This window comes from Staurois parvus, unplaced genomic scaffold, assembly GCF_062004578.1.
Source record: "Staurois parvus isolate SC_StPar_1 unplaced genomic scaffold, SC_StPar_1.0 ptg000679l, whole genome shotgun sequence".
Classification (NCBI taxonomy): domain Eukaryota; kingdom Metazoa; phylum Chordata; class Amphibia; order Anura; family Ranidae; genus Staurois; species Staurois parvus.
The window spans coordinates 177,404-249,492 of record NW_028318475.1 but is presented as its reverse complement, the minus strand read 5'-3'; the positions used below and the strand labels follow the sequence as shown (position 1 = coordinate 249,492).

Sequence of the window (72,089 nt, the reverse complement as noted above, 5' to 3'; positions counted from 1 at the left end):
GGCTGGGCAGCGGGCAGAGGCACGACAGCGGGCACCGAGTCATTTGGCACGACAGCGGGCACAGAGTCATCGGGCAAGTCAGCGGGCACCGAGCCATCTGGCACGACAGCGGGCACGGAGTCATCAGGCACGTCAGTGGGCACCGAGCCATCTAGCAGAACCGCGGGCACCGGGTCACCAAGCTCGACAGCGGGCACCGAGTCATCTGGCACGGAGTCACCGGGCAAGTCAGCGGGCACAGAGTCATCGGGCACCGAGTCATCTGGCACGACCACGGGCACTGAGTCACTGGGCAAGTCAGCGGGCACCGAGTCATCGAGCACGTCAGTGGGCACCAAGCCATCTGGCACGACAGCAGGCACGGAGTCATCGGGCACGTCAGTGGGCACCGAGCCATCTAGCAGAACCGCGGGCAATGGGTCACCAAGCTCGACAGCGGCCACCGAGTCATCTGGCACGACAGCGGGCACCAAGTCATCTAGCAGAACCATGGGCACCGGGTCACCAAGCTCGACAGCGGGCACCAGGTCATCTGGCAGGATAGCGGGCACCAGGTCACCGGACAAGTCAGCGGGCACCAGGTCACCGGGCAAGTCAGCGGCACCAAGCCATCTGGCACGACAGTGGGCACCAAGTCATCTGGCAAGACAGCGGGCACCAAGTCATCTGGCAGAACAGCGGGCACCGAGTCATCTGGCAGAACAGCGGGCAACGAGTCACCAAGCTCAACAGCGGGCACGGAGTCATCTGGCACGACAGCGGGCACCGAGTCATCAAGCAACGAGCCATCTAGCAGAACCGCGGGCACCGGGTCACCAAGCTCGACAGCGGGTACCGAGTCATCTGGCACAACCGCGGGCACGAGTCATCTAGCAGAACCACGGGCACCGGGTCACCAAGCTCGACAGCAGGCACCAGGTCACCGGGCAAGTCAGTGGGCACCGAGTCACCGGGCAAGTCAGCGGGCACCGAGCCATCTGGCATGACAGCGGGCAACGAGTCATCTGGCACGACAGCGGGTAACGAGTCACCAAGGTCAACAGCGGGCAACGAGTTATCTGGCACGACAGCAGGCACCAAGTCATCTGTCACGACAGCGAGCTCCGAGTCATCTGGCAGAACCGCGGTCACCGGGTCGCCAAGCTCGACAGCAGGCACCGAGTCATCAAGTACGACAGCGGGCTCCGAGTCATCTGGCACGACAGCGGGCTCCGAGTCATCTGGCATGACAGCGGGCTCTGAGTCATCTGGCACGACAGTGGGCTCCGAGTCATCTGGCACGACAGCGGGCACCATGTCATCTGGCACGACAGTGGGCACCATGTCATCTGGCAGGACAGCGAGCACCAGGTCATCTGGCATCAGGTCATCTGGCTCGACAGCGGGCACCGGGTCATCTGGCTCGACAGCGGGCATCGGATCATCAGGCATCAGGTCATCTGGCTCGACAGCAGGCATCAGGTCATCAGGCATCAGGTCATCTGGCTTGACAGCAGGCACCGAGTCAACTGGCACGACAGCGGGCACCGGGTCATCAGGCATTGGATCGTCTGGCTTGACAGTGGGCACCAGGTCATCTGGCAGGATAGCGGGCAACAGGTCATCTGGCAGGACAGCGGGCAACAGGTCATCTGGCAGGACAGCGGGCACTGGGTCATCAGGCATCGGATCGCCTGGCACGACAGCGGGCACCGGGTCATCTGGCATCAGGTCATCTGGCTCGACAGCGGGCACCGAGTCATCTGGCATGATAGGATCATCAGGCTGGGTAGGAACATCAGGCTGGGTACAACCATCAGGCCGGGCAGAACCATCAGGCCGGGCAGAACTATCAGGCTGGGTAGCGTACACTGGGTCATCAGGCATCAGGGTATCAGGCTGAACCATGGAAGGCGGGTTCTCAGACAGCAGACTGACCGGTTTGGATACTGGCAGGATGGTACTGGTTGGAAAGAATTTTTGCCTTTTCCTGGTTTTCGTTACTGGAGTACTGTAAGTGGAGGTTTGTAAACAGATAGAGCAGCTGTAGGCAGAGAAGAGCTGGGGGATGGAACAAAGGAAGGAGCAGTTGCTACAGAGGACTTCTTTACAGGGTTAAAGGCAGGATAGGTGCAGCGAGTGGGAGCAGGGTACTGACAAGTGGTAGGTAGTAGGGTATACTGGGCTGTCACTGGGGGTGCTGTCGGGAATGCAGGAAGAGAGCTTTGAGCAGAGAAATGATGAGAAGAAGGACTGGTTTGTTGCAAGCTGACTGAGGTTGGGTGTAACAACTCTGACCATATCTGCAGTACGGGTTGAACAAAGCTCCACTTACACAAAGCCTGTCTGGTCAAATACTGCACTGCGTTTATACAATCCCTTAGTACCTGTTGTGAACATGCAGAATAATGCTCCAAGAAGCACTCCACATCATCCTCTAATAACCATACCAGGGACTCTACCTGGTCTGCACTAAATGGCGGCAAAAAGTCATTCCTGCTTTCAGGGGTACCAGATGAAGCCAACTCTGCACAAACCTGAATCAAAGGTTGCACCTCAGAGAATTCTGTGCCCTGATCTACTAGAACATGAGCGACCCGTATACATCCTAGCAGTTGATCCCGGGTATACTCCTTCAGAGTCTGATAAGCATAATCTCTGTCATCAAAGACCAGCAGAGACAAATACATAACCTCATCAGGATGCATCCTTCCCATCAACAAGCCAAGATGGCTTCCCTGTGCAGCCACTTCTGGTCAGGAGTGGCCTTGGTGTAATGTCAAGGCTCCAGGTATGACCAGAGGTGTGTGGACCGACACAGGGAAACACAGACTCCAGGTATAGCGTGTAACACAATATAATTTATTAAAGGCAACACAAACATAAACATGTACAACCAGGTGCAATAAACCTTAAACTAATAATAGGTACCAGTGCAGTCAGGGCTGGAGAGGTGGAGCGGTCAGGCAGGCCGAGCCCACAGCACGGATTTCCTCAGGGCGCGGGGTCTAAGTCCCAGCCTGCTATTCACCAGGGCCCCTGATGGTGGGGATGGACTTGGTGCAGACTGGAACCAGGTCGCGACCCCTGAGTGCGTCCGGCTGTGGTAGAGAGTTACTGGAAGGGGAGTGCGGGAACGGAGTCTGATGGGAAGAGGCAGGCAGACTTACTGAAGTGATCCGTGCGGGATGGATGGATGGATCGTCGGTTGAAGTAAGAGTAGTCAGGCAGGCCGGGTCGGTATCGTGCGGGCAGCGAGGTACAAGAGGAGCAAGCAGAGAATGGTCGGGGTCACAAGCCAGGTTCAGCAGGTTGCGGGCAGTGCGGTACCAGGGATCAAGCAAAAGAGTAGTCAGGCAAGCCAGGGGTTAATCAGGAGAATAGCAGGATCAGGAACAAGCAGAGGTCAGCAATGGAATGAACACAGGAACAATATCAGGAACAGAGCAGGTAAGAGACAGGATACAGGGAACAGGACACATGGGAAACATACACCAAGACCCTGATCACAGGCCTGGTCATTCCTTAAATACACTTCCTGCAATCAGCTTCAGGTGTTGGCTGACTGAAGGAGTGAGCTTCTGGCTGCTGAGAGCACCCGCTGGTCAGCCCTGGTACTGCAGCCCACACGGCAGGTGAGTCCCACCACCAGTGCTGAGTCCATTCCTGACAGCGGGTCCAAAGCTTTATTCAGAAATCACATCATGGGTATAATAGCGATGTTTTGGAGTCATGCAGGACCCCATTACATGTCTGTCGAAGGGGTCCTGTGTGGCTCAAAAACGTTGATTATTATAACCATGTAACCATGATGTGATATATATCGGAATTAAGCTTTGGACCTGTTTTGGAGATCCTGGTGTGCTGGTGATGTACGTCTTGCTTTAGGGCTGGTTAACACCAGCCACTGCGCTGGTGTGCAGTGCAGTTCAGCCCAGTGATGATGCTTTGAGCTCGCTGTTTCCTTTTTTTTACTAACTTTATTGAGATGTCTAAAAAAGACATCTAATAAAGCTCAATAGCCAGCCTCATGGTGCGAGGTAGTGGATTGCCTCTCACTGCACTGAAAAAAAGTACACCATGCAGGACTATTTCTCTGCAACACAGTGGTGTGAACTGGGCACATAGGAGACAAGGCATTTTGTGGTGGGAATGCTCTGGAATAGCTTCCCAATGCAGTTCCACTGCATCTAATGCGAACCAACTCTTAACCACTTTAATACCGCCCTATAGCAGATGCACTGCTACAGGGCAGCCACTCTGTGCAAAATCCCGTAAACATACATGATTTTACATCTCCAGGTAGGGGGCGCGCATGCCGCCCTACCCGCATTGTCATTGGCTCCCAGAGATGTCAATTACTGGGTCCTGGCCAGCATTTCAAGGCTGGGACTTGGTGCTCTGCGGAGCAGCTGACAGGGAAGAGATCTGAGTGTAAACAACACAGATCTCTCACCTGTCAGCGAGGATGTGCTACTTTCTATCTCTCTGCAAAACAGAGATAAAAACCAGCATGTCCCCTTGTAAAACAGCAAGTACAAAACAGTATACAGTCAAACCTTTGATCGCCTCAGATGTTAATCCCTTCCTGCCCAGTGTTATTAGTACAGCGATCAGTGCTTTTTATTAGCACCAATCACTGTATTAGCGTCACTGGAGATGTCAGTGGCAGTTAGTCAGTTCCCACCCAGTGTCAGTTAGTGTCAGAGTCCTGCTATAAGTTGTTGATTGCCACCATTACTAGAATAAAAAAAAATTCCAGTACATATACTGCCATTTGTAGTTGCTATAACTTTCACGCAAACCAATATACACTTATTGGGATTTTTTTTTACCAAAGACATGGAGTAGAATTAATTTTGGTCAACATTTATAAAGAAGTTTGATTTTTTTTATTTTATTCGATATGTTTTATAGCAAACAGTAAAATTCATCTTTTTTTTTAAATTTTCGTAGTAATCATGAACCACCAAAAGAAAACTCTCGTTTACATTTCGGCCTAAATTTATGAAGACATTTTATTTTTTATGGGGTACGTTTTATAGCAAAAAGTAAAAAAAAGATATTTTTTTTTCTGGACTTTTTTCATTTTTAGTGCAAAAAATCCAGTGAGTATGAAATACCACCAAAAGAAAGCCCTATTGTGTTAAGAAAAAATGATATAAATTGCATTTGTGTACAGCAGTGTTGCATGACCGTGCAACTGTCAGTTAAAGTAACGCAGCACCATATAGCAAAAAATGGGGGGGGAGCACTAAATCTTTCAGAGGTCAAGTGGTTAACTACTTGGCAACCGCGCCATAGCCCAATGATGGCTACAGCGCGGTTGTCCAGTTCTGGGAGGGTGTCAGAGCGGTGCGCACCCGGCGATCTCTGGAAAAAAGCATTTCATTAGTGCCAAGTATCTGCATTATGCTTAAAGGGTCAGTCCACTCAGACATATTCATTTCTAGTAGATGCTGGGGAAAGTGGTTCTAAAGCCTTAAAACGGTAGTAAACCGCAGATAATAAAACAAAGAAAAGAAAGAAATCCACTGCAAGGTAATGGCATAATGTACTAGTATGTATCACATACAAGCACATTATGAAAGACTTACCTTAACTACTTGCCAACCGCAGATAGCCGAATGACGGCTACACTGCGGCCGGCCAGTTCTGGGAGGGTGTCATATGACGTCCTCCCAGAATGCGCTCTCCTGCATGCACCCGGGGGCGCGCACCCGGCGATCTCCGTGATCGCTGTGTCCTACGGACACAGCTGATCACGTGATGTGGTACAAGGCCAATCATCCAATGACACAGCAGATCACCAGGTAAATACAGTTGTCGGTTATTGGCTGTACTTTCCTCACGCTGTCACAGCATGAGGAAAGTACTGCCGATAACCGGCAATTGTCAGAGGACAGATCGGCACTGATGTTCAGTGTCCTGATGATCAGTGCTCAGCAGTGCCAACCACCTGTGCCCATCAGTGCCAACCACCTGTGCCCATGCAGCAGTGCCACCCACCTGTGCCTATCAGTGCCACCCAGCAGTGCCACCCAACAGTGCCCCCCATCAGTGTTGCCCAGCAGTGCCACCCATCAGTGCCCAGCAGTTCCGCCCATCAGTGCCCAGTCAGTGCCGCCAGTCAGTGCCCATCATTGCTGCATATCAGTGCAGCAGCATCAGTGCTGCCTATCAGTGCCCATCAGTGCTGCCTATCAGTGCCCATCAATTTTGCCTATCCATGCCACCTCATCAGTGCCCATTAGTGCTGCCTATCTTGCTGTTATCGATTCTCCTCCTTACACATGGATCCTGTGTGAGAAGGAAAAGGGGAACAGTGAATTACCGAATTCAGTACTGTGCACCGCACTGCCTTGATTGCTTGTCACACTGCCCTGATTGCCTGTCATAGCTGCCCATCAGTGTACCTGTCACAGCTGCCCAGCTGTGTACTGGCACCAGTCCATTAGCATACCTGGTACCTGTTGCCAGTCCATCAGCGTACCTGTCGCTAGCCCATCAGCGTCCCTGTTGCCAGTCTGTCAGTGTACCTGCCAGCACAGCCCATCATGTACCTGCCAGCACAGCCTGTCACGTACCCGTCAGCACAGCCCATCATGTACCTATCAGCACAACCATCAGTGTACCGGTCGTGCAGCCTGTCAGTGTACCTGTCAGTACAGCCCATCAGCGTATTTGTCAGCACAACCCATCACATACCTGCCAGCCCAGCCCTTGTGCAGCCTATCAGCACAGCCCATCAGTGTACCTGTCATGCAGCCTGTCAGCGCAGCCCATCAGCATACCTGTCATGCAATCTGTGAGTGCAGCCCATCAGCGTACCTATCAGCACAGCCCATCAGTGTACCTGTCAGTACAGCCCATCAGCGTACCTGTCAGTACATCCATCAGTTAAGCCTATCAGTGTACCGGTCAGTGCATACACCAGTGCAGCCTATCAGTGTACCTGTCATCAGTGCAGCCTAATCAGTATACCCATAACAGAGCCACCATCACTGCTGCCCATCAGCAGTGTACCCAACACAGTTGCCTGTCATACAGCCAAGATGTCTCTCGAGCTCTCACCATCCGATTCCAATTCGGAATGTGAGTCAGTAGAAAGCAATGGATCGGTGACCAAATTGAAAGAGGAAGCAGTCCCTCATAAAAGAGTAAGACACTCTGAAGAGCAGGCAACCACGAGCAGCGCCAATGTACCAGCGCCATTACACCCAAATGGTCAATCGGCAAATGTCAACGGAGCTAGACCCCAGGATGAAAAGCCCAGTACCAGCATTGGAAAATCACGCCAGACACCAAGAATCAGGGCCCAAACATACTTCCCAAACCCTTTGTGGCTGCCTTCCAGCTCAGGATCAGCTACAGTCCCCCCTTTTACCGCACAACCAGGCGTGCAGCCCAACACAGAAAATTTTTCCCCAATTGATTTTTTTTATTTATTTTTCCCTGATAATTTCCTTCAATTTATTGTGGATCAGACTAACCTGTTTGCCCAACAATATATCGCAGACAACCTCAATTCATGCTAAGCCCGTCCATTTGAGTGTTTGGAGTTTAAATTGTTTTTGGGCCTTATGATCAACATGCAGCTTACAAAAAAAGAAAAAAAAGAATTACATTCATATTGGTCCACCCACCCCATCACATTCCCATCTTTTCAGCTGTAATATCCAGGTCACGCTATGACATAATGCACTTCCTGCATTTCAGTGATAATTCCCAGTGCCCTCCCCGAAATCAGCCTGGCTATGACAAACTCTATAAAATTTGCCTGCTAATTAATTTGTTTTCTAAAATATTTTCTGACCTTTATGTCCTTGACCAAAATATCTGTGTGGACGAGTCTCTTGTCCACTTTACTGGCCGGCTAGGATTCAAGCAATACATTCCCAGGTATGGACTGAAGCTCAACAAGCACTGTGACAGTGCCATGGGATATGTGCATGCCTTCCACGTGTATGAAGGCAAATACTCCCAACTCCAGCCCCATTGGTGCCCAACCTACATTGGCACAAATAGAAAAATTGTCTGGGACCTGGCCTTTTCACTTTTCCAAAAGGGGTATCACATCTACCTAGACAGTTATTACACAAAACTGCCCCTTTTCCGCCACTTGTACCTTGAGAAAACAATGGTCTGCGGTACCTCCCAAACAAACAGGAAGGGCTTCCCACAAAATTTAGTGAACACAAGGCTACAAAGGGGGGAATCTGCAAGTCTGAGGAACGAGGAAGTGTTGGCCGTGAAGTGGAGGGACAGGAGAGATGTTTACGTCCTGTCCACCATCCATAATGACATCATGGTGGAAATTCACGGAAGACGAGGTCCCATCCAAAAGCCAGAGTGTATCTAGAATTATAACCGATTCATGGAAGGGTGGATTTAAACTATCAGATGCTGCAGCCCTATTTATCAACATGGAAGTTCCTCTTCTGGTGTAAAAAAGTTGCAATATACCATTTCCACATGGCCATTTTTAATGCATACATCACCTATCAAAATCAATAGAGAGACCTATCACCTTCTTCAAATCTATAGAAGATGTTGTCACTACCCTAATCTATCAGCAGGGATTGCCACCACAAACCATTAGCTCCCATTGTGTCAGCAGACTTCTTGAACGCCATTTTCCTGAGAACATTCCACCATCAGAAACAGGAAGAAGGCGCCAAAAAAATGTAGGGTATGCAACAGAGGGGGAGTTAGGAGAGACACCAGTTTTCATTGTCCCAATGGTCCCTCCCAACCAGGCCTATGCATTAGAGACTGCTTCAGATGTTTTCACGTTAGAAAATTTTAATTCCCCATATTTTTAACAGCCGGCAATTTCCCCATTTTTATCTTTTGCCTGCTGACTTGATTGACCATGCCTCTGCCTTCCACCTTAACCGACCCTGGCCTGTTTACCAACAATGCCTTTGTTTGCACCTGAATTGTTTCTAAATCACATTTCTGCCTTCCACTAGAACTGACCCTGGCCTATTTATTGACTATGCTTCTGCCTGCCGTCTGCATTATCAACCATATTTATGCCTTCTTCCTGGACTGACCTCAGCCTGTTAAATCGACAATGTTTTTTGCTTGCCGCTTGGATTGATCTTTTTCCCTGCTACTGCAGTGGTGGGATTCAAGATAACACAGGAATCTCACATACCGTATTTTCCGGCGTATAAGACGACTGGGCGTATAAGACGACCCCCCTACTTTTCCTGTTAAAATATAGGGTTTGAGCTATACTCGCCGTATAAGACTACCCCTCTTCCAACGCACACCAAATGAAAAAACATCAGATTTGATTTCAATATGGTATGCTATTTCAGTATGGTATTCCAATGATGAGGCACTACTCCTCCCACTAACACCAATGATGGGGCACTATTTCATCCACTGACACCAACGATGGGGCACTATTCCTCCCACTGATACCAATGATGGGACACTATTCCTCCCACTGACACCAATGATGGTGCCCCATCATTAGTGTCAGTGTGTGAGGAATAGTGCCCCATCATTAGTCAGTGGGAGGAATAGTGCCCCATCATTAGTCAGTGGGAGGAGTAGTGCCTCATCATTGGTGTCAGTGGGAGGAATAGTGCCCCATCATTAGTTAGTGGAATAGAGCCCCATCATTGGTGTCAGTGGGAAGAATTGTGCCCCATCATTGGTGTCAGTGGGAGGAATAGTGTCCCATCATTACTGTCAGTGGGAGGAATTGCGCCCCATCATTGGTATCAGTGGGAGGAATAGTGTCCCATCATTAGTGTCAGTGGGAGGAATTGCGCCCCATCATTGGTGTCAGTGGGGAGAATAGTGCCCTATCGTTGGTGTCAGTGGGGAGGAGGAATAGTGCCCCATCGTTGGTGTCAGTGGTTAGCAGAAGTAGTGCCCAAACGTTGGTATCAGTGGGAGGAATAGTGCCCCATCATTGGTGTCAGTGGGGGAGGAATAGTGCCCCATCATTGGTGTCAGTGGGGGAGGAATAGTGCCCCATCATTGATATCAGTGGGGAGAATGGTGCCCCATCATTGGTGTCAGTGGGGAGGAGGAATAGTGCCCCATCATTGGTATCAGTGGGGAGAACAGTGCCTCATCGTTGGTGTCAGTGGGGGAGGAACAGTGCCTCATCGTTGGTGTCAGTGGGGGAGGAACAGTGCCTCATCATTGGTGTCAGTGGGGGAGGAACAGTGCCTCATCGTTGGTGTCAGTGGGGGAGGAATAGTGCCTCATCGTTGGTGTCAGTGGGGGAGAACAGTGCCTCATCGTTGGTGTCAGTGTGGAGGAGGAATAGTGCCCGATCGTTAGTGTCAGTGGGGGAGAGGAGCGGCTGCTCCTTCTTCAAGTTCGGCCGCTCGATTTTCGCGGGGCCGCTCGGCTCCGCCTCCTCGCCGGTGATTGGTCGCCTGTGTGCCTTTCCAGTGCTGGCGCCCAATCACCGGTGAGGAGGCGGAGCTGAGCGGCCGCGTGACCATCGAGCGGCCGAACTGAAAGAGGGAGCAGCCGCGCTTCCTGGACCGGATCGTCGTGGGACCAGAGCCAGGTAAGGTACAGCAGCCCCTCTGCCCACCCCTGTACTTAGTGTCCGCCGCGCCGCCCCTCGAAAAAGTGCCACTCTGACCCGGCTCGCACCGGTGTATAAGACGACCCCCGACTTTTCAGAAGATTTTCAGGGGTTGAAAAGTCGTCTTATACGCCGGAAAATACGGTATGTGAGGGACATCAGAGTAGAAAAAAACAGTTTTTGGTTTTGTCCGGGTTTTGTAATTCCAGGAACAGGGTCTGTTTGTCTGGAGGCTTCAAAGAGATTGGGTGGGACAAAGCCTCTACCCCTGTGTCCTGGTCCTACCTGACCAAGGCCCTAAGCCTGATGTTCCTGCCTGTTGCCTGGACCAATACTTTGGCTGTGTTGGCCATATCTCCTTTTGCTACCTATACTGACCCAAGACGTTTTCGGACCATGTTCCTGCCTGCTGCCTGGACCAATACTTTGGCTGTGCTGACCAAATCTCTTCCTGCTGCCTGTACTGACCCAGGACTTTTTATGGACCATGTTCCTGCCTGTTGCCTTGACTAATACTTTGGCTGTGCTGACCATATCTCCTCTTGCTACCTGTAGTGACACAAGACATTTTCGGACCATGTTCCTGCTTGCTGCCTGGACCAATACTTTGGCTGTGCTGACCATATCTGCCTGCTGCCTGTACTGACCCAAGACTTTTTATGGACCATGTTTCTGCCTGCTGCCTGGATGTCAGCCTGCTGCCTGTTCTGACCCTGGCTTGTTTATTCACCATATTCCTGCCTGCTGCCTGGGTGATTCCTGTAGCTGTTGCCTGCTTTCTGGTCCAATGCTCTCCTCTGCGGACAACTGCTCTCCTAAGACCACAGGTAATGTTTTGCTTATCCTTTCTGCAGCTAGGCTGTGAAAGGGTCTCACATATGGTATTGTCACGTTCAGGAGGAGTAGCAAAATGTATTTTTGAGTATAAAAGAAATATCCTATAAATTGACAACTTTGTGTAAAAAAAATACTTTTTCATTTTCCTTCCACATTTTCCAAAAACTTGTGGAAAAAAATTACATGTTCAAAAGACTCATTATGCCTGATAGAATATACCTTGGGATGTTTGTTTTCCAAAATGGGGTCATTCTGTGGGTGTTTCCATCAACCTGGTGCTCCAGGGCCTTCAAAACTGTGGTAGGTAGTCAGGAAATTAGATATGTAATTTATACTCCTTTTATGCTCCTAGAATGCGTGAAGGTGCTACTTGGATGTTGGGTCTCTGTATGTGGCAAGCCTGTGGAAAACTCACATACAGTATGTGGTATCGCCATGCTCAGAAGGAGTAGTAGAATGTATTTTGGAGCATAATTCTTGGTATGTACATGCTGTATGTTAGAAATATCTTATAAATTGACAACTTTGTGTGAAAAAAAAGTTTTCATCTTTCTTTCCACATTTTCTAAAAACTTTTGGAAAAAAATAACATGTTCAAAAGACTCATTATGCCTGATAGAATATACCTTGGGGTGTTTGCTTTCCAAAATGGGTCATTCTGTGGGTGTTGTCCTGGTGCTCCTCGGCCTTCAAAACTGTGATAGGTAGTCAGGAAATTAGATGTGTAATTTATGCCCCTTTTATGCTCCTGGAATGCATGAAGGTGCTACTTGCATGTTGGGTTTCTGTGCGTGGCCAGGTTGTGTAAATGTTTCACATGTGGTATCCCCACACTCAGGAGGAATAGCATATTGTGTTTTGAGGTGCAATTGCAAGTATGTCTATGCCAGGTGTGAGAGATAACTTGTTATTTTGACAATTTTGTGTGAAAAAAAAAAATTATTTCTTCATTTTCCAAAGAATTGTGGGAAAAAATTACAACTTCAAAAAAATCACCATGTCTTTTACTAAATACCTTGGGCTGCCTATTCCAAAAAAAGGTATTTTGGGGACTATTTGAACTTTCCTACAATGTAAGGACTTGTTAACACTTGACTTTATTTCTAACTCTTGCCAAACGCCCCTATAGCGTTTGACAGGCGTTTGGGAAGCGTTTTTAACACTCCTCAAACGCCCTATGCACGTTTCGTAGACTCTATAATTTTCACACTAACAAACTAACAAGAACTGGAAGACTTTTGTAAGGAAGAATGGGCAAAGATACCTCAAACAAGAATTGAAAGACTCTTGGCTGGCTACAAAAAGCGTTTACAAGCTGTAATACTAGCCAAAGGGGGCAGTACAAGATATTAACTCTGCAGGGTGCCCAAACTTTTGCAGACGCCATTTTTTTGTTTTCTGTTATTTTGAAAGTGTAAATGATGGAAATAAAATCTAACTTTTGTTGACATATTATAAGAATGTCCAATCTGTAATTTGATGCCTTTTGGAGATTTTTCCATCTTTCCTTGGCTTCTATATGCACATTAATACAAATTTTTAGCTGGGGTGCCCAAACTTTTGATCCCCACTGTAGCTGTTGACTTTTAAAATACAGACACTTAGCTGTCCCTCGGTCCAGCAGTGTCCTCACCATGGCTGGTCCCACCATCTGTCTTCTCTCTCCAGCGCCGGCATCTTTATTGTGGGCACCCGACTGTGACAGCTTGTGGCTTCAGAGCCGGGTGCCCACTGCGCATGTGCAAGAAGCACTACGCTTTGTGAATGGCCCTGTAGTCTTTTGGGACCTGTCACATGTCCCAGAAGACTACGGGGAGGGAGGACAACTTCCGCTTCCGATCGCCTAGGCGATCGCAGCGGAAGTGGGAGCGGGTACCTGTCAAATTCGGTTACCCGCTCCCCAAAGGTGCCAATCCTTAATGGAGAGCAGGGGATAAAGGATTAAAGTGGAACTTCCCCTTTTGGGTGGAGCTCCACTTTAATTACCACCAAACGAAAGCGCTCTTTGTGTGAAAAAAAATGAAAAAAATGTAATATGGGTACAGTGTTGCATGACTGCGCACTTGTCATTCAAAGTGCAACATCACTGAAAGCTGAAAACTGGCCTTTACAGGAAGGGGGTATAAGTGTCCTGTATGTTAGTGGTTACACACGCAAACAAAAAAGGACGAAAAAGGCGCACATTAACATGACGCGCCAATGTGAATGGGGCTGTATCCCCACAGAGGCCACAGCTTGGTCACTATCAGGAAGCCAGTCCTCAGCTACAATGCCTGGCTGTTTCTGAAGCAAGTGCATGTGGCTGAGATTAGCAGCACTGAAAGGCAACAAAAAAACTAAAAGAAAAAACAAAACACATGGCAATAGTATATGGTGTCATGTAGTTTTCATGTGCTATAATAGGAAACCCCTGGGCAGAAGCAAGCATGTGGGAAACCAAGCCATGTCTATGTAGAAGAAATGTGAGGTATGCCTGTCTCCTATCATCCCCAGTCTGAGGAACTGAAAGGAAGGCAGACTCTGGCACAGCCCTCCGCCTGTCCTCACTCCCTCACAGTGTAAGAGGCTGAACCGGGCTTCCGCTTCCTCCGGTCACACATGGCTGCCAGCTCAGGCTCCGAGGACATGGAGGCGGCGGTGGCGGGCTGCGAGCACTATACCCGGGGCTGTGAGCTGAGGGTGAGGAGAGTCGGGGGGGATGGGACAGTGGGGTGCGGGGATGGTCCCAGTGAATGGTGTGCTCTTCTCACCCCGCTCTGATACACACAGCTCACCCCGTGTCCGTCCACTGCACTGGGAGCAGATAATGTCCCAGCCATTACTGGAAGCTTCAACCTTGTTAGCTCTTTGTAGTTCCACTCCATTTTTAGTGAAGTGCCCCCCCTGTGTGCAGCATTAGCCCCCCTGTTTTCTCCCAAGCCCCCCATTACCCACAGTAGTGTGCTACAACGTGCATCTTGATAGACCTTCTGAATGTCATAGCAATGCATCAGCATGCGTTGCCGCCATTCAACTCTGAGGCCTTGTCCACACAGGTGTGATGCGATTATGTAGTGCGAGTTGGCGATTTTGTTGCGTGTTTATGACGCAGTTTTATGCCTTGGGTGCTGCTGCTGGCTTATTGAGGACCAAGAATTTCCTGGGAGGTGAGTTGTGCCCCGGGTCACATTAATGCGGCTGTAAGCCTGGGTTCACACTGATGCGGTGCGGGATTCTCACCAGTTTCTCTGTGAATTCAGCACGGCATCAGAGTCACACCCCTTTTAGGTGAACCGCTGCAGGTGTGTATGTTAAGTTAACAACACCCCGAAATCGGTTCGCAAAACAGTGCGTTGTGCAGAATAGGATTCATATCCATGCGATCTGATTCTAGTGTAGACGAAAAAAGGGTGCTGTGCCATTTTGATGCAGTGCGATTTGAGCCACACAAAATGTAGGGCTCAAATCGCACCTCACAGAATTCGCATGTAATTTGCACAGGAATGCGGTGCTGTTCCTGTGCAAATCGCATGCTATATACCTTAGATTGTAAGCTCCTTGAGGGTTAGGGACAGATGTGAATCTACAATATATATGTAAAGCGCTGCGTAAATTGATGGCGCTATATAAGTACCTGAAATAAATATGCCGCGCCACGCAAGTGTGAACCCAGGCTAAAGGATAAGTTCACCTTTTGTAACATGTTACACCCATATTCGGGGTGTAATATGTTACAATCGGACTGCCCCCCCCCCCCCCCCCCACACACACACACACTTTGACAGATAGTGGGGGATCTTCTCCCCCGACTTTTGCCAAATTTAAAAAGAAGTGACCATGTGGGGCTCCGCCCACACAGCCGCGTCACTTATTTACAGTCATCTGTGAATGAGAGACTACAAGTCCTGACAGCCTAAGCAGCCATCAGCTTGTAGTCTTCAATGAACTGCCACGGTGCTACGAAGAGCTGTAATCGTTTATTCATTCTTCCTGTCAGTGTATCTGCTTGCTCATATATCCTATATGATGCCAGCAGATATACTGACAGATCTGCAGGAGACCTGCATGGCACCAGCGATTTACTGATCGTTGGTGCAATGGTTTACAGGCTCCTTCAGACAAAAATAAGAAATGCACATTTTTTTTTTACCTGCAAAAAAAGTACATTTATTATTTTTGTGCAAAAGGTAAACTTCTTTAAAACTGCACAAAACTTTGACAGCCGACTATTCTGCGTGACTTCAGTGCAGCTTGTTGTCCCTCATTGCGACTTTATTAACACATGTCAATGCAAGTCGCAAGGAAATAGTGCAGGGACCTTTTCAAAGTTGCAATTTGAGTCGTACCTTGCCGGTAACGGGATGCGACTTGTCATGCAACTTCAAACCGGTAAGTTGCATAACAAGTCGCACTGGTGTGAATTGGGGCTGAAGGTTAACCTCCCTAGCGGTCTGATTATGTCCATATTTCTGTGCTCAAAGCGGTACTTTTTTTGCATGGAAATATGTATTTTTTTTTATTATAGGCCTGTAATTTTTAGGAATAACTCACTGAAATCTGTCCGAACAAGAGTCTAGTAAACATCCCGGGTATGATAAAATTTGAAACATGAATTAATAAATTATAATATAATAAATAAGCATAAAAAATAATAATAATACATTTAATTCAATAATATAATCAAACCAAAAACACTGAAATTTGAAATAGAGCGCCAAGTTGAGCAAAGTCGCAAAATCATTTTCAGTGTCTGATGACGAATTTCCCCACGAATCATCACTCAATTCTGCAAGTAGTTCTAATTTACTATCGCTGTTCTCTAGCTGGTCTAAAACCGCTTTTGACCTAAAGGGACACTTTTTGGACGCCATGGACATTTCTCAGTTTCCAGGCAGAAAGAACAGTAAAAATGTAGGCAGGGCACAGGACAAAGCACTAGGGACAAAATGTATGTGAAATGCTTTGATACAGTAATGTTTTACTATGTGATTTTAGTGAATGTCACTTTTTGTCATTTTCAAATTTCCCGCCGTTCCGTCCCCCGTACGTCCCGATGCTCGCAGGGGACGGAACTCAGATGACAGATGCCGGCATCCGCCGGAGGACATTACCGGGGACACTGCAGGAGGGACATCGCGGGAGTGAAGGACAAGGTAAGTGATCGAGGGATCGCGGAGCAGCACTGCATGGTATTCCGGAGTGTAGCTCGGGGTTACTGCTTGTGGTACTGAAACTTTACCCCGAGCTACACCCGGGAATACCGTCAGGGAGGTTAAAGAAATTAAACTGCTTTCCAAATTGCATCAGAAACACAAGTACATGTGATTTCTGTGTGTTCCCATTGAAGCCTATGGAGCCACTATCGCAATGGAATCACACCAAAGTAGTATAGAAAATTTTCCAAAATCACACTGTCCTGAGTCACCTTAATGTGAACAGACAAATGTGATTTCCATTGCCATGCAATTCTGTGCAACGCAAGTCATATCTGAAATCACATTAGTGTGAACCAGGCCTCAGTGTTATGTAGGCCATAGACGGGTCGAAAATCTGCCGATTTTTCGGCCAAAAAAAAATTGGCGATTTTCGCACCGTTAATGGGTTAATTGGTCAGCTGTTTTTCGGGGTTTTGGCACATTTTTTTTTATCAGTGAAGTTGGAAAAAAATCGGCCGATTTTCGCGGCAATGGTGGGCAAATCGGCCGTTCTTTTTACCGATAAAAAATCTGAGCCATGGCCTGCAAGAAGAAGAATACGAATTCATGTCCGCTGGTATATTTGACATGAAAAAGTATTGCGGTTGCAACAACTTATCTATTTGTATCCGAATAAAAACATCTGTATCCGAAATGCTTACAAATAGATACATTGTTGCAACCGTGATACTTTTTCATGTCAAATATAATAACAGAGCTCTCTGCAGGGACAGAAGTAATTAAATGCCGGCTGTAGACGGGCCGAAAAGACGAAAATCAGCCAATTATTTTTTTTTTTTCTTACCGTTGGTGGTAACGTCGGCCTATTGAACGACCGATTTTTCGGGATTTTTTTTTTTTTTTTTTTTTAAACAGCTGATTTTCGACCCGTCTATGGCCTGCATAAGTCATAACTTCAGCCGTAAGTCATAACATTTGCTCCGTTTTTGGGCCTGCAGACACCCTTGTCAAAGCTTCATATACAGATCTGTAAAAGCTTTGTATGGCGATCCTCTGTGTATCGGGGAATGTGATCCCAGACTGTACAGATGAGCTCAGGCTTAGGGTGACCAATGGATAGGCTGTCCTCCATTAATCAGGACTAGGTGACAGCCGCACACACAGTACTTTGAAGAAAGCAGCTATTAGGCTTGTTTCACACAAGCTTCAACTTGAGGAAGAGCAGTGTTAACAGCAAGCTTTCACACAGCATTTCCAGAACTTGTTGAAGCTTTTAAAGTAGCATTCAGTTTGTAAATGCTGAACAAAGATCCTAATGAGAGTGCTGAACGTCACGCTGAACAAGCTGCTAGTAGGCTGCAGCAAGCTTTCAACAAGCTTCAAGAAGTTCTGAAGCCTGCTAGCAGCTTGTTTAAAGTGGCAATCGTTACTCCCATTAGGATCTGTGTTCAACATTTACAAACTGAGGCTGAATGGTTCTTTAAAAGTTTCAACAAACCTCTGCATATGCTTTGTCAGTGCTTGCTTTTCACACTGCCCTACCATCATGCGCTCTATGCATGAAGGTAAAAAACCAGTGTGCAGCAGCCCTCCCTAATACTCACCTAAGCCCCCTCTCAATCCAGCGATGTGCACTGGATCCTTGGCTATCCCGGGGCTCCCTCTTTTCACTGGCTGAAACAGAAGCGGGAGCCAATGGAAAGAGAGAGGGGGTGGGGCCGATCCTTGGCTCCTTGTGTGAATTGACACACAGAGCAGCAGGTGCCCCCATAGCAAGCTGCTTGTGGGGACACCTGACAGGAGGGAGGGGCCAGGAAAGCCTGTGGGGGACCCGAGAAGAGGAGGATCCAGGCTGCACACAGCAGGCAAGTATAGACATGTTTGTTATTTTTTCTTTAAAAAAAGTAAACCACTTGCCCTTCTTAGGGTTTAACCCCCTTCCTGACCAAGCCATTTTTTGTGTTACATCGCTGCGTTATATTACCTGACAATTGTGCAGTCATGCTATGCTGCACCCAGATTTATGTCCTTTTTTTTCCCCTCAAATAGAGCTTTCTTTCTGTGCTATTTGATCGCCTGTGCATTTTTATATTTTTTGTGCTATCGAAAAAAAACAAAAAGACGGACAATTTTGAGAAAAAAAACGTATTTTTGACTTTTCCCTATTAAACATGTCCAGTAAAAAAATTTTAAAAATCAAATTCCATCCTAAATTCAGGTCAAAATGTATTCTGCTACATGTCTTTGCTAAAAAAAAAAAAAATCCCAATACATGTAAATTAATTGGTTTGCTTGAAAGGTATAGTGTTTATAAATGGCTGTATATATACTTGGATTTTTTATTTTTACTAGTAATGGCGACGATCAGCAACTTATAGCGGGACTGCAGCGGACATTCTGACACTAGGGGAAATTACTTGGTGTCACTGACATCCCCAGTGACACCAATAAAGTGATCAGTACTAAAAAAAAAGCACTGACACTGTGCTAATGGCACTGGGCAGGAAGGGGTTAACATGAGGGGTGATCAAAAGGTTAAATGTGTGCTAGGAGTGTTTTACTAGGGGCGGTGTCAGTAATGTCAGTATGCTGTGCACAGCCATCCAAAGCAGTGTGCTCCAGCTGACAGGGAGGGGAACTGTTAGTAAAGAAAACCGTTCTCCTCCCTGTCAGAGATCTTTGGAAATCATCGGGCGCCGGCGAGTAATCACTGGCCGGGTCCCGATGATTGACAGCCGCGGCCGCAAATGGCGGTGCGGGTAAGGTGCACGGCTCACGCGCAGCCCTACCCGGATATGCAAAATCGCGTATATATATGTGATTTTGCGCACCTGTGCCGCCCTGTAGCAGTATCTCTGCTATAGGGCAGTTGGGAAGAGGTTAAAACAGAAGTATAGCCAAAGCTTTTCCTGTAAGTCACTGGAGTGCTGTTCATTTTGCACTCCTGTGATCCTTTTTCAGCGGACAGTGGGCTAAAGTCCTCTGCAGCTGACATCACTCAGCTGCTCCAGGCTCTGAAAAGATCCCAACCATGTGGTTGGACTGTCACTTGTCTCAGACTCTCAATGATCTGCCGAGAACCTAAGTCAGCCCCTCCCGCCCCCACAGCCCAGCGCTTCAGTGAGCACTGGAGGGGCAGAGCAGAAAGTCGGAGACTGACAGTCACAGCTCTCTGCTCAGAGCAGAGGGGAGAACTGAGCGATCAGCGATTCTCACTGCAGAGCCGGGGGGGGGGGGGGGGGGTGCTGCATTTACCTGAATGAGGATAAATGTTTTTTTTATTTTTTTTAAGTCCATACATTTTTTTTACTACAACAGGTTTCCTCCTCACCACCTGTTTTAACCCTCAAAATGCCTGTGCATGGCACAGCAACTGCATGCATTGTACACAGGTGTAGGGTGGTTGAGGCACAGTCTCATTCACTTCAATAGATCGCATTTGCCAATGGTACTGGTACATTCTGTTAAATATTCGATGCAAGACATCAATACCATGGCATGTGTACAGCCCTGAGCAGCTGCATATCTTTGCGTAGGTGGGTGGTCAGGGAGGCAGTAAAACCGTGTGTTGGTACCCTCCTTTTACCGCCCCCACAACCACCCATGTAAATGAGCCCATACTCCTCCAATGAGCTGCGGTGTTGGGAATGACTCAGCCCACACCTCACTGAACCATAAAAAAAAGCGTTCAGAGGGCGCCTGAGGTCATCTATGTTCAGGAACTGTTTGCTGACCAAAAGTATTATTATTATACAGTATTTATATAGCGCCAATGGGTATGCTCAGCACTGTACAGTAGCAAGGGGGACAGAACATGAGACAAGACAGTAACAATACAATACACGAGGGGTTCGAGGGCCCTGCTCTTTCAAGCTTACAATCTAGGAGGGAGGGGAAGGTGGCACAGGAGGAGTTGGCTGTGGGGGATGGAAAGATGAAAGTATGTTTATATTACTTTTTTCATTTTTTCATTCACTTAAGTTAAAAAAAAAAAAAAGACTAGGCTTTCTTTTTTAAGTGAACTTATGAGGACAGATATTTGAGAGTTTCCAATAGCTGACTTGATTTCAAGCCTTGGGTCTCTGGGCTTTCATGCTACAAGTAGTTTTGATCTCAGGTCTTGTGTTTTTTTTAGGCTCCTTGCTGTGGTAAATTTTACACTTGTCGATTGTGCCATGACAACAAAGAAACACATAAGATGGACCGTTTCAAGGTCGTGGAGGTCCAATGTTTGAAGTGCAAGTGCATTCAGAAGGTATATTGCTTTACTACATTTTATTATCTTTATGTAAATCTGAGGAATATTGACAGGAAAATTGTTTTCTGAAATGATTCTTAAGGTGATCATACACTATACAAACTGATTGTACAATCCTCTTTAGATCTAACATCAACTGTGTAATGTATAGCTGGCCATATATGGATTGAAATTTAGCTGGTCAATGCTGAATCTTTCAATCCATATCTGGCCACTATGGTTGAACAGAGGTCAATCTGCTGATCGACTTCTGTTCAACCACCCTGTTAGAAGCTTTCCGCTTGAGCAGTGCTGCAGGCTACAGATTGCAGTGCTGATCAGTATATTCTGATGGCAGGGAAGTCTCCCCTTTTGTCTTTTGTCAGAAAAAAAGACACAGTAGAGAGAATTCCCTCATCCACATTGAATGGCCAGCCTAAGGGCCTGACTGACTTGACAAAAATACAATGAACTGTTCAGCTATGTCCTCGTATTATATAGTTTTGGTTTGTACAGTCAGATTCTATAGTGTATGGCCAACTTTAGTCTTCTGGTTCTTCAAAGCCTTACTGGTTACTTGTTATCTGCTAATATTTTATGCGCACACTTTGAACCCCCCCCCAAAAGAAAAAACAGAATAGACTGCTGAAATGTGATTTTATTTCTTAAAGTGGAACTCAAGGAATTATCTGCATTGCAAACGTACATTGATCCAGCTTGGGACATTGTAAGTGTGCATTACTCAGGCCTGGTGGACCACTGGGAAAGGTGGAAATCACAGTAGTATTCGGCGCTACTACAGTGATAGTCGTGGTTAGGTCCTAGTTCCATTCTGCACACTGACCACAGGAGATTGCTCGCTCATAGAATACTTTATTGATTTTTTTCCTTTGTATCTTTTCTCAACACCTTGTCCAGTTAATACTTTGTATTCATTAAAAAAAATATAAGGCGTTTTGTGAATAGCGGCGTTGCCAAGCAAGTGACTTCTCCCATGGTAAATGGGCAGTGAGGCAGCTGCTTGCACAGAACTTGAGTAGGGCCTGGAAGATTGCGGACCAGCTATCCCAGTGGTCCAGCAGATATGAGTAAGGCTAGCCATACACACACAGAGCCTCCAGGCTGAATTAACAAAATCCGATTCCTCCATCCATGCTATACAGCACAGATGGACAAATCTACTGTGACTGTTGTATTCTGACAGAATACCAAAACAGTGGCTGTATCTAATTGGTTTTTTGGACAATAATTTTCTATCTGACTCCTTCAATTTTTGAATCAAAGGATGTTGGGTATCAGGTGGCTGACAGGGCCACCCACTAAGTGAATTTGGTCTGGTTTATCTGGAGCCTGACACTTCAAATAGGAAATCGCCAGGTTTAAGTAGAACTAAAGGCAAAACCTTTTTTTATATAGTGTTTTTAACCACTGGAAGATCTACCCCCCTTCATGACCAGGCCATTTTTTTGGTGATACGGCGCTGCATTACTTTAACTGACAATTGTGCGGTCATACAACGCTGTACATAAATTAAATATATGTAATTTTTCCCCAAAAAATAGAGCCTTCTTTCGGTGGGATTTGATCACCTCTGTGTTTTGTATTTTTTGCGCTATAAACAAAAAGAGACTGACAATTTAAAAAAAACAATATTGTTTAATTTTTGCTATAAAACATATCCAATAAAAAAATAAAATTTCTTCATAAATTTAGGCTAAAATTAATTCTGCTACATGCCTTTGCTAAAAAAAATCTCAGTAAGTGTATATTAATTGGTTTACGTGAAAGTTATAGCGTCTACAAATAGCAGTATATACAGTTAGATCCATATATATTTGGACACAGGCACAATTTTCATACTTTTGGCTCTGTATTCCACCAGAATAAAAACGAAACAATCCAAATGAGTTTGAAGTGCAGACTTTCAGCTTTAATTCAAGTGGTTGAACAAAAATATCAAGTACAGATTTTAAGTACTGCAACCATTTTTATACACAGTCCCTCCATTTTCAGGGACTCAAATGTAATTGGACAAATATAATCATAAATAAAATGTTCATTTTTAATATTTTGTTGAGAATCCTTTACTGGCAATGACTGTCTGAAGTCTGGAACCCAGGGACATTACCAAAGACTGGGTTTCCTCCTTTGTGATGCTTTGCCAGGCTCTAACTGCAGCTGTCTTCAGTTGTTCTTTGTTTGTGGGTCTTTCTGCCTTTAGTTTTACAGATGATGTTGTGTACTTTGGATCATGAGCTGTTCCAAGCCTTCTCCACACTTTTTTCTTCCTGGCATTCTGGTACAGATTAATCTTCGTTTCATCCGTCCAAAGAATGCTTTTCCAGAACTGGTCTGGCTTTTTTAGATGTTTTTTGGCAAAGTCTAATCTGGCTTTTCTATCTGCTACTGTGTTCCTGTACTACCAGCATGAATAACTTCTAACACGTTTTCCTGACACCAAAAGAAAAATTGTGACAGGGGAGGGACCTCCAGCAGATTGACAGCCTCAGCTCTGTTCCTGTGATCTGTGTGAAGGGGAGTTGTGTCCCTTCCTTACAATCAGCTCTCAGAACTCTCCTCACAGAGCTTTGCAGTGTGTATTTTCAACTCTCCGTCCACTTTTTTCTGACAGCTCAGACAAGCGGATATAGAGAAGGTGGCAGCTAAACAGGTACAACTTATGTAGGAGGATATGTTTCTTTTCAGTGTATCACCTGAGGCCAGTCACTTCACTGGGTATATGTAAGGGTTTACAATCACTTTAATAGCCTCATCTTTTTCTGCTACATATCTTCCCCTAAATCCTTGTTGATAAACTTTATGGCACATGATAAACCAAAATCATAATCTCCATATTCCCATTAAATGCTTTTTGGTATTAGTGCAAATGTGCAAGGTTTAAAGTGGTTGCAAAGGCTCAAGGTTTTTTACCTTCATGATTTCTATGCATGAACCAAAAAAAACTGTGTGCAGCATCCCCTCCCATAATTACCCGAGCCCCATCGCAATCCTGCAATGTGCACTAGAGCCCCGACTTTTTGGGAACTCTCCCTCTTCATTGTCTGAGACAGCAGTTGCTGACAATCACAGCCAGTAAGTCAATGAGGGGGGGGGGGTGTACAGGGCAGAGTTGCGGCTCTTTGCGTGAATAGACATGCAGAGCAGCTGCTCGGAAGCGAGCCTGCTTCAGTGCCCCCATAGCAAGCTTCTTGGTCTGGGGGTATTCAGCAGGAGGGAGGAGCCAGGAGCACTGGCAGGGGACCCAAGAAGAGGAGGATCAGGGCTGCTCTGTGCAAAACCATTGCACTTTAAAAAAATGCCTTTAATATCACTTTAAATTTAGTTTATAGCTATACGAAAATGCTTAAAGTTATGTGGATAGCCTAGAGTGCTTGAAGGTTTAGGTATTCCAGATGATGCAGCCATGTATGATAATCAGTGCATGTACCCATGTTTCCCTCCTGAAAGCAGAGTATTACTGGGTTCCAGACTATGGTAAAAGTGTTTGAGATCTCACACAAATTAATCAAACACCTGGATAGAGTCGATCAGTTGCCATGTTATGGGCTGATCATAAATGTTAACAAATCAGCTGCCAGTGATAGAATAAAGTATACCTAAAACCAAAGCTTTTTTCTTTTTTATATAAGGAATAATGAACGTTTTAAGTATTTATTTTCCATTGGTGTGCCATTGTAGAGACAGAAAGGGAGTGACTGCCATTAAGTAAAGTGACAGCAACAGGACAATGATTCTGCTACTGATAGCATTGCTTGTGGCAGATTTGCGAGGTCCTGGTCCCACAGCTGCTGGAAATAATGCTTGGGGGGCCTTGCTGTTGTATGGAAAGGTATTCTGTTTTTGCATAGGGAATATACTTTCCCTATGCAAGTCTTATCCTGGTTTTCCTTTCTTTCCAAGAATAGAACTGGGTAATGGCTGAGAATAGTAAGCCTAAAATAGATACAACAATCTAGGAATGAAGGAGATGGTGGGGATAAAGCGGCCTGATTGTATGATACAGTAATGCAGATATGTTGCCATTTTGTGAACTACCAAAAAAGTAAATAACTAGTAATTTGTCGGTTAGGTAGTGTTATTTTATCAGTACATAGCAAGACTGAGTGGGCAAACAACAGCACTATAACTGGACACCCATCGGCTCCATTTCTGGCTTTCACCGTTGATCCTCATAGACCCTTAATGGGAATTATTCTTCTTCCCAAAGAAACAGGCTTGACCTTATACCCCACAGGCTATGAAATTCTGGTTTTGGCTTTATGCAAATCTAGAAGTGTATCATTTTTGGGTTCATTGAAGTATATGGAGAATCCAGCATGGAGTTGAGGATTTATATCAGCATAAATCTTTTTGCATCCATCACATTAGCACTTCACATGTTGATTTCCTGCTCAAAAGATGTTACATATGAATAACAGGGAGAGTCTAAATTTTAGGGTTATCAGGATATGCCAGAGCTTTGCATCCTGGCATATAACCTTAATAGCAAGGTTTTGAAGGTTGCTGTAGGTAGGTGTAGACACTTCTAGGATTCTGAGTTTATAAAGCTACAGCAGCTTTATATTTTCTTCCACGACAGAATTGTCTTTAATAATTCTCATTGTACAATGCTGCTAGTAAATAAGAGCCATGGTATGGAATGTATGGCATATGTGTTTTAGTGATGGCACCCCAATTAGATGGTTCCAAACTATCAGTCTTTCTCTGTGATAGTTTCATGTATCCCTTGCCATATGGCAAACATTGATTTCTTTTCATATTTGTTTTTTCTTTAGGCTCAAAAAAGTTGTGAGCATTGTAATCATGTTTTTGGAGACTACTACTGCGATATATGTCATCTCTTTGACAAAGACAAGAAGCAGTATCATTGTGAAGGATGCGGTATTTGCAGGTATGTCTTGTGTTTATTTTATAAATTACATTCATAAACTATTATATTTAGTAATTTTGAAAACACACTTTTAGGAATAATATTCCACTGGCAGCCTGTGGGAGGAACCGTTGTAAAGAGAGCTGCAGAATCTTTACCTTAGGGACCTAAGGAAATTGGGTTCACCCATTATTGGATTATACTCAAGGTTGCTGTACATCATGGAAAAAATTTGTGCAGTATTGTCAGTAAGGTTCCCCTGTTTCTGCCCTTGCATAATTTGATTGGCCGGGGGGGACATTGAGGGGGCAGCATTGTTGAGTATTGCAATTCATAATCAGGGCTGCTCTGGTGGCTTGTGGGAGAAGCTGTTTCTGTCTGTGTATAATATGATTGGCCCCAGCCAATTTAATTATACACAGTAAGAAATGGCTCTTCCTAACACCCATCAGAGTGGACCTGATGGGGAACCAATCACCACAAAAACAGCCCAGAAGCACTATGTCCACCTGCATTGTGGCCAGGATGCAGGCAGCTCGAGGCTACTTCTTTAAAAGAGAAGTTTAGTTTTTTGGGGGGTTTTTTCCCTGAAATCATACTTGCCTAGGTGAATACAGCATCAGCCCCTCACTGGCTCTAAGTGTGAGAACTCAGCGATCACATGACCACTGATTGCTGAGTTCTCACCGCCGCTGTGAGAATGAACTGCACTCCTGTGATCCACAGGAGAAGTACAGCCAAAAGAGCTTTGGCTGTACTTCTCCTTTAATGCTGAATGACAAAAGGGTTGATCCAGCCCATTACTAATTATACCTCCTACAAGCAGTACTTAACTCCTTAATTCCCAGAGATCATAGATTTTTAAATGCCCAAGTCAATTTTAGCACCAACATTTATTAGTAAACTTGACAATAATTTGGTAGCTTATTTGCATACCTTAACCACTTCAATACTGGGCACTTTCACCCACTTTCTGCCCAGGCCAATTTTCAGTTATCAGGGCTGTTGCACTTTGAATGACAATTGTGCGGTCATGCAAAACTGTACTCAAATGAAATTTTTATCATTTTTTTGAGACAGATGGAGCTTTCTTTCGGTGGTATTTAATCACCAGTGGGTCTTTTAGTTTTTTGGTAAACAAATGAAAACGGGCTGAACATTTAAAAAAAAAAAAAAAAAAAAAAAAGGTTTTTCTTAGTTTGTGTTATAAAAGTTTGCAAGTACGTCATTTTTCTTCTTCACTGATGGGCGCTGACGAGGCTTCACTGATAATCAGTGTCCTGTTAGCCTTTCCAGTTATCGGCTCTCCTTTCCTCATAATGTGACCGCACGTGAGGAAAAGAATGCCAATAATCGGCAAGTTTGTATATATGTGATCAGCTATGATTGGCCCCCTACCTTGATCTGATATCAGCTGTGTCCAAAGTTCACATCGGTCACAGAGCTCGCCTGCTGCATGCCCAGAAGGTGTGTTCTGGGAGGACTGTCATAAACACCCTCCCAGAACAAGAGAGCTGCGCTGTAGCCGTCTTTTGGCTATGGCGCAGTTTTGAGGTGGTTAAACTTTTCTCTGCTCTTATATTTTTAATATCAATAAAATGCATAAAAATATTAAAAGAAATAAAATCATATATTTGGTCTAAATAACCTCTCCAGTGTCAACATCATTGACCGTTTTGCCCCGGGTTTGTCTTCTATGGCCTTCTTGATTGGCCAGCCCAGGTTAATGCTACTCCCTTGCATGTGCACTGGATTTGATATGTCCTGGCACCAAGTTATGCTGAAAATGTACACTGATCTCCACATGCCTGTCAAGTGTGCATCAAGAAGAAACATTGCTGGCAGGCAAAAGAGGAAGCCTTTATTTCAGTTTCTTAAAAAGACTTCAGTTCTGCTTAAAACATGTGGCACTGCAGATTAACACTGTCACCTAAAGGCAACATTGTTCATCTACAGGTAAAAAGCTTTAATATTTTTAGTAACACCTCCAGCCTGCATGTGATCACTATTTAATAGCTGACATAGTGATCACAAGATCAGTAACCATGCTAATTGGGAATCTGATCCGTCTGGGGTAGGTACGATTGAGAGCCTCAGCGTTGTTCTCTCTAGCACAGGACAAACTTTATATACAGATAGTGTGAAGGGGTTAAAGAACCATATATTTCCATTCTTGGCTGTAGGAGCAGACATGCATACCGCTTAATAGAACAGTAAAATACTAGATGTGCCACCAGTCACTTTGACCTTCAATACACTTTTCTGTCACCATAACTTTTTTTTTATTTTTAAGAGGGTTAACTCTTTTTGTTTTTCCGTTAGGATTGGCCCAAAGGAACAGTTTGAGCATTGTGCAAAGTGTAACTTATGTCTGCCGTTAAGCTTCAGAGGAAACCACAAGGTAATAAAGCAACATCAATCTTTTATCTTGAGGCTTGCAATTGAAAGGGAAAGATAGATATTTTTATATGCAAAACGCAAGAAGACAGATGTCAGGAAAGTTTTTGGTTAACCTTAAAAAAAGTTGTTTGAAAATTGGGGAGAGACCCTCAGCCTGGTGGTATAAACCACATCTGGACCCGCTTCAGTTTGGCTAGTATGTCTGGTATTTCTTTTTCTTGCTTTTGCTTATTTATCTCAACAGAAAATAGTAGGAGCCTTTTCACATGGGCATTCTGACCAGGTCCGCCTGTCCGTTTTCAGGCAGATTTGATCAGAAGCTCAATGCAGTTCTATGGACAGGCAGGTGTAAACTGACTTGTGGTATCTTTGTTTCCTGTTTACGGAGCAAAGCGGCTCTGTGTGAAAGTGCCTGAACAGCAGTAGAGCAATTATTGTTTTATCTAGTTGCTGTGTCTGATTTCTCTTGATTCAGAGAAAGCTGCCAAGCCATTGGTGCAGCACAGGTAGGTCAGCATTCAGCAGGCTAAAAGCATGGATGCAAAAGCATGTTTCATGAAGCACAAATCATATTTTGGACTTCCTGTTGAATGGTAGTGCTACTAACCAGCTTTTGTTAATGCTGGTTAATGAAAAGCTTTTTCGGTTCATTTAAAGGGTATTTCCACTTTTGCAGTTGAAGTGAGATAACACCTACTTTATATTTGTTACATATCCCTATTCACACAACATCACTTAAAAAATCAATCAATAAATCAATACAAAATGTTGTAGCTTACCTTTTTGGATGTTCTCTTCAGCTGAAAAAAGTCCTAATTCATTTCGTTATAAGTGAGGCTGGGAAGCTCTGTTTACCATAGCTAACCACATCTGTACTGTATAGAGCCGATATCACATCAGTTGTACTAGGTTTGAACATTGTCTGTCAAAGCTAAAGGTTAAGGAACTAGGCTGCTCCATTGTATGCTATTGGAACAGATCACGCTGAAGTACTTGAGAAATTCTTGCAATCAGCCATGATGGCTTCTTCTCAGAAACATTTAAAAGGTAAGAAATATTTTTTTTTAAATGTTAGGGTATGCTGTCTGAATAGGAACACATAATAACAGGTTTTCTCAATTTTTGGCTACAAAATAGAAACACTTTTAAAGAATAAGTTCACCTTTACAAAAGAAATATTAAATGCACATATTTTTGCAGGTATAAAAATATGCATGTATTTTTTTTTGTTAAGAGCCTGTAAAGCATTGCACCCATGATCAGCAGATCATGGTTGTAATGCCACGGTCCTGCATACTGCCTGTGTAGCTGTCTGCCCATACCTCTGATACAGACAGGAAGTCGCACTCTGATAGGAAGCTCAAGGGGCAGCACAGTGGCTAAATGGTAAGCATTTCCACCTGACTGTATTGGGGTCGTTGGTTTGAATCCCAACCACGGCATCACTTGCCTAGAGTTTGCATGTTCTTTCTATGCCTGCGTGGGTTTCCTCCGGGTGCTCCAGTTTCCTCCCACACTCCAAAGACGTGCTGCTAGGTTAATTGGCTCCTGTCTAAATTGTCCCTAGCATGTGTATGTATGAATGTGAGTTAGGGACCTTGTACGCCCCTTGAGGGTTAGGGACTGATGTGAATGTACAATATACAGTCAGGTCCATAAATATTGGAACATCGACACAATTCTAAAATTTTTGGCTCTATACACCACCACAATGGATTTGAAATGAAACAAACAAGATGTGCTTTAACAGCAGACTGTCAGCTTTAATTTGAGGGTATTTACATCCAAATCAGGTGAACGGTGTAGGAATTACAGCAGTTTGCATATGTGCTTCCCACTTGTTAAGGGACCAAAAGTAATAGGACAATTGGCTTCTCAGCTGTTCCATGGCCAGGTGTGTGTTATTCCCTCATTATCCTAATTACAATGAGCAGATAAAAGGTCCAGAGTTCATTTCAAGTGTGCTATTTGCATTTGGAATCTGTTGCTGTCAACTCTCAAGATGAGATCCAAAGAGCTGTCACTATCAGTGAAGCAAGCCATCATTAGGCTGAAAAAACAAAACAAACCCATCAGAGAGATGGCAAAAACATTAGGCGTGGCCAAAACAACTGTTTGGAACATTCTTAAAAAGGAACGCACCGGTGAGCTCAGCAGCACCAAAAGACCCGGAAGACCATGGAAAAGAACTGTGGTGGATGACCGAAGAATTCTTTCCCTGGTGAAGAAAACTCCCTTCACAACAGTTGGCCAGATCAAGAACACTCTCCAGGAGGTAGGTGTATGTGTGTCAAAGTCAACAATCAAGAGAAGACTTCACCAGTGTGAATACAGAGGGTTCACCACAAGATGTAAACCATTGGTGAGCCTCAAAAACAGGAAGGCCAAATTAGAGTTTGCCAAACGACATGTAAAAAAGCCTTCACAGTTCTGGAACAATATCCTATGGACAGATGAGACCAAGATCAACTTGTACCAGAGTGATGGGAAGAGAAGAGTATGGAGAAGGAAAGGAACTGCTCATGATCCTAAGCATACCACCTCATCAGTGAAGCATGGTGGTGGTAGTGTCATGGCGTGGGCATGCATGGCTGCCAATGGAACTGGTTCTCTTACATTTATTGATGATGTGACTGCTGACAAAAGCAGCAGGATGAATTCTGAAGTGTTTCGGGCAATATTATCTGCTCATATTCAGCCAAATGCTTCAGAACTCATTGGACGCCGCTTCACAGTGCAGATGGACAATGACCCAAAGCATACTGCAAAAGCAACCAAAGAGTTTTTTAACGGAAAGAAGTGGAATGTTATGCAATGGCCAAGTCAGTCACCTGACCTGAATCCGATTAAGCATGCATTTCACTTGCTGAAGACAAAACTGAAGGGAAAATGCCCCAAGAACAAGCAGGAACTGAAGACAGTTGCAGTAGAGGCCTGGCAGAGCATCACCAGGGATGAAACCCAGTGTCTGGGGATGTCTATGCGTTCCAGACTTCAGGCTGTAATTGACTGCAAAGGATTTTCAGTCATGGCACCCATTAAAATTCTGCACAATTTCAAGAAACCCAATTCTAAAATGTAAACAAAAAATAAACTAAAGCAGTGTGCAGCTGCATCTAACATTAACACCCAACATTAGAGGTGAATTTTTTTTTCTTAAAAGCAATGTACCTTTGCACACTGGTACTGACTAGTATTCCGGCTTTTCTCTTCTGCCTCTGCTTCTCCCCCTCCTTCCCTGTGACTGATGGAGAGGGACAGCTGAGAGGGCAAACAAGGACATCCTCAGGGGCCCGATGTCCTTCTTATCAACCGATGACGTCATCTGTTGATGGGACACCAGTAGCTGGCCTGCATGATGCCCGAGCTTGAAATGCTGCACAATAAAACCCTGTGGCTTTGTGTACGAAAAAAAAAGCCATCTTGATCCACCTGCTGGCTTGTTAACAACTTTTGGGCAGGTTTTAGGCATTTTGCCCAGGCATCCCTGAAGAATCCAGAAGGCACCCTGGTTGGAAAAGGCTTCTTTAAGACACAGCAGCAACACCTTGAGTGTCCAAAATATTAATAATTGATATTTTCAAAAGTATATATAGAAAGGCACAGCACCCTCTCTATCTTGAAATGAACAAAAAATGTTATTGGGTATACTTGAGGTAAATTGAAGTGTTCATGCATTTTATCTTTTATTTAGTGCATAGAAAATGTCTCAAGACAAGACTGTCCTATATGTTTAGAGGTAAGTAATGTCACGGAATTATTGTACTGTTTTTATGCAGTTCAATTTTTTTTTGTGCTAATGCCTTCTGAATTTGATCAATTTTAATTGTTTGTCGAGTTTAATTTCCTTACTAGTTAGAAGAGAACAAATCCTTTTCCTTTAACATTAGTCTTCCATTATCTGTATTTTTTTAGATCTATTATTTACAAACATATCTTTATTGTTTTATCAAGTGAGGAGAAGCAAAGTTGGGTAGCTGAGTACAGCTTAACTATAGCCACACATTCCTGATTTTCCAGTTTAAAGTTGTGATGCAAATTACATGAATGCCTTCTGATCACTTCCCACCTTTATGAGGTTTCACAACCATAGAGGCTTACTAGGAAAGATTCAAGTATCAGGGAGCTTGAGGTGCAAGCCACACACCCGTAGACTTCTGCTATTAGACTCTATGCACACGCAGCTTCGCTAAGCCGTATGTGATATACTGCACAGAATCCCTTTTTGATACTGGCTACTACTAGGCAGCAGTGCATGAAATTAGCTGTGGTGTGATTATCTTCTGTCAATAACAAAGCCAAAAAAAATCAGTATTTTGCGCAATGTATTTGTTTTTATAGTACTATAACACATCTCAGATTTGTACACTTGTTTTATTATGAGTGGTGAGGCGTGATCTCTACACTATTATATAGATTTCGAAAATTCATTGTTAATCTTTAAAGACCTTAGCATGATCTTTCCCTGTCATACTAAAATATAGCTGAGCTTATGAAACCGAGTGGCATCTTTCTACAGCTTTAGATATGTAACTGTGCAAATCTCACATGATGCCAAAGAAACATTTTGCTTGACAATAAATAGGAAGGGATTAACAACATTTCAGAAATTTATTTCAAGTGTCTGGTAGCATGTCATGTTCAGGAGGCCTCTTGAAGTCATTATAGTCTTTTTTTTATTATTATTTATTTTTTTAGCAGATAAACCTTACAATAGATAAATGTATAAGCTGCACTAAAGCTATGATTTGATGGGAAGTTCTCCTTCGCCCCACGTGCTAGTAAAATTTCTGATGAACTCTATTTCTGGCTGGGAAAAAAAAGTAGTCCTATATTAAAACCAGTTTAACATTTGAAAAACATGCTTCTTCCTTGTCCAGGGACACAGTCTACACCATCAGGTTATACTGATGCCTACAGCTATCTTGAGCAGACCCTGCTGGATTGACACTGCGGGGCTAGTCTGAAAGTGATCTTTAAGCACTGAGTTCTGCATAAGATGATTTCCAGACCCTGTTCTAGTAACAAGTTAGCTTCGGAGCACTTTCCAGATCTTGAGATGTTGCCATCGCCTCAACACTTGCTATGTCACCGAAGACTCATACTATAAGTAGGCTGATGGGACTAAGCATTGGGAGCTATAAAATTCATTTGAATTCCCAGTCCCTGCTGGCCTATACCACAGAAGGGGTTAACAGTAAGGGACTGAGTGGTGAGTTGTGCACATGCTCTTTAAAGTCAAGGAATCATCTCCCTGCTGTTGCTCCTGCTTTGAAAAGAGCCACATAGAACTCTGATCTTTGGTCATTTCCTACTGCCCATCTACAGTGACTTTGGTCACCTCCAGCTGTCTGACCCTCACCAGTTGCCAACTGTCTGGGTTATGTGCATACCTGAGGCCTTACCAAGTACCTTGAGCTTAGTCGCTGTACCACCTCGTGGTTGCAACATGTTCATTTCTAGAAATGAAGAGGATGATCCCACTCTAATGGATGACTCCAATTCACACTCCCTATCAATTGTGGGAACATTTGTTGTGCATCCTAAAATACTGATGTTTGTAATCTGTAATCCTGTTCCCCTATGGTTATAGTGTTTACCTCATTATTGGAATTCTTCTTGACTCTGCCTGGTGAGGCTGTGTCCCCTGCTATATCCACCTGGGTCTCTATAGGAATCACATCAGACTTTGAGACTAATTCTTCCATGGTCCCAACTACAGAGGCCCTAGGCATACTCCCATATCTTTCCCTGCAAACCTCCAGCTTCACAACTGCAAAGACTTTCATGTGCTTTTTGAAGTTTTTCTTTATGGGGATTGGAAGCACCTTGATGGGTCCTGGACACCCTCTGAGCACCTACTGGATTTGTTCCCGTTTTGAAAGGACTTTGCAAAACAGTGGTCTGTATCCACTGTACCAGAGACTCACCTTAAAAGAGAAACCACTTGGTCAGTAGAGGGCATCCATATTATCAAGAATATCACTGCAGGCCAAAGCACCCACCTGCTTTGGGATAAGAATTCTAGGAAAAGGTCGGCTAAGTCCCCTTCCCTTTCTTCCTCTACTCCTAGAGTAGGCATACCTAAGTCTTATCTGCCTGGTTCTCCACCCACCCACAAGTATGGAGGTTAGAAACCTCCTAAACCTTCAGAGAGACCTTCGCATGAAAGTGTACCCCCACTTTAGTAAGTGGGGTTGAGGTTTGTTAATCTGGCTTTTCAGGATTACAGGCTGAACCTTAAACCAACAATTAAACACCTCACTTTCAAGTTTCATGTGCCACAGATTAGCAGATCTAAATATGTATCCTTGGGGTCTCCTGAACCTAAAAATCCTTCTCCTAGTTCCTGCACCAGTTTGATCTTAGGAGTTGTATTCCATGCTGACCTAGGTTTTCTGATAGAGAAGGCAATTATCTCTTTTGAGACATAGTCCAACAGTTGTACATGGTATTCATCATATTTTTCATTCCAGTTCATTCCCAGATGGTCCTTCCTGAATTTTTTGGTCAACTTGGATATGTACTTGCTGATCCCTGTCCTGTTGGTGCACTAACTTTACAGTCTCAACCCTGCACATTTAGTGTTCTACAGGGTGCTGGCCCCAGTGTTTGCCATAATGCCTTCTCATGGCACTTGGATGTCCTTCTGTGGAGAATACAGGCAATGCGGCTGTTTTTGATTCTGCGTTGCAGGTGGAATGGAGCCTTCGAGATACCTTGGGCCAACTGCATGCTGAACTAGCTAGTTTCTTAGAGCAGGAATTCTCTGGCTGTAGCATGGAATTCTCCAAAAATTGTGAGATCTGCACACTTGGGCCTAGATCTGTACTCCATGTCTGCTTCACAGATGTGAGAGACAGGCCTTTCTGTTGATATTAATTTCTCTGGTTTAACCCAAGTGAATGTTCACCATCACGACAAATCTAACTGTTGCTTCACAGAGTTTGATGAATCATTGGATCTAGGTAGTCAGGAGGACTCTTCAAGGTTCGAGCAAACAAAGCCTGGCATAGTATGTCTAACAAGACATCTTGACAAATTATATACCAAATGAAGCAGTCTAGGCTTAAACGGTGCAAATGTACAGCAATAGAATAAATTGGCAGATTACCCCAAGAAATTTAAAAAAAAAAAAAAAAGGGGGGGTAGGGTAATAGACTATATAATAGACATTTTAAACCCCTTCCTCAGCAGAGACCTGATTTTCACCCTGCCCCTTATGTTCCATAAATACACTGCTCAAAAAAATTAAAGGAACACTTTTTGATAGCACATGGGAAAAATATCATGCTGGATATCTATATTAATATGGACTGGGTAATTTGTTAGGAATGTAAGGATGCCTCATCTTTTGATAGAAATGAAAGTTATCAACTTACAGAGGACTGAATTCAAAGACACCCCGAAAATCAAAGTGAAAAAATTATGCAGCAGGCTAGTCCATTTTGATGAAATTTCATTGCAGCAACTCAGAATGGTGGTACTTAGTTTGTATGGCCCCCACGTGCTTGTATGCATGCCTGACAGCATCAGGGCATGCTCCTAATGAGATGACTGATGTCCTGGGGTATTTCCTCCCAGATCTTGACCAGGGCATCACTGAGCTCCTGGACAGTCTTAGGTGCAACCTGGCGTTGTCGGATGGACCGAAACATGATATCCCTGAGGTGTTCTATTGGATTTAGGTCAGGCGAGAGTGGGGGTCATTCAATGGTATCAGTTCCTTCATCTTTCAGGAACTGCCTGCATACTATCGCCACATGAGGCTGGGTATTGTCACGCACTAGGCGGAACCCAGGATCCACTGCATCAGAGTAGCGTCTGACGATGGGTCCAAGGATTGCATCTCGATACCTAATGGCAGTCAGGGTGCCATTGTCTTGCCTGTAGAGCTCTGTGTGTCCCTCCATGGATATGTCTCCCCAGACCATCACTGACCCACCACCAAAATGATAATGCTAAACAATGTTACAGGCAGCATAACGTTCTTTACACCTACTCCAGACCCTTTCACGTCTGTCACGTGCTCAGTGTGAACTTACTTTCATCTGTGAAAAGCAAAGGTCGCCAGTGGCGGACCTGCCAATTCTGGTATTCAATGGCAAATGCCAATCGAGCTCTATGGTGCCAGGCAGTGAGCACAGGGCCCACTAGAGGTTTTTGGCCCTCAGGCCACCCTCATGAAGTCTGTTTCTGATTGTTTGGTCAGAGACATTCACACCAGTGGCCTGCTGGAGGTCATTTTGTAGGGCTCTAGCAGTGCTCATCCTGTTCCTCCTTGCACAAAGGAACAGATACCAGTCCTGCTGATGGGTTGAGGACTTTCCGCAGCCCTGTCCAGCTCTCCTAGAGTAACTGCCTGTCTCATGGAATCTCCTCCATGCTCTTGAGATTCTGCTGGGAGACACCCAATTGGCCAACCCAATGGGAACAACAGGCAGTTTTCACCTGGATGAGGTGAATGACTTAACTGACAGTCATTTTAGTAATAGACTTCCTTGTTCCTTTAATCCTTATGGGATCAGGTGAGTTAAAGCCTTTTCTACTTGGAGCCAGAGCTGCAGCAAGGTCACACAGTGCCCAGGGTAAAGATGTTAAACAAAGCGAAACAAAAACGAGAAGCGCACCAACCTTGTGCATTACCTCAGTAACCAAAATGTATTGAATACAAAATGATACTCACAGCGAAGTAATTCAAGCATGTAAGTCTTCAAAGGAACTTAAAAGTTAGGAAGCCTGCGTGAGTCCCATCATAGGGGTAGACACTGAGTACAGCTGACACGTTTCAAAGGACATCCCTTCTTCATCAGAGTTTCTGGTTTAAAGATGTTAAACTACACACCCCCCACTTATATATAATTTTTTTTACCAGGGGGGTTTGGCTCTCTGAAACAATTGAATAGAATCTAGTTATTAGATGCACTTTACTAATAGTTTTATCAAGAATGAACACTGAAGAGAGATATGAGCACATTAGAAATTATGGGGCATGGGTGCACTCTACAGGCAGCCCTTTCTGGGCCTAGGCCCCCCTGCAAACCCATTGGGGCTGAGCATACTGCTTTTATTTCATATCCGTGGCCCTGGGGTTAGGGGTATGGTTGGTGGGGATGGTTAGATGAGGTTTGGATAGGAGTTAGATTGGGTGAGGGTTAGGTGTAGAGTTTTGGGGAGTAAGAGAGAGTTAGGTGCAGTGTTAGTGCGCTTTAAGGCAAGGAGTACCTTAGGGATAGATCTCTGTGCACAGTGAGCAGCACTGAGCTGTCAGTACCTGAACACAATGTACCACCTGAAGATGGTCTGGTACACAGGCATAATCTGAACCTCAGACTAGTTATCTTTCTGACTTTCACATAAAGAGGCACATATGACTCACTCAAACATACCTGCCCTTGAAGAATGTAGATGATGAGTGGTTAGGCAGCTCCAAATCATCCAGAAAGAAAAAAAATCACCCTTAATTATACAACACGCTGTTATGTTTTCTTCCCCTGAGATTGGTCAGCCAGGGGTGTCGCTTCCTTACTTCTGGAACCCACAGACATTGGAATAATTTCCCAGTCTGGGCACAATTTATTCTTAGACCCTTTTTTTTAACATGAACAGCTCTCAACGGGAGGTTGAGTCATGGTTTTACTGCCCCTCAATTGTTCACCTTGAGTCTAAAATATAGCTGAAGGGAACTATTCACATTCTGAGGCCTGTCAAACTTGGCCATTCAGGTCAGTGGGGCCACAAAGAAACCGTGTGCCAAATACTTGGTTTGTGGTTTGCGGTGAATATATCCCATTTAAAAAACAAACAAAAAAAAGTAACAAGCATTCAGTAAGTGGTTGAATTGCCTCCTGAACACCTGACAGCAGCTGTTTAGTTGCACTCTGAAAAGGGATCCATTGTTGTTCACTTTTCAGAGCATAGACTAGTGTGTACATACAGTAGCCTTATGGTTTTGGTAGCTTGTTGGCTACAGAAAAGCAGAGACTTGGGGAGCCCCGCACATGGCAGCCCTCCTGTCACCCTGTACTGGTAGTGCTGTAACCATGCATGCCACTCATCAAGCTCAGCACTCTCCTCCTCTCGATGTGTCTGCCCGGATGGAAGCCTCTGATCCCTGGCACTTGACAGGAGGAGAGTGCAATAGCACCTGGTAACACTTTATGTCCGTAGCCTGAGCTGACACTCTGTATGTCCACTTCCGAGCTCACAGCTACTTGCCAACTTCTCTTTGCATAACTCTCCATTTCGCATCTTTGGACTTTTTATTTTTCTTTCCTTCCTTTTTTGTTTGCACTCTGTAGTGAGGATAGGTACGTTCCACAGTGCCATCTACTGTTCTTTGGGTGATACTGCAGGGCTACTGAATTGTATGGCAAGCAATCCTAAAAAGTGTCATTCAGAAGAGAAATAAAATAATCAGCACCCCCCCCCACCCCCAGAACATGAGAACACTGTGCTCAGGGTAGCTGCCCCTCCCTTGTCCCAGCTTTGCTTAGAGCATATCTAAATTTTCCTCTACCAGAACTTTGTTCTTAGATTCTTCTGTCTGGTCCCAGTTTTTCTCTCCTTGTTGACCACAGTTTAGATTGTCTTTTGCCTAAAGGAAAATTGTTTTTGGGCAGCTTCTCATGCATATGGTCTATGGTGTAATGTTTTCCCTCCCATGCTGGAACTTTTCTCACTTTTTTCACAATTTTTTTTTCTTGGTCTTTTGTGTGTAGTTTCTCATTTGTTATCATGTTCTCCTTTACCATATGGATGGTTCAGCCCCATTTGATGGAAGTTGAGGGCATTGGTCCTACAAGTGGCCATTGAGCTGCAGACTGTCCCTAGTTCACTGGTAGCAGTTGTTTGCTGTTACCTACCTCACAGTTGGGCTTTTGGATGTCCTGATGGTGAAGACTTGCTGTGTTCCACAATGGACAAGAAAAAAAATAGGATTTTGAAGTCTCACCCCTGTGGGGGCTATTTGCTAAAACTGAAGAGTGCAAAATCTGGTACAAAACTGTATAGAAACCAATCCGCTTTGAAGTTTTATTGCCAAAACTTAATTGAACAAGCTGAAGTTAGAAGCTGATTTGCTACCATGCACAGCTGCACTAGATTTTGAGTGATACAGTTTCAGTAAATCTCCCCTGTGTGATTATTACCATGCTTTTGGTACATGCTGGTTGTAAGACGTATTATCCGAGCTGCACTCCTGTGAGTGGACATTGTCCATTCACACACAGAGTAAGGCTCGGCCCCATTGCCCACTCCCTCCTCATTGGCTCACTGCCTGTAATTGACAGCAGCAGGAGCCAATGGCTCCCTTTGCTGTGTGAGCCAATGAGGAAAGAGATCCGGGAGAGCTGTGGCTCTCATGCACATCGTAGAGCGAGATGGGGCTCAGGTAAGCATAAGTGGGGGCTGAGAGGGTAGCTACAGCCAGAAGGTTTTTTTTACCTTAATGCATAGAATGCAACAAAGTAAAAAAAAAACTGAATTTAGAACCACTTCAAGATATCATGTCTGCCAAGACAGTAAGACAAAGCTTATAATAAATGGCATTTTGTTCCTTTGCTAAAGAATTCAAGAAGTGTGTACTGGCTTTTTAAGGTTTGAGGCAAAGGAAGTGCAAATATTAAAGAAGAAACTGGAGCCCCTTTTGAAGGTGCTTTTTTGTTGGGAGATGTCTGTCAATTACTTCTGAGGTATCAAATTTGCATTAAACACACACATTAGTGTGCAAATTCCTCGTGCATTACCTCCATGAAATTTATTAGATCCTCAAGCATAAATGGATACTCACAAGCGGTTAAAAACAACAGGCATATAATGTAAGCATTTCAGTCTTGGGCAGTGAGTCCCGTACTAGAACATTCTGGTTGGAAATCTAACACTTTGGGAGTTGAGCCCCCTTCTTCAGAGCTGAACCAACCTAATGTCCTGTCCACCTTTAAAAGGCCACATATCACAAACCGCCCTCCTCCCTGTCCATGAGCCAGTGGGCGTAGCCTGATGAAAAACGCCCCTCACAACAGTCAAAAACATCGTAGTTTGTGATCTGTGGCCGTCTAAGGGTGGGCAGCACATTACGCACTTTAGTATCCTGTGGAACACCTAGGATTGAGCGCTGGAGTGTTTTTGATTATCAAAGTAGCATTATTATTGGACCCAGAAAGAACCAGAAAAAAGATGGAAGGTTATGTTTGCATGGAAGATGAATGGAAACATGAATATATTAAACAGGCTAAGAGAAGGTAAAAGAGGATATATTTGTTATTATTGTACTCTTAATCTGTTGCAGTTTTTGCATGAAGTAGACATGATAAATATACCCCCTCTTAATGAACCCCTTTCCTAATTCAGCATTTCTCTTACAGGATATCCATACCTCCAGAGTGGGAGCACGTGTGCTTCCTTGTGGACATCTCCTACACAGGTGAGAAACGGCTTGGATAGAACCACCTAGTCCTATTAATTTTAATGATCTTGAAGTTTGTAAACTTACTTTGTGAAGTTCAGACACTTACGAACTCAGGGCTCAAAGCATTCCAAGTCTTAAAAGAGGAATTTGATCTTCCAAACCACATGTTATTTAGATATCTGCAGCTTCGGCATGCTCTACAGGCTCAATTACCTGTTCAGGCCCCTTCTCTCCAGTCCTTTTCCCTGATAGATAGTACAGGCACAGAACCCACTAAACTGATATCATTACTGTATACTGCACTTCGTACTCCCACGGGGGCACGTACAGTGGAATAGAGCTAAAACCTGCTGGGAGCTGGATGTTGGGCCTTTGGAAGTAGAGGAATGGGATGAGATACTGGAAGGCACTAAACAAGTTTCACCAAGGCTTACCTGATAGACTTACTCAGCGTTATATAGCACACCGAGCTTATCTAACCCCGTTTAGAGTTTCTAGATTTTGCCCGGAGCAAAGCCCTCTGTGCCTCTGTTGCTCAGGGGATACAGGTACTTTCTTCCATCTAATATGGACCTGTTCTTACATGACCATATGGGCGTCTTCTCCAATTAGACTAAATCATGTCTGCTGGTCCTCCTCCCAGATTTGGAAGAGGACAAGTTTCTTATCACTTTCTTACATGTAACCCTCTTGTTATGCGCCACTGGATGCAGGCTAAACCCCCCCCCACCCTTTAAGCTTGGTTGATATAAGTCAACTCAACACTCCCTTATAAGAAAATGATGTATCTACACAGGGGCTGTCCCATGAAGTATAATAATACATGGGATAGGAGGCTCAAAATGCCAAACACTTGTGTGACTTAAATGAGTCGGGAAGTTTAGGTCTAACCGTCCAGTCCCTCCCTCCAGTACTCCTCAAATTACATGAACCCTTGTGTGGGGAGACTGACATCATTATATTTTCTTTCCTAGTATAATGTTCCTACTGTCACTGCTTCAACAAATGCTTAACCTGTATATTTTGGTTGTGAACTGTGTATCACCTGTTGTGTACTATGGCATGCAACAGTACCAGTTTTTACTTTTTGTCAATAATGCTGCTTTTTTTGACAAAAAAAAAAAATTACTTTGTGAAGATCCTCACGTTTACTTTGTTTAATTCCATGACACATATTTACTATTGGCTATATAACCTTTTTTTAGACTTCACAGTCATCCAACTTATGTGGGTATCTCTGCAGCCTGGTTTACTAATCATATGTTCTTTAAGCTGTATATTTGAGCAGATTGATACATTTTACATGGACATTATTTATATAAATTCTAATGTGGTGTACTCTTGTGCTTTTCTCCAGTCCATGCTACGAGGACATGCTAAAACAGTAAGTACATTACACAAAAGCAAATGCATGCCTATATTTTAATTTGGCTCTTCTCTACATGCTCAAACAATGAAACGTTCTTATCATAATCTGATTTTAAATGATTATTCCTGCTGGCTTCAGACTTTATTTTGGGATGAACTTCATTTGGATTCCTTGGATTGCAGAATTAATTTCCAGTGAACGGAGCATCACATGATTTTGCATTACTACTATAACTTCAGGATTTTATGCAGCCGGTATTGATTAAATATATGCTGTAAACCATTATATGTATTTCATAGTGTTGTGAGCTTAGTATTCTGGTCAATAAGTTGTGAGATTAGCATCCAGGTTCACAATGTTGGCAGGGCATCATCCAGGTTCACAATGTTGGCAGGGCAGCCTTCAGGTTCACAATGTTGGCAGAGTAGCATCCAGCTTCACAATGCTGCCAGGGTAACATCCAGGTTCACAATGTTGGCAGGGCAGCATCCAGGTTCACAATGTTGGCAGGGCAGCATCCAGGTTCACAATGTTGGCAAGGCAGCATCCAGGTTCACAATGTTGGCAGAGCAGCATCCAGCTTCACAATGCTGGCAGGGTAACCTCCAGGTTCACAATGTTGGCAGGGCAGAGCATCCAGGTTCACAATGTTGGCAAGGTAGCATCCAGGTTCACAATGTTGGTAAGGCAGCATCCAGGTTCACAATGTTCGCAGAGCAGCTTCCAGCTTCACAATGCTGGCAGGGCAACATCCAGGTTCACAATGTTGGGAATTCGGCAGTTAGATTCACTGTATTGGCAGCTTAGGACCCAAGTTTACTGCTGGATGCTCAGATTCTGTTCTTTTCAGTGTTTCTACTTACCATAGGAGTGCTTATTACTCCTCTTTCATTCTCCATTATATAAATATCAGTTTAACCTCTTGCCGACCGCGCATAGCCGAATGACGGCTTCACCGCGGCCGGCCAGTTCTGAGTGGACGTCATATGACGTCCTCCCAGAACGCGCTCTCCTGCGCGCCCCAGGGGGCGCGCAGCCGGCGATCTCCGTGATCGCTGTGTCCTACGGACACAGCTGATCACGTGATGTGGTGAAAGGCCGATCCCACCGGCCTTTTACCACGTGATCAGCGGTGTCCAATGACACGCTGATCACAGGGAAAGGCAAGTGCCGGTTCTCGGCTGCACTTTCCTCACGCTGTCAGATCGTGAGGAAAGTACTGCCGAGAACCGGCAGTTGTCAGAGCGGGGATCGGCACCGATCATCAGGGCACTGATGATCAGTGCCCAGCAGTGACACCCGCAAGTTCCGCCCAGCAGTGCGCCCACTAGCCCCGCCCACCCGTTCCCAGCAGTGCCCCCACCTGTGCCCAGCAGTGCCCCCACCTTTGCCCAGCAGTGCACCCACCTGTGCCACTCTGCAGTGCCACCTACCTGTGCCCAGAAGTGCCACCTACATGTGCCCAGCAGTGCCACCCACCTGTGCCCACCCACCTGTGCCCACCAGTGCCACCCACCTGTGCCCACCAGTGCCACCCACCTGTGCCCACCCACCAGTGCCACCCACCAGTGCAGCCCAGCAGTGCTGCCAGTCAGTGCCACCAGTCAGTGCCCAGGGGTTGTGCCAGTCAGTGCCGCCAGTCAGTGCCCAGAAGTGATGCCAGTCAGTGCCGTCTATCAGTACCCATCATCAGTGTCACCTATCAGTGCCGCCTATCAGTGCTGCATATCAGTGCCGCCTATCCGTGACCCCTAATTAGTGCTGTCTATCAGTGCCGCCTATCCGTGCCACCTCATTAGTACTGCCTATCAGTGCCCTTTAGTGCTGCCTATCAGTGCCCATCAGTGCCGCCTATCAGTGCCCATCAGTGCCGCCTCATCAACGCAAATCAGTGAAGGAGAAAAAATACCTGTTTGAAAAATTTTATAAAAGAAACAAATAAACTTTTTTTTTTTTTTCAAATTTTTTGCACTTTTTTAATTTATAGCGCAAAAAGTAAAGCGCCCAGTGGCGATTAAATACCACCAAAAGAAAGCTCTAAAAAAAAAAAAATGATCAAAATTTCATATGGGTACAATGTTGCATGACCGCGCAATTGTCAATCAAAGTGCGGCAGCGCTGAAAGCTGAAAATTGGCTTGGTAAGGAAGGGGGTATAAGTGCCTGGTAGGCAAGTGGTTAAAGAAGAATTCTGGGCAAAATGTTTTTTTTCTCCTATGTGTGGGGCTGTGCTCGTACTGCATAGGTTAACTGCTCCTTTTTGTCCAGGGTATTTCAGAGCTGAGCTATACCTACCTAATCCACCGAACCTCTGAGCGCAAGAATAGCCCACACCGCTCCTGTCTTTATAGCAGGCACATGCGCTCTGAAGGAAGGCATACTCATTACGTTCCTTCAGAGCACTGTGCCATGTCCCAAGACTTCTGTGTGCATGTGTGGAAGTGATGTCATCGCAGCTCGGCCAGTCAGACGGATGGAGCCCTGTCAGCGGAAACAGTGCGCTGCTGGAGGGCTTCACTTTAACCACTTGCCTACCGGACACTTATACCCCCTTCTTTACCAGGCCAATTTTCAGCTTTCAGCGCTGTCGCACTTTGACAACTGGGCGGTCATGCAAGATTGTACCCATATGAAATTTTTATCATTTTTTTTCTCACAATAGAGCTTTCTTTTGGTGGTATTTAATCGCCGCTGGGCACTTTACTTTTTGCGCTATAAACAAAAAAAGTGCAAAAAATTTAAAAAAAAACATTTTTTTCTTTGTTTCTATTATAAAATTTTTCAAACAGGTAATTTTTCTCCTTCACTGATGTGCGTTGATGAGGCAGCACTGATGGGCACTGATAGGCGGCACTGATGGGCACTGATAGGCAGCACTGATATGCAGCACTAAAGGGCACTGATAGGCGGCACTAATGAGGTGGCAGGCATAGGCGGCACTGATAGGCAGCACTAATGAGGTGTCACGGATAGGCAGCACTGATAGGTGGCACTGATGATGGGTACTGATAGACAGCACTGATAGGTGGCAAAGACTGGCATCAATGCTGGGCATTGACTGGCGCAACTGCTAGGCATTGACTGGCGCAACTGCTGGGCACTGACTGGCACAACTGCTGGGCACTGACTGGCAGCACTGCATTGATGGGCAGTGGTGGGTGGCACTGGTGGGCACAGGTAGGTGGCACAGGTGGGTGCACTGCTGGGCACAGGTGGGCGGAACTGGTGGGTGGCACTGCTGGGCACCGATCATCAGGGCACGGATCATCAGTGCCTTGATGATTGGTGCCGATCCCTGCACTGACAACTGCCGGTTCTCGGCAGTACTTTCCTCGCGCTCTGACAGCGTGAGGAAAGTGCAGCCGAGAACTGGCAATTGCATTTCCCGGTGATCAGCGTGTCCACATCACGTGATCAGCTGTGTCCGTAGGACACAGCGATCACGGAGATCGCCGGGTGCGCGCCCTCCTGGGGGCGCGCAGGAGAGCGCATTCTGGGAGAACATCATATGACGCCCTCCCAGAACTGGCCGGCCGCAGTGTAGCCGTCATTCGGCTGTCTGCAGTTGGCAAGTAGTTGAGGTAAGTCTTTCATAATGTTCTTGTATGTGATACATACTAGTACATTATGCCATTACCTTGCAGTGGATTTCTTTCTTTTTTTTGTTTTTTTTTTATTATCTGCGGTTTACTACCGCTTTAAGGTTTTAGAACCACTTTCCCCAGCATCTACCAGAAATGAATATGTCTGAGTGGACTGACCCTTTAAACATAATGCAGATACTTGGCACTAATGAAATGCTTTTTTCCACTACTAATGAAACCTTTAGTTGGGATACTTATCTGCATTTTCTGTTGTACTTTATTTTTTTACAGAGGATACAGGTGTCCGCTGTGCATGCGTTCAGTATTGGACATGTCACAGTACTGGCGCCGATTGGATGAAGAAGTGGCTCAAACACCAATGCCCTCGGAATATCAAAATATGACTGTCAATGTAAGTAATTAGATTATATTATTTTGGTTTGCATGCTCAGCATAACACCAACCTATCAATGCTGTGTCAGTTGAAGGCCACACAAGCAGGTTAAACATTTTTTCAGCCTTCAGGGCTGGACTTGGCAACTAGATTTGTTGTGCCTTGCTAAAAATTGTGACTACATTGGCTTTAGCTGTGTCCCAAAATTGCCTGACAGCTCCACTGTGGCAGTGAAAGAGCATACTAGGTTTATCTCTGTAAAAAAAAAAAAAGATGCAGCACGACAAGTTTGTGAGTAATACGTTTTTCAACGGCAAAACGGTAGCCCTGGTTATGGATGGCACTCAATAAATAGACATTGGGCGGCCAATTCACTGAGCGATCGATGTGTCATGAACTGTCATTAGAAAGTTCAGAACACAGAGACACTGTACCCACCCTATTCAAAGGGCTGGCATGGTAATGTGATCGCTGTGATTGATCAGCACAGCGATCACATGGTACTATCTACAGTACTGATCCCTCTCCTTCCACTTACAACAGGAGGAGAAATCAGTAGCTGCAGCTGCTGATCCATTTGTTCTGTTACAGTGACGCACAGATATTTTTTTTTTTCTTCTGCCTCTTTTCCTACACATACTATCACTAATACTGTACCTAGTGACCTGTAAATTAACCCTTCACCCCCTTTATCCTGCCCATCTGACATTAACACCTTCATCTCCATCCTCCCACTGTATGTTACCACTGCATTAATCCCTTTACTTCCTCCTTCCTGTGTGTATTACTTACAAGCTCCATGGTTAAGCCCCTTCGTACTGGCACATGACTTCAATTCCAAAAAAACTGGCAAAAAAATTAGATCACCTTGGGGGGGGGGTCTACTTTTCAGCTTACCATTTCTTAGATGTGATTGCTGCATTACATTTTTTTTCAAACTTTTTTCCTTTAGGCCTCATGCACAGGGGATGTTTTTGCAATCTCTCCTAGACGCTTTTTCTCCTGGCAGCAATGTTTTGGCAGAAAAAACGCTTGGTGCTTGTAAACACATATGATGCGTTTAGGCATGTCATATGCGTGGGCGTTAATCCATTTCAATGGCCAGAATAATCATTTATTCTGGCAATTGAAATGGATTCGCACTCAAGCACTAAACGCTGATATCATTAACTTGCATGTAGACACATTTACACTGTCAAGCATTTTTTTCTGACAAAATGCTGCTGCTCCTGGTCTTGCTGCCAGTGGGGGTTTTTTCTGCCTCTAAATTACACTAAACAGTTATGTGTGCATGGACAGACAGGAAAACATAGAGGGGTGTTTAGAGGCAGGGGGAAAAAAAAAAACAGACGCCCCTAACAGCAGCATCAAAAATGTCCAGTGTGCGTGTAGCTTTATTTTAATTTGCTGATTCTGTCAGTAGCACACTTCCAGTTCTAGGATGTCAATTCTCTCTTACCTCATTTTATCAGGACAACCGGACAGGACTACTGGGGACTCCCCCTGTCCTTTTGCATATAAGCTAGACAAGACCGGGTCCTATAGTGCCTTGAACAATATAACTGATAAGAGTGCAGCTCAGGCAGAGATCACAGGATGCTATCATTTGAAGATTTCTGAAAGGATCAACATGTATTTTTCACACTATTGCAGCAGATATACTAAGATGCTTTCAATAGTATATTTAATCTTTACATCGTAAGCTTATGTCATTTTGGCACCAGCACCAATTTGTAAAAAAACTCTTAGTTGCCATAGCAGTCAGGAGTTTGTTTTGCTTTTTACACTGAGCTGTTGGCTTTGTAGTAGAAATTATTTTACAACTGCCCAATCATTTCTACGTCTTGATGCAGGTGCTGGCCAACATTTGCATCCACCCACCCTTGCAAAGTGTCCTGGACTTGCATATTCCTTCTGGTTGCCTGGGACCCCTCTATGGCACTCAGCTATGAGCATATCCAGGTTCAGAGCTGTCAAGTCTGGATTCAGCAGTTTTAACAAAGTGCAGAAGTGATATTACCTGTCTAATAGATCTCTGTCAGAATTACTGTGCTGTCACATGAGAACTTGTCAGCTACCTTCCGCTACCAATGAGGTTAAGCCAGGAAAAAAAGCTTCAAACGTATAGTTTATTAAAATACATTTAATGCCCCCCAAAATTTTACAGCCCTAAGCCCCCACATACACGCACATACAAACACACGTATTGGGTGCTGAGCATATGGAAAGTACAATTGTGCCACATTGCAGAGTGAGAACAATAATTCTAGGACCATCATTCACTTAACCCTAAATTGTTAAAGTCTTTTAAAGCATCATGTATGGACAATTTTGGGTACCATAGTTTTTTTCCATTTCATGAGCATTTCATGGGGGGGGGGGGTACAATGGTGGATCATGTGTGCAGAGTGAGTACAGCGATGGAATGTGTGCTAATAGTGTAGTGGAAGCAAAACAGGTATACAGTGGTAGTGGAACATGTATGCAGGTTGGGTGCAGTGATGGTGGAACAGGGACATCCTTCCCACTGACCACCGGCATAAGGAGACATTCTTCCTATTGACCACTGATGTAAGAAGGGTATTCTTCCCACTTACTACCGACATAAGGGGGGCATTCCTTTTATCTGCAACAGACATAAGGGGGACAGTGTTCCTACTGATCACCACCGTAAGGTGGACATTTTTCCCACTGAATCCCAATAAATTTGGTTTTAGTAGGGGTTACTCTGAGACCTTAAAATTATTTTAGGGATTCCTGTGGGGTGAAATGTTGAGAAAAACTGCTTTTAAATTAATAAGTGATATAGCGTGGAACAGCTGCCTTTCCAGCTGCTGTAGAACTACAATTTATACTGTGCCACCATACATGCCATTCCATGTTAATCAATCTTTAGTTACCACAACTGCTGGTAGAACAGTCTTTAGTGACCCCACTGGAGGTAGAATTCCTCTCACTTCCTGTCCCTGTGACACAACTGCAGGGAGACTGCTTGTTTCTGTGACACCACTGGAGGGAGTCTTCCCCGCACTTTCTGACCCTGTGCTTTCACTGGAGGGAGACGTTCTGTTTCTGTGACACCACTGGAGGATGACTTCCCCTCACTTCCTGACCCTGTGACTTCACTGGAGGGAGACTTCCTGTTTCTGTGACACCCCCCCCCCCATTGGAGGGGGAGGCGTCCTGACCCTGTGACCCCACTGGAAGGAGACTTTCTGTTTCTATAACCCACTGGAGGGAGACTCCCTGACCCTGTGACGCCACTGGAGGGAGACTCCCTGACCCTGTGACGCCACTGGAGGGAGACTCCCTGACCCTGTGACGCCACTGGAGGGAGACTCCCTGACCCTGTGACGCCACTGGAGGGAGACTCCCTGACCCTGTGACGCCACTGGAGGGAGACTCCCTGACCCTGTGACGCCACTGGAGGGAGACTCCCTGACCCTGTGACGCCACTGGAGGGAGACTCCCTGACCCTGTGACGCCACTGGAGGGAGACTCCCTGACCCTGTGACGCCACTGGAGGGAGACTCCCTGACCCTGTGACGCCACTGGAGGGAGACTCCCTGACCCTGTGACGCCACTGGAGGGAGACTCCCTGACCCTGTGACGCCACTGGAGGGAGACTCCCTGACCCTGTGACGCCACTGGAGGGAGACTCCCTGACCCTGTGACGCCACTGGAGGGAGACTCCCTGACCCTGTGACGCCACTGGAGGGAGACTCCCTGCCTGACCCTGTGACGCCACTGGAGGGAGACTCCCTGCCTGACCCTGTGACGCCACTGGAGGGAGACTCCCTGCCTGACCCTGTGACGCCACTGGAGGGAGACTCCCTGCCTGACCCTGTGACGCCACTGGAGGGAGACTCCCTGCCTGACCCTGTGACGCCACTGGAGGGAGACTCCCTGCCTGACCCTGTGACGCCACTGGAGGGAGACTCCCTGCCTGACCCTGTGACGCCACTGGAGGGAGACTCCCTGCCTGACCCTGTGACGCCACTGGAGGGAGACTCCCTGCCTGACCCTGTGACGCCACTGGAGGGAGACTCCCTGCCTGACCCTGTGACGCCACTGGAGGGAGACTCCCTGCCTGACCCTGTGACGCCACTGGAGGGAGACTCCCTGCCTGACCCTGTGACGCCACTGGAGGGAGACTCCCTGCCTGACCCTGTGACGCCACTGGAGGGAGACTCCCTGCCTGACCCTGTGACGCCACTGGAGGGAGACTCCCTGCCTGACCCTGTGACGCCACTGGAGGGAGACTCCCTGCCTGACCCTGTGACGCCACTGGAGGGAGACTCCCTGCCTGACCCTGTGACGCCACTGGAGGGAGACTCCCTGCCTGACCCTGTGACGCCACTGGAGGGAGACTCCCTGCCTGACCCTGTGACGCCACTGGAGGGAGACTCCCTGCCTGACCCTGTGACGCCACTGGAGGGAGACTCCCTGCCTGACCCTGTGACGCCACTGGAGGGAGACTCCCTGCCTGACCCTGTGACGCCACTGGAGGGAGACTCCCTGCCTGACCCTGTGACGCCACTGGAGGGAGACTCCCTGCCTGACCCTGTGACGCCACTGGAGGGAGACTCCCTGCCTGACCCTGTGACGCCACTGGAGGGAGACTCCCTGCCTGACCCTGTGACGCCACTGGAGGGAGACTCCCTGCCTGACCCTGTGACGCCACTGGAGGGAGACTCCCTGCCTGACCCTGTGACGCCACTGGAGGGAGACTCCCTGCCTGACCCTGTGACGCCACTGGAGGGAGACTCCCTGCCTGACCCTGTGACGCCACTGGAGGGAGACTCCCTGCCTGACCCTGTGACGCCACTGGAGGGAGACTCCCTGCCTGACCCTGTGACGCCACTGGAGGGAGACTCCCTGCCTGACCCTGTGACGCCACTGGAGGGAGACTCCCTGCCTGACCCTGTGACGCCACTGGAGGGAGACTCCCTGCCTGACCCTGTGACGCCACTGGAGGGAGACTCCCTGCCTGACCCTGTGACGCCACTGGAGGGAGACTCCCTGCCTGACCCTGTGACCCCACTGGAGGGAGACTCCCTGCCTGACCCTGTGACCCCACTGGAGGGAGACTCCCTGCCTGACCCTGTGACCCCACTGGAGGGAGACTCCCTGACCCTGTGACCCCACTGGAGGGAGACTTCCCCTTCCTTCCTGTCCCTGTCACCCCACTGGTGGGAGACTTCCCCTTCCTTCCTGTCCCTGTCACCCCACTGGTGGGAGACTTCCCCTTCCTTCCTGTCCCTGTCACCCTACTGGTGGGAGACTTTCTGTTTCTGTGAACCTACTGGTGGGAGACTTCCTGTTTCCCAAGTCGTCTTCCAGTACATTCCACAAGACATATAGCTCCTCCCACAGGACAGGAAACACATTACCCCACAGAGAATAAAAGGCTGTCCCCCAAGCCTCAGTTTTTAGTGTTTCCTCTGGATGGGGGTAACATGTTTCCTGGAACCATGTGAAAAAGTTATCTCCCCAGGGCTGGCTGGAAGCTTGGTTGGGGGGGTTCACTCAGAATTCTTTGTCTTCTAGCCCTGTGGTACTCTCCTGTAGGGATGGTTGGAGACTAGGCTGCAATGGTATGAGCCTTCCTAGGGCCCGGGGAGGACTGGTACGGTGGTGACATTACCTCAGTTAGTTCATGTCCCCCTGCCCGTGGAGGAAAGTAAGGTGGTCTCCGTTCTGTGGAGGTGTCAGCAGTTGTGTTCCGCTGCTGCCCAACCTTCCTCCTTGTGCGGTGGGGGGCAGAACTTCTGCATTCCAGGCTGGCTCCGGATGTTGTAGTGACATAATTTCTCGGAGGCCGGAGACATCATTGGTTCCGATCCCCATTTGAAAAAGGGTGCAGGGTTGACTGTTCAGGCAGCTGGTGTGGTGGTCTTCACTACAGCAGAGGCTGAAATGGAGAGACCGGTGGCTATGGATCCTCCCACGGCTGCTACCCAGATGGTTAATTCTGGGTAAGCAAGCACCAACTCCTCACAGGTAAAGACAATGGGGAGGGCTCCCAGATGTATGCCTGTGTAGGTTCTTATTTCTGTCACATACAGCTCCTGGGGTGATGGGCTGTTTTTTTGACAGAGCACATTTTCCCCTTCTGCTAGAGCACATGGTGTGTTATCTAGTGAGATTTGTAGTGGCTGAAGGTCCCCTTCTGTTATTTGTCTCACTTCCTAACCCTGTGACCCCACTGGAGGGAGACTTCCTGTTTCTGTGACCTCACTGGAGGGAGACTTCCTGTTTCTGTGACCTCACTGGAGGGAGACTTCCTGTTTCTGTGACCTCACTGGAGGGAGACTTCCTGTTTCTGTGACCTCACTGGAGGGAGACTTCCTGTTTCTGTGACCTCACTGGAGGGAGACTTCCTGTTTCTGTGACCTCACTGGAGGGAGACTTCCTGTTTCTGTGACCTCACTGGAGGGAGACTTCCTGTTTCTGTGACCTCACTGGAGGGAGACTTCCTGTTTCTGTGACCCCACTGGAGGGAGACTTCCTGTTTCTGTGACCCCACTGGAGGGAGACTCTTTTTCTGTGACCCCACTGGAGGGAGACTTCCTGTTTCTGTGACCCTACTGGAGGGAAACTTCCCCTCACTTCTTGACCCTGTCACACCACTGGAGGGAGACTTCTTGTTTCTGTGACCCCAGTTGATGAGACTTCTTGTTTCTGTGACCCCCACTGTAGGGAGACTTCCCCTCAATTCCTGACCCTTGCACAGAAACAGCCATAAAAACATCAGAGGTTTAACACATTCCTTGCTGTACTATAAATGTGTTCTTGTCTGTGACCCCTTGAGGTATGTTTCTAGTCATCTGCTGTAGTATGACTACAGTCTCTGATCAATTAGTTTATCTGCTGTTGTGGCTGGAGGGAGAGAGATCGCATGTGAAGATAGCAGCCACAGTTAGTAACAGAAATCTTAGAGGAGGGAGAATTCAATATTTGATTAAAATAGACTACATAGAATGAACTAAATATTTGGCACATGCATGCTTTACATTTATAAGATTGTCACCTAACTGTCCTGCTGTGTGGTGCTGAGCAGTGTGGCTGGAGAATTTATGTGAGGCACACATAAATGTGGGGCAGTGATTTATGTTGAAGTGGGTGAGTACACATTTAACATGTACAGGCCTAATGTACCCAACCACATTCAATGCAATTCCCAGAGGTTGATGGGAACTATAGTTTCCTTTTACTGCAAAGAGAGAGGAGAGGAGATGATGTCATCCCTGCTGTTACACCTCCTCCCTGGCAGAGCAGATGCTGTTATCTTTTGAATTACAGAGATGACTTCCTGAAAATTCAGTTAGACTTTTCTCTTCAATGGTAAGGAATTTCTCAAATGTATTAACTGTTTAGTGTTTTGTGTAGGGTGGTGTACTAAAAGGTGTTTTTTTTTGCCTATTCTGGAGTTCTTCTTTAACATGTACAACAAATGGCTCCAGCAGAAAGAGAGTTAGCAGATCCAAAGGATCATTCATTGTTAGAGGATCATGCACTTCAAATGTTTGCTTATTACAGTTCCTACATAAAACATTTATGTAAATAGGCTTAGGTTGCAAAGGACAGTTTAATCTCCATTTGATGCTCCACATTAAACATTCAGTGTACTTGCATCTAACAAATCTATTTACACGAATATATATTTTTCATCCATACAGATTCTTTGCAATGACTGCAGTAAAAGATCTACGGTGCCCTTCCACGTTCTGGGGATGAAATGCGAGATCTGCAAGTCATACAATACCACACAAGAAGGGAAACTTCTATCACAGTCCGCAACTCCATAACCTCAAATGTTGTTCAGTTGTTTTAAGAACAGAATGCTATATTACCTAACTCTGGTCCTCCAAGAACACTGAAAACAGTCAGGAAAATATATTTCTCAGATGAACATGTAGATGAAACTCAATTGATAGTTGTAATTGTTGCCAGTTATTTAAAGGTTCTGCTGTGTTAATTGCTGAGGACTGTTACCACCAAACAAAAGAAGGGCATCTGACCTTTGATCATAATCATAGCAAAATTAGGATAAATGACAAGAGGAAGAAGTATAGGAAAAGAGCTTGGCAATATAATTAGAAAACGTGAGAAATGATTGTTGCAACATATTAGTAAAGATTACTAGTAGATGTAGAGTCCAAAGTAAGGGCTTGTGCACACAGGTCTGTGGTTGGCTTTTAACATCAGATGTGTAATGCAGTGTTTTAGTTTTGAATAGGATCTTAAGGGACTGTATACACACTAATTTTACATGCCCCTGTACACTAAACCTAAAAGAGCCCTTGCTAAATTGACTCTCAGAGATTTTTAATTCTGCACTAATATGTGCATCATATTGTGCTTCTGTAAGTTCAAATTAAAGGTACTACTTTTTGTTTTCTTTTTTTTATTATTTTACAATATATTGCTACACATGCCATCTTGTAACTTAACAATATTCAAAACTACCCTTCTGTTTCAATCTTCAGTAAACTATGATCTGCTAAACAATTCAGAGTTACCTCTTTGGCAACCGTGGGGAAATTGGCATGCTGCTTGTGTAGAAACAGTTAGGAAATCTCATTACCTGCATGCATAACTGCTTCACTGCTTTCCCCCAAAATCTGCACAAAGCTGAAGCTTTGTCAATTCTGTGCTGCAGTGAGCTATTCATTGTTGGTGAGATAATACCAAAAGTACTGCATGTATGAAGGGATGTGAGATGCTAGTTTTCTTTTTTTATAAAAATGTAAGACTGTTTATAGCAGGCAGACCGTTGGTGGAAAAAACCAACTAAGTATCCAGAGAATAGAGACAAAGGTGGAGTTTCTCTTTAAGTGATCGATAGCCTAGCAATGTCTTTGTCTTTGAACTAGACTACTGCAGTTGGATTTCCATTTTCAGTTGTGGAACTACTGTAAGACAACCAGCTTGGTGTATTTTGTTCAAATACTAATTGTGCATTTTAAATGAACAGCTGAGCCTTTTTGCAGCCATTGGTATGTGGCTGACATTCAAGAACTGTTTAAAAAGACTGTCAGCAACCCATGCCTACTAAGATAGGTTCTCTAATTTCTCTTGTTAAGGTACTCATATAAGCATATTCTAGGCTGTATTTTATAGATGATTTGCCCCACTGTGTTGAAAATTTCTAGAATCGCTTCCTACAATTTCCAGAGGCATGTAGCTGAGGTCCTGGCAGAAGGGGGTCAGGGAAGATCTACATTACGTATTTGCAGATTGTGTGAGGCTTCTTCAGTCCCTGTCAGGACCTTGGCTAGCCTCAAGTCTGGGGAGTGGGGCAGCTGCATGCATCTGGAAAGCAAAGAATCCATAGCGTCAGAGGTGATTAAAAAGAAGTGGTCTATTTTGGTCACAGCAAGGGCAAATATTTTTCAACCAAATACAGCCTAGTATTTGTTTATGTGAGTATTTTAACGTGAGATGCTTATCTTAATTGGCATGGTATGATGACAGGGTCTCTTTAAGGGGACCTGCCTGGAATGAATTGATGTTGCCACTACAGCCTCGTCTACCATCCACCCAGAATATCTCCAACACCGGAGCAAGGTGTACAATGGGTTGCTTAGTATAATTTCCTAGAGGGTAGGTGGGCTACCATCAGATATTTCCCTGAATGGACAAAATAAGTGTCTCTTTAATCGCTGATCTGCGATGGGGATGCGCATATGATGAACTGATATTCTGTTTCAGCGGCAGTGGCCTACCAAGTAGTGAAAGAACTGTACTGTTGACAGCTTTGGAGTAGGCAGTTTAAAAACAAGTCCGTTATGGCAGCTTCCATACTTCATTCTCCATACCTCAAGTACGAACAAACTCCATCAGATGATGTATATCCATTAAACTGGATAAAATTTGTTTGGTTTTTTTTTTTTGTTCCTTCAAATTGTTTTTCATTGTAAGTTTAGAAATTTAGCAATAGTTAAGAACTTTATTTTGTTGAAGATTCCTTTATAATAAATATTTATTCGGCAAAAATGTTATTACGGGGTACTGTGGTATTTTTTTTCCAAATAGTTCTTTATAAGTGTTTGTCACTCTATGGTTATTATATACAGTTGTAATGTCAGTGTGAAGTTATGACTCTATTTAAATTCAGATGCCAGAAGGACAGTGGGCTACAGATGAATCTATTATTAGCACTGGGAGTATACAAGATCTGGTAAAACTTTTTGTAGCTTCAAGACTGGGCCATTGGCCTACAGTGATTGTATTCATGATAGATACAGGTAATTTATGTAAGGCAGGGGAACTATAGTGACCCTCTGTAGAGCAGTGTTGGCACAAAATGCACAATTGTGTTACCTAAGACTGAGAGGGTTATGAGAGTTCATTAGAAATCTTTGTCTTACCAATAAGCCAGAGGCATAGGTGTCTGCAGCACACCTCCCTGCTTTATATACACAAAACATAAATGGTTGCCTGATTTACAGGTGAAACTCGAAAAATTAGAATATCGTGCAAAAGTTAATTTATTTCAGTAATGCAACTTAAAAGGTGAAACTAATATATGAGAGAGACTCATTACATGCATAGCAAGATAGTTCAAGCCGTGATTTGTCATAATTGTGATGATTATGGCTTACAGCTCATGAAAACCCCAAATCCACAATCTCAGAAAATTAGACTATTACATGCAATCAATAAAACAAGGATTGTACTTATCGGACAAACAATATCGGACCTCTGAAAAGTATAAGCATGCATATGTACTCAGTACTTGGTTTGGGCCCCTTTTGCAGCAATTACTGCCTCAATGTGGTGTGGCATGGAAGCTATCAGCCTGTGGCACTGCTGAGGTGTTATGGAAGACCAGGATGCTTTAATAGCGGCCTTCAGCTCTTCTGCATTGTTTGGTCTCATGTCTCTCATCTTTCTCTTGGCAATGCCCTATAGATTCTCTATGGGGTTCAGGTCAGGTGAGTTTGCTGGCCAATCAAGCACAGTAATCCCATGGTCATTGAACCAGGATTTGGTGCTTTTGGCAGTGTGGGTAGGTGCCAAGTTCTGCTGGAAAATGAAGTCAGCATCCCCATAAAGCTCGTCTGTGGAAGGAAGCATGAAGTGCTCCAAAATCTCCTGGTAGACGGTTGCGTTGACCCTGGACTTAATGAAGCACAGTGGACCAACACCAGCAGATGACATGGCTCCCCAAATCAACACAGACTGTGGAAACTTCACACTGGACTTCATGCATCTTGCAGTGTGTGCCTCTCCATTCTTCCTCCATACTCTGAGTCTTTGGTTCCCAAATGAGATGCAAAAGTTGCTCTCATCAGAAAAGAGGACTTTGGACCACTGAGCAACAGACCAGGTCTGTTTTTCTTTAGCCCAGGTAAGACGTTTCTGATGTTTGTTGTTCAGGAGAGGCTTGACAAGAGGAATACCACATTTAAAGCCCATGTCCAGGATCCGTCTGTGTGTGGTGGCTCTTGATGCACTGACTCCAGCCTCAGTCCACTCCTTGTGAAAGTCCCCAACACTTTTGAATGGCCTTTTCCTGACAATCCTCCAGGCTGCGGTCATCCCTGTTGCTTGTGCACCTTTTTCTTCCACACTTTTCCCTTCCACATAACTTTCTATTAATGTGCTTTGATATAGCACTTTGGGAACATCCAACTTCTTTTGTAATTACCTTTTGAGGCTTTCCCTCCTTATGGAGGGTGTCAGTAATGGTTTTCTGCACAATTGTCAGGTCAACAGTCTTTCCCATGATTGTGATTCCTACTGAACCAGACTGAGAGACCATTTAAAGGCTCAGGAACCCTTTGCAGGTGTTATGGCTTAATTAGCTGATTAGAGTGGGACACTTTGAGCCGAGAATATTGCACCTTTTCACAATATTCAAATTTTCTGAGATTGTGGATTTGGGGTTTTCATGAGCTGTAAGCCATAATCATCACAATTATGGCAAATCACGGCTTGAACTATCTTGCTTTGCATGTAATGAGTCTATCTCATATTTTAGTTTCACCTTTTAAGTTGCATTACTGAAATAAATGAACATTTGCACGATATTCTAATTTTTCGAGTTTCACCTGTATATCTCAGGATGTGCTGAGTGGCACAGATACCTATGGGCATTAAGATCATGATTCCACATCTAATAGCCTTCTGCTGTCTATGGCTAGTTTTAGAATCCTGTGTAGGATATTTCTATCTCAAAACATGCCTTACTACAATTCCTGCTATAATAATGTATTGTTTGTTTTTCCACTCTGTAGCACTACTGGATCATGCACTGAATGAATGCTCTGCATGTTCACATGCTTAATCCAACCCTTGTGAATCAACACACACAGCACTTGAAGTGTAAAGTAACAAAAATAAACAATATGGTAAAATGTCCCACCAATTAAACTGTTTTTGCCAACATCCCAATATATATAGACTAAGAAAAGCTAGAAATATTCCCCTGGGACTTTGTATGGCAAAAACCACAAGTATACAATAAAACAGTAATGTTTATTACAAAAGATTAAACAATAAAACAAATCAAAAGATTCAATATAGTAACTTGTGGTACAATGATTCATATATCACATACAGAACATGCATAGTGTGCATAAAACCTGACAGTCTGTAGTACATCAACTGGAAAATGGGTTGAAGGCCCAAGAGCTATTACAGTGATGATGTTCAGACAAACCAACGTGTTTCGGAACTCTCATTTCCTCCTTCAGGGACTATGTCAGGTCTAGAACATAACATCATATCAAATGAATGTAAACCATATAGTAAATATTTTAAAAAGTATGTAAGAAAGAGCTGGTTACTCAAACACTTACAGATTGCTCCACATTGGATAATAAATTACAGGTATTCATGTAAAATTGACTATTATATTAAAATATAGTATTTGTAATTTGGCACATAAAAATATGTGGCTCAAGCAAAGAGATTATTGGCATAGGGGCTAGATAAAATATATGTTTGTGATGAAATGACAAAAATAGGTCCTAATCCTAATAGAGGTGACAAAGGATACATATATGGCCCATATGCAAACAAACGGACTCACTCCTCCATAAGGGGAGCATATAAGAATGCTAAAACATTATAAGATGCTCACCAATAGTACCTGTATGTATCTCACATGTAGCCACCTCAGGATTATCCAAGAGAAATGCAAGTGCCAGAGATCTAGTATGAATATTAGTGATCAACTCGCGTGCCAATGAGCAGCTTGTCCCTAATAGGCACCTAATGTGGTAAGTAATTAAGTATAGAAATTCTCCCCCCATCTTGCTGCACAAAAAGCATTATGGCCGTCATTATGGGTCCCCCGGCCCTATGAGCGCATGGTGATGTGATGCGGCCACAGCCCAAAGAAGGCACTGCAAACAGGAAAAAGGGGCATGCTGACCCCTGCTGGGGAGAACGCATATTTCAGGTACCCAAGGCTGAGGCCAGAAAACACAAGCCCCCCGGGGTGGGTTTCTTCCTGGGTGGTGGATGGCAGCACCCCCTTCACCAGACCACCCCAAGACTGTAGACAGGAGCATCCACCCTTCAATATGAAAAAATGGCATTGTGATACAAGTGGTACATGCAAGTATTGCTAAGATACAAAGAGGAAAACACCAAGGAAAAAACAAAACGTATAAAAATGTAGTGCATACATTGCACAATACATGAAACAGATGACAAAATTATAAATCCCTTTCACACCCCCCAGAGCGAAACCCAGGCAGAAATGGTTTGAAATTGAGGGCCTCATTTAGGCCAGGTGAGTTGATGGCATTAAGTTGGTAAATCCACGGCATTAAGTTGGTAAATCCACCTTAATTCCCGTTATAGGAGAGTCTTGTTGAAGTCCCACCCTCGCGGGTTTCAGTGGATACAGTCTAGCCCTTAAAAGTGTATTTGAGGAAAAACGCCCCCATGAACGGATGCCAAACGTCGACCCATAGGCAGGCCAGGGTCACTTTTGTGCATACTGTTGACATGTTGGTAGACTCTGCGCCAAAATGGCAACTTGGTCTTACTGACATAAAAACAAGTGTGAAGTAAACATATGTTCACTTCAATTATTGGCAATCCCCTGCACATGATTGGTTGTCTAATTTTTCATGTTCCTCTTCATCTCAATTTAATCAGAAATCAGGTCCACAGTAATAAAGCATGCTTTTACCTAAAGTGAAACAAAAGTTTACATTTCAAAAAAAAAAAAAACAAGCAGACTATTGCAGAAAATACATGCAATATTTCTTCTGCAATACAACCCCAATGCCAAAAAACACACTGCATCTATGATAACAGCATGGCTTTGTAGTAGAAGAGTCTGTGTGCTTAGCTGGCCTGCCTGCAGTCCAGACCTTTCACCAATTGAAACTACACTCCCTTGCAACTTTATTAGGTACACCTTGCTGGTGCCAAGAAAATATCTCCCACACCATTACTCCACCACCAGCCTGAACCATTGATACAAGACAGGATGGATCCATGCTTTCATGTTGTTTACACCAAATTCTGACCCTACCGTCTGAATGTCGCAGCAACCAGTCTGTCCATCAACAAGGCATTTTTGTCCACACAACTGCCGCTCCATAGATATTTTCTCTTTTTTGGACCATTCTCTGTAAACCCTAGAGATGGTTATGCATGAAAATCCCAGTAGATCATCAATTTTTGAAATACTCAGACCAGCGCGTCTAGTACCAACAACCATGCCACATTTAAAGTCACTTAAATCTCTTTTGTTCCCCATTCTGATGCTTGGTTTGAACTTCAGCAAGATGTCTTCACCATGTTTAGATGCCTAAATGCATTGAGTTGCTGCCATGTGATTGGCTAATTAGCAATTTGTTGTGTTACCAAACAATTGAACATGTGTACCTAATAAAGTGGTCGGTGAGTGTATTTGCACATCTTGAAACAAAACATAGGACAAAGAAGACCCAAGACTGTTGAGCAGTTAGAATTCTATATCAGGCAAGAATGGGACATTTCTCTCCCAAAACTTCAGGAAATGGTTGCCTCAGTTCCTAGACATTTACAGAGTGTTGGTAAAAGCAGAGGGGGTGCTACACCATGGTAAACATGGCCCTTTCCCAAATTTTTTGGCATGTGTTGCTGCCATCAATTTCAAAATTACCCTATTTTTTACACACCACTTAACGTAAATCTTTTTGGCACATTATCTCAATTTAAAAATGTGATATGTTTTCTATTTTCTGTTGTGAATAAAATATGGGTTTATAAGATTTGCAAATCGTTGCATTTTATTTTTATGTAGATTTAACACAATGTTCCAACTTTTTTGGATGCAGGGTTGTAAAATAAACGTACCTGCCTGCTCACAATTTTCTATTAAAATGTACACTGACAAGATGGCTGAAGACCAAGAAGGTGCTGGCATCGGTGAGGGACTTCTAGGGCATTGGATCAATGAAGCAGAGGCAATTATTTCAGGCTGTAAATATTAATTCCATGTATAGATATTTTATACATAGTTATATTGGTCAAGTTTAAACTTTGGATATACGTTCCTGGAAGCTCGAAATCACTGAAGTAGACACTGCTGCTCCAGTGATCTCTGTGCTCTTCACCTGGTCAAATCAGAGAATGCTTTGCAATCTTTCTAAATGTGCAAATCATTCTCTGAGTGGTGCTCATTACAAGCAGCTGGCCTGCTGTATTCACAAAGCAGCAGGGCAGCCACTCGGCTTGTGACCTGGAAGCTGGTGGAGAGTACGGAGTAGTGGTGTCTACGTCAGTGATTTCTGGCTTCAAGGGGCAAGCTGGACCAATGTAACTATGTGCTCCCAGCGCAATGACCAAGAGTAATGATTGGGAGCTGGTGGGACTAGCTTCCAATTACGTGGCCACTGAGACAGCCAATCACAGTGGTCACATGATTGGGCAGACTATTTCAGTTGTAATAACCCAGTTAAAGGGACACTAGGGCACCAGTGGGAAGGGGTAAACACACAATGTACAGAATCTCCCTGATTACATTAACTGTAGCCCATTCAGTTAAAGTGTTACTAAACCCAGGACCCTGCATTCACTATATCTGTTCTCCCATAGTACACACAACATGGAAATGCAATTATTTTGCTAAATACCTTTTCTCATTAGCAGTTAGAGTAGTCTTGTGACTTAAGCAGAGCACTGGTTAAAGCTTGTAGGAGGATGTGAAAGTCCAGAGCCCCTGTCTGGACAGTGATTGGCCCTGTGCTGATCACATGCACTCTCCTAAGAAACCTATCTAGCAATACACACCAAACTGGGCATGTGCATGTGACTATGGATTCAATCTGTATCAGGTGGTCATTTCAACAACAGGACAGGCAGAGAAGAAAGGATCAAACAGCCTTTTCTACACAATACAGAGGATTAACCCCTTAGGTTCCACAGTGAGTATAACAAGCATGCTTTACTGCATATACAGACTGATTTTTCTATTGTGGGTTTAGTAACACTTTAAGTAATAAACATCCTGCAAAGTAGCAGACACACCACACATGGTTCCATGAAGATTTTTAGTTAAAGTTGAAACAAAAAATATTTAATGTCTGTTACACTCCTGTGTGGAGCCATACTCTTTGTTACTATTACAGTGCACTATTAATGACTATAGAGAGGTGTGACTGGCTCAGTTATCTTTTAGCATCTCAGACTGTCTATGTGCCACCAGCTACTCCACAAGCTAAACATTTCAGGGACAACATGAAAAATGGGAGAGGCTTTTTTTTAATGGTAACATGTCCTTAATGAATTCTGATAGACAGAACTTAAGTATGAATGGGATATAACACCACATTTCTAAACAGGAATGAGTGTCTACCTTCCCTGTCCTCCGTTTATGCAGCAGGTGTTTTTTCTGGACACTGGTAGATTGTGCAACTCGTCTTCCTTTGGGATGGAGTAACTCTGTTCAGTTTTAGCTTGTTTGCTTCCACCTTGTCCTCATATGATCCAGTTCTATTTCTGGAACAGTGTCCCTTTAAGAATGTCTTCTGGCATTTGATTTCATCTGTTAACCAACTGGAATTTCAGAAGGGGACAAATAATTCTTTCTTTTTGCCTTAGTTTTCACTCTTAGTAAACAGCGGGGGTGCACTTTGACATTTCAAATGTGCTTTGAAAGATAATATTGCTATCCAACATATCACTGGACCATTTTATGAGTTTCACTTGAAATGAGTATTTCATAATTTAATTTTGCAGAAGAAAAATGATAAGCTCAGCAATGTTGGTACATTTTTATAAATAGATCTATTAAGTTGTAATGATACAACCTTTTATCTTTGTTTTAATTCAATTTCCAAGTACTACTTTTCTCCAAATACATGGCAACTTAGGCTGGCCATACATTATACAATTTTCTTGAGATTTTTGGTTTAGATTTACCAAAAACCATATACAGGTGAAACTCGAAAAATTAGAATATGGTGCAAAAGTTCATTTATTTCAGTAATGCAACTTAAAAGGTGAAACTAATATATGAGATAGACTCATTACATGCAAAGCAAGATAGTTCAAGCCGTGATTTGTCATAATTGTGATGATTATGGCTTACAGCTCATGAAAACCCCAAATCCACAATCTCAGAAAATTTGAATATTGTGAAAAGGTGCAATATTCTCGTCTCAAAGTGTCCCACTCTAATCAGCTAATTAAGCCAAAACACCTGCAAAGGGTACCTGAGCCTTTAAATGGTCTCTCAGTCTGGTTCAGTAGGAATCACAATCATGGGAAAGACTGCTGACCTGACAGTTGTGCAGAAAACCATCATTGACACCCTCCATAAGGAGGGAAAGCCTCAAAAGGTAATTGCAAAAGAAGTTGGATGTTCCCAAAGTGCTGTATCAAAGCACAATAATAGAAAGTTATGTGGAAGGGAAAAGTGTGGAAGAGAAAGGTGCACAAGCAGCAAGGATGACCGCAGCCTGGAGAGGATTGTCAGGAAAGGCCATTCAAAAGTGTTGAGGACTTTCACAAGGAGTGGACTGAGGCTGGAGTCAGTGCATCAAGAGCCACCACACACAGATGTATCCTGGACATGGGCTTCAAATGTCGTATTCCTCTTGTCAAGCCGCTCCTGAACAACAAACAACATCAGAAGCGTCTTACCTGGGCTAAAGAAAAACAGACCTGGTCTGTTGCTCAGTGGTCCAAAGTCCTCTTTTCTGATGAGAGCAACTTTTGCATCTCATTTGGAAACCAAGGACCCAGAGTATGGAGAAAGAATGGAGAGGCACACACTGCAAGATGCTTGAAGTCCAGTGTGAAGTTTCCACAGTCTGTGTTGATTTGGGGAGCCATGTCATCTGCTGGTGTTGGTCCACTGTGCTTCATTAAGTCCAGGGTCAACGCAGCCATCTACTAGGAGATTTTGGAGCACTTCATGCTTCTTTCCGCAGACGAGCTTTATGAGGATGCTGACTTCATTTTCCAGCATGACTTGGCACCTACCCACACTGCCAAAAGCACCAAATCCTGGTTCAATGACCGTGGGATTACTGTGCTTGATTGGCCAGCAAACTCACCTGACCTGAACCCCATAGAGAATCTATAGGGCATTGCCAAGAGAAAGATGAGAGACATGAGAACGAACAATGCAGAAGAGCTGAAGGCCTCTATTGAAGCATCCTGGTCTTCCACAACACCTCAGCAGTGCCACAGGCTGATAGCTTCCATGCCACACCGCATTGAGGCAGTAATTGCTGCAAAAGGGGCCCAAACCAAGTACTGAGTACATATGCATGCTTATACTTTTCAGAGGTCCGATATTGTTCTATGTACAATCCTTGTTTTATTGATTGCATGTAATATTCTAATTTTCTGAGATTGTGGATTTGGGGTTTTCATGAGCTGTAAGCCATAATCATCACAATTATGACAAATCACGGCTTGAACTATCTTGCTTTGCATGTAATGAGTCTATCTCATATATTAGTTTCACCTTTTAAGTTGCATTACTGAAATAAATGAACTTTTGCACGATATTCTAATTTTTCGAGTTTCACCTGTAATAGAAGGGCAAACCTAACAACACTTTCAATTGTATCCAATTAGACAGGCTTTTGCACTACATAGTTGAAGGTAAATCTAAAGGAAATTGGGTAGAAATGGGACAGAAAATTGTATAGTTTATGGCCAGCCTAAGGCTGGCCATACATTACACCCTGTTCCAAATTATTCTGCAAATAATATTTTTCTCATTTACCTAATTAATTGATGTAAATAACAGTCAGCATAATTCTCATTATCAACTATTAAGAGTACAATTCAAATTTTATTGAACAAACCTCCTAATGATAGTATTTTTGTTAAACATAAAACACTTACAATGCACTGTTCCAAATTATTACGCACAGTAAATTTCAAAACACTTTATAGGTTGTAAAGAACTGAAAATTGTCATTTGTTGTGTTTGCAGCATATTTACTGAAATCAAAAGCTATTTCAATCAAACTTTTAACAACATTTTAACTTTTTAAACATTTTAACAGGTCACGTTACATTGTAACATAGGACCCCTTATTTGATAGCAGCTTCACAAGTCTTGCATCCATTGAACTTGTGAGTTTTTGGACAGTTTCTGCTTGAATTTGTTTGCAAGATGTCAGAATAGCCTCCCAGAGCGGATGTTTGTAAACTGCCTCCCATCCTCATAGATCTTTTGCTTGAGGATGCTCCAAAGTTTCTCAATAGGATTGAGGTCAGGGGAGGATGGAGGCCACACCATGACTTTCTCTCCTTTTATCCCCATAGCAGCCATTGATGCAGAGGTATTCTTTGCAGCATGAGATGGTGCATTGTCATGCATGAAGATGATTTTATTACAGAAAGCATAGTTCTTCCTTCTGTACCAGGGAAGAAAGTGGTCAGTCATAAACTCCACATACTTTGCAGAGGTCATCTTTACACCTTCGGGAACCCTAAAGGGGCTGACCAGCTCTGTTCCCATGATTCCGGCCCAATACATGACTCCACCACCGCCTTGCTAACGTCGCAGCCTTGTTGGAACAGGGTGGCCGTCCACCAACCATCCACTACTCTATCCATCTGGACCATCCAGGGTTGCACGGCACTCATCAGTGAACAGGACTGTTTGAACATTAGTCTTCATGTATTTTTCTGCCCAATGCAGCCGTTTCTGCTTGTGCGCATTGGTTAGTGCTGGCAAATAGAAGGTTTATGTACAGTTGCAAGACTCTGGAGGACTCTACACCTTGATATCCGTGGGACTCCAGAGGCACCAGCAGTTTCAAATATCTGTTTGATGCTATGTAATGGAATTTTAGCAGCTGCTCTCTTGATCCGATGCATGGATCTGGCAGAAATCTTCCTCAATATGCCTTTATCTGCATGAACCCGTCTGTGGTCTGAATCAGCCACAAATCTCTTAATAGTGCGATGATCACGTTTAAGTTTTCGTGAAATATCTAATGTTTTCATACCTCGTCCAAGGCATTGAACTATTTCACTCTTTTCGGCAGCAGAGAGATCCTTTTTCTTCCCCATATTGCTTGAAAATGGTGCTCTGCTTAATAATGTGGAACACCCTCCTTTAGTAGTTTTTCCTTAAATTGGACTAATTATAATCTAATTATCACAGGTGTCCGAGATTGTTTTTGATGATCAAAAGAGCCCTGACACACAATGCCATCCATGAGTTAAACTGAAAAACAAAATATTTAATCTTTGTGACACTTAAATAGAATTTGCATAATAATTTGGAACAGGGTGTATACAGTTTTCTTGAGAATTTTGCTTTAGATTCACCAAAAACCATATAATATGAGGTCAAACCTAAACAACACTTTCAATTGTATCCAATTAGGCAGGCCCCTGCACTACATAGTTGAAGGTAAATCTAAAGGAAATTGAGCAGAAATTGGACAGAAAATGGTAAGAAAATTGTATAGTGTATGGCCAACCTAATGCAGGGTCGAAATCGGCCGATTTGTCGGTCGAAAAAAAAAAATCGACCGATTTTTGCATCGTTAGTAGGTTAATTGGGTGGCCATTTTTCGGGGTTTTGGCACATTTTTTTTATTGGTCAAGTTGGAAAATTTGAGGCCGATTTTGACGATCGGCCGATTTTCCTGGCAATGATGGGCAAATCGTCCTATTGTTTTACCGATAAAAAATCTGCGCATGAGCCGTGACCTGCAAGAGAAAGAAAAAGAAGAAGAGGAAGAAGAAGAAGAGGAAGAAAAAGAAGAAGAAGAGGAAGAAAAAGAAGAGGAAGAAAAAGAAGAAGAAGAAGAAGAGGAAGAAAAGAAGAGGAAGTAAAAGAAGTAGAAGAGGAAGCAAAAGAAGTAGAAGAGGAAGAAAAAGAAGAGGAAGCAAAAGAAGAAGGAGAAAAAGAAGAAATAGAAAAAGAAGAAAAGAAGAAGAAGAAGGAGAAAAAGAATAAAAAGAAGAAATAGAAAAAGAAGAAGAATAAGAAGAATTCCAGTCCATTATTATATTTGACATGAAAAAGTATTGCGGTTGCAACAATGTACAGTATCTATTTGTATCCAAATAAAAACATCTGTATCCGAAATGGATACAAGTGGATACATTGTTGCAACCGCAATACTTTTTCATGTAAAGTATAATAGTGGAGCTCTCTGCAAGGGACAGAAGTAATTATGGGGTTAAATGCCGGCCACCGTTGGTGGTAATGTCGGCTGATCGAATGATCGATTTTTTGGGGTTTTTTTATAAAAAAAATGGCCGGTTTTCGACCCGTCTATGGCCTGCATAAGTTAACGGACCTACACTACATGATTACATTCATAACCAAATTTAAAGGCAAAAAACATAAAAAGGAGAAAATTTAATCAGAAATGGAGAATGGTGGAATTTTATTTGATAGGAATAATGTACCTTCCTGTTCTACAATCAGAAGTATATGTATTTAACCAGTCATAGCCTCATGTTTACCTTCTTTGGACACCTGGCAGGTATGTTTCCAAAGAGCTTGCTGAATCTTCTCTGGGGCGTTGGTCTTCTGGAGAGATGATGGTCTGTTAATTACAGTACAGGCACCAAATATCATTCTTACAGGTACACAATGCATGAGCCTCACTGTTTTACTGCAGCTTGTCATCTGGACCTTGAAGTCGATTTACTAAAGTAAAATAGGTTTGTAACTTTGAAAGGGCATATTAACATTGCAAAGGGCCTTTCTTTTAGCTTAATGAATTGATGTAATTTACTTTGCAAAGAATAGCTAATCGTGTGCAAGGAAATAAAAAAAACAACATTTTTATTTGAACATGATTGAGTGATAGAAGTCAGCATTGGTTTGCCTCATTTACTAAGTTAAGGAAACATTCATTTGCAAAGTGAACAGCCTAAGTTGTCTTACATAAGGCTGGCCATACACTATACAATTTTCTTACACTTTTCTGTCCAATTTCTGCCCAATTTCCTTTAGATTTACCTTCAACTATGTAGTGCAAGGGCCTGCCTAATTGGATATAATTGAAAGTGTTGTTTAGGTTTGAGCTCATATTATATGGTTTTTGGTAAATCTAAAGCAAAATTCTCAATAAAATTGTATAATGTATGGCCAGCCTAAATCAACTCCTGTATGTCCATCTTTGACTTTAGTCTGCTTCACTAGACCTGACCATAAGTCTGTATTCATGTTTGAGCATGTTTTTTTGGGGGGTTTTTGAGTGCTTGTAAAGGCATTTTATTGTGTCTAAGGCTTGAAGTTTTTTTTAATACATTTTTAGCCAATGAAAAGCTAGTAACTAGGGAAAAAATGTTTTGATGTATGTGTTCTTGTGTGTTTTTTCAGGAACTCTCATTAAAGTCTAATAGAGTAAAAAGATTGAAGAATGTAGCTCAAAAGAAGCTAGTACTTTTTCAAGTTTCAAGTGACGCTATACACAGCTGTGATCAGACAACTGAAAAGCATTGGATTTTGGATGTTGAGTGTTTTGAAGCTTCAATCTATAAAATGCTCAAGTGTGAATGTGGACTAATTGTTTCTCCACTCTATCCACAAGCCATTTGCTTGTTTAATACATTTGATTTGATAAGCTATCTGTGAGGCTGACACACAGCTTGACTCAAATCCTTTTGTACAGTATGGCAAATAATTCTTCAAACTGATATTTAAAATAACGGAAGAGATACTCACAATATGTCAATCTGGAGTCCTATCATGTTTGAGAAGTACAGATCTTGAGACAATATTAAACATTTTAAAATGGCCCACTAACTAGGGTAAAATTGCCATTATGAAGTGTAAAATGCAATAACAGATCAACAATTATATTTGTAAAGATTTTGGCAACATTAAAAATATGATTGTTTTCTATGGATTATTGCACTTTGCATTTTATTAGTGAAAACAGTGTCCACTCCTTATTTATTACACATACACTATATTGCCAAAAGTATTGGGACGCCTGCTTTTGCACACATATCAACTTTAATGGCATCCCAGTCTTAGTCTGTAGGGTTCAATATTGAATTGGCCCACTCTTTGCAGCTATAACAGCTTCAACTCTTCTGGGAAGGCTGTCCACAAGGTTTAGGAGTGTGTCTATGGGAATGTTTGACCATTCTTCCAGAAATGCATTTGTGAGATCAGGCACTGATGTCAGACGAGAAGGCCTGGCTTGCAGTCTCTGCTTCAATTTATCTCAAAGGTGTTGTATTGGGTTGAGGCCAGGACTTTTTGCAGGCCAGTCAAGTTCCTCCACCCCAAACTCGCTCATCCATGTCTTTATGGACCTTCCTTCGTGCACTGGTGTGCAGTCATGTTGGAACAGAAAGGGGCCACCCCCAAACTGTTCCCACAAAGTTGGAGCATGAAATTGTCCAAAATGTCTTGGTATGCTGATGCCTTAGGAGTTCCCTGACTACGGGGTCAAGCCCAACCCCTGAAAAACAACCCCACACCATAATCCCCCTCCACCAAACTTTACACTTGGCACAATGCAATCAGGCAAGTACTGTTCTCCTAGCAACTGCCAAACCCAGACATGTCCCTCGGATTGTCAGAAAGAGAAGCGTGATTCATCACTCCAGAGAACACATCTTCACTGATCTAGAGTCCAGTGGTGGCGTGCTTTACACCACTGCATCCGACACTTGTGTTAAACTTGGTGATGTATGGCTTGGATGCAGCTGCTTGGCCATAAAAATCCATTCCATGAAGTTCTCTACGCACTGTTGTGCTAATCTGAAGGCCACACGAAGTTTGGAGGTCTTTAGCTATTGACTCTGCAGACAGTTGGAGACTTCTGCGCACTGTGCGCTTCAGCATTTGCTGACCCTGCTCTGTCATTTTACGTGGCCTACCACTTCATGGCTGAGTTGATGTTCTTCCCAGTTGCTTCCATTTTGTTATAATGCCACTAACAGTTGACCATTAAATATTTAGTAACAAGGAAATGTCATGGATGGACTTATTGCACAGGTAGTAACCTATCACAGTACCACGCCTGAATTCACTGAGCTCCTGGCAGCGACCCATTCTTTCACAAATGTGTGTAGAAGCAGTCTGCATGCCTAGGTGCTTGATTTTATACACCGGTGGCCATGGAGGTGATTGGAACACCTGAATCCAATGATTTGGGGGGTGTACCAATACTTTCGGCAATATAGTGTATATGAAGCCACACAGCCACGTCAATGCTGTAAATATAAGTTCATTAATATTAATTCCACCTAATTTAGGACATGCAGTATTCCATCACACTCACTCTACACTCTTTCAGCTATGACCCTCTATACAAAATCTTAGGTATAACTTGCTATACCTGTTCCTCTTGTAGCAAATCTTGTAGTAATTATAGATTATTTAGTAAATAAAATAGAAATGTACTATTATCCATGAGCCGAACAAGTTTAATAACAAATATGTAATGATATAGATCGTATTGTTACATGAGAGCTATGCTGTGTATTAAAGGCTTCACACCTTAACATTCCACAGCGATGCTGTAAAACTGTGTCATAATATAACAGTTTTTGTTATGAAGGTTGTTACCCTGTGTACACTGAAAACACTGAAACCACAAGCCAGATCAGGCTGGCAATTTTCAGAGCACAGGTGATGTGATCCTGATATAGACTTTCCTTGCAGAATAGACAATGTTATCACTGCCGCATATTACTGGAGTTAGTGATTGTGATCATAGTTGGGGGGAAATTCATTAAAACTGCAGCAACTTTGCATGGCAACCAATCAGCTTCTTGCTTCAAATTATTCAGTTAATGCAGAACTATATATCTTATATTTAATATCTTTGGCCAGTCTTCCAGGGTTGACCTTCAACTGTTGTGATTGTCTGGGACTGGGGCGACGTCACTTCTGTGCATGCCGGAGCTCAATATACAGTGCGAACAGGCAGTTAAAAAACTTGCCTGTTTGCAATTGTTTTCTTCCTTTTTTAATTAAAATTTCACTTTGAATTTAAATTCCAACTATACACTATTATTTATTTTATTTAATTCAGGTACTTATATAGCGCCATCAATTTATGCAGCACTTTACATATATATTGTACATTCACATCAGTCCCTAACCCTCAATGGGCGTACAATCTAAGGTCCCTAACTCACATTCATACATACACATACTAGGCCCAATTTAGACAGGATCCAATAAACTGTCCCCTCCCTCCTTCTAAGACCTATGCTAACTAACCTAAGAAAGATGTATATACACCGCGTTCCAAATTATTATGCAAATTCTATTTAAGTGTCACAAAGATGAAATATTTTGTTTTTCAGTTAAACTCATGGATGGCATTGTGTGTCAGGGCTCTTTTGATCACTGAAAACAATATCGGACACCTGTGATAATTAGATTGGCAGGTGAGCCCAATTTAAGGAAAAACTATTAAAGAAGGGTGTTCCACATTATTAAGCAGAGCACCATTTTCAAGCAATATGGGGAAGAAAAAGGATCTCTCTGCTGCCAAAAAGAGTGAAATAGTTCAATGCCTTGGACGAGGTATGAAAACATTAGATATTTCACGAAAACTTAAGTGTGATCATCGCACTATTAAGAGATTTGTGGCTGATTCAGAGCACAGACGGGTTCGTGCATATAAAGGCACACTGAGGAAGATTTCTGCCAGATCCATGCATCGGATCAAGAGAGCAGCTGCTAAAATACCATTACATAGCTGCAAACAGATATTTGAAGCTGCTGGTGCCCCTCGAGTCCCACGGACATCAAGGTGTAGAGTCCTCCAGAGTCTTGCAACTGTGCATAAACCTTCTATTCGGCCACCACTAACCAATGCTCACAAGCAGAAACGGCTGCATTGGGCAGAAAAATACAT

General features: G+C 44.1%; 1 protein-coding gene across 1 annotated transcript; it reads left to right on the top strand.

The window, feature by feature from the left end:
- Nucleotides 1-13,929: 13,929 nt before the first annotated feature.
- On the top strand, nt 13,930-55,808 carry RCHY1 (ring finger and CHY zinc finger domain containing 1). The gene is made up of 9 exons (XM_089652288.1): nt 13,930-14,062; nt 20,654-20,773; nt 25,552-25,667; nt 27,969-28,047; nt 31,741-31,785; nt 40,412-40,470; nt 41,813-41,839; nt 45,699-45,819; nt 53,484-55,808. The coding sequence occupies exons 1-9, from the start codon at nt 13,982-13,984 to the stop codon at nt 53,610-53,612; spliced, it is 777 nt and encodes a 258-aa protein (XP_089508414.1). The 5' UTR covers nt 13,930-13,981; the 3' UTR covers nt 53,613-55,808.
- Nucleotides 55,809-72,089: the final 16,281 nt, after the last annotated feature.

What these genes read in the sequence shown, in the direction of transcription:
- RCHY1 (XM_089652288.1), top strand. Translation starts at nt 13,982, where the DNA reads ATGGCTGCCAGCTCAGGCTCCGAGGACATGGAGGCGGCGGTGGCGGGC. An exon ending in GAAGGATGCGGTATTTGCAG is followed by an intron (nt 25,668 to 27,968) that starts GTATGTCTTGTG and finishes TTTTTCCGTTAG; the next exon opens with GATTGGCCCAAAGGAACAGT. An exon ending in TGTGGACATCTCCTACACAG is followed by an intron (nt 40,471 to 41,812) that starts GTGAGAAACGGC and finishes GCTTTTCTCCAG; the next exon opens with TCCATGCTACGAGGACATGC.